This window comes from Ranitomeya imitator, chromosome 7, assembly GCF_032444005.1.
Source record: "Ranitomeya imitator isolate aRanImi1 chromosome 7, aRanImi1.pri, whole genome shotgun sequence".
Classification (NCBI taxonomy): domain Eukaryota; kingdom Metazoa; phylum Chordata; class Amphibia; order Anura; family Dendrobatidae; genus Ranitomeya; species Ranitomeya imitator.
The window spans coordinates 205527609-205583474 of NC_091288.1; the positions used below are offsets into that span (position 1 = coordinate 205527609).

The 55866-nt window shown below is 46.4% G+C and overlaps 3 protein-coding genes across 4 annotated transcripts; 2 read left to right on the plus strand and 1 right to left on the minus strand.

The window, feature by feature from the left end:
* Nucleotides 1-2154: 2154 nt before the first annotated feature.
* Nucleotides 2155-16565, minus strand: DCTN5 (dynactin subunit 5). Its single transcript, XM_069734523.1, has 6 exons — nucleotides 16460-16565; nucleotides 14266-14334; nucleotides 5937-6055; nucleotides 4252-4363; nucleotides 4006-4108; nucleotides 2155-2561 (listed from the first exon to the last, which is right to left on the minus strand). Exons 1-6 carry the CDS (start codon nucleotides 16505-16507, stop codon nucleotides 2464-2466), a joined length of 549 nt encoding a protein of 182 aa, XP_069590624.1. The 5' UTR covers nucleotides 16508-16565; the 3' UTR covers nucleotides 2155-2463.
* A 29-nt stretch (nucleotides 16566-16594) lies between these two features.
* On the plus strand, nucleotides 16595-32154 carry PALB2 (partner and localizer of BRCA2). Its single transcript, XM_069734524.1, has 14 exons — nucleotides 16595-16639; nucleotides 17505-17558; nucleotides 20037-20096; nucleotides 20348-20462; nucleotides 21182-22618; nucleotides 24679-25694; nucleotides 25770-25850; nucleotides 25975-26139; nucleotides 26225-26310; nucleotides 26543-26704; nucleotides 27171-27287; nucleotides 27610-27697; nucleotides 29324-29472; nucleotides 30436-32154. Exons 1-14 carry the CDS (start codon nucleotides 16625-16627, stop codon nucleotides 30653-30655), a joined length of 3765 nt encoding a protein of 1254 aa, XP_069590625.1. The 5' UTR covers nucleotides 16595-16624; the 3' UTR covers nucleotides 30656-32154.
* A 5356-nt stretch (nucleotides 32155-37510) lies between these two features.
* On the plus strand, nucleotides 37511-52119 carry NDUFAB1 (NADH:ubiquinone oxidoreductase subunit AB1). Of its 2 annotated transcripts, XM_069734525.1 has the most exons (6): nucleotides 37511-37712; nucleotides 38025-38054; nucleotides 40051-40173; nucleotides 49110-49197; nucleotides 50750-50869; nucleotides 51908-52119. In XM_069734525.1, the coding sequence occupies exons 1-5, from the start codon at nucleotides 37563-37565 to the stop codon at nucleotides 50839-50841; spliced, it is 483 nt and encodes a 160-aa protein (XP_069590626.1). In that variant the 5' UTR covers nucleotides 37511-37562; the 3' UTR covers nucleotides 50842-50869; nucleotides 51908-52119. The 2 variants fall into 2 exon arrangements, with proteins under 2 accessions (XP_069590626.1, XP_069590628.1); XM_069734527.1 differs by lacking the exon at nucleotides 38025-38054 and having other exon boundaries at nucleotides 37514-37712.
* The last annotated feature ends 3747 nt before the right edge of the window (nucleotides 52120-55866 follow it).

Consider the following 55866-nt stretch of genomic DNA (forward strand, 5'->3'; position numbering starts at 1 on the left):
CATCATTGCTCAGTTTGTGCCGAGAAATCTCATAATGAATAGAGATGATTTCGGGTTATCGCCATGAATAATCAGTTTCCTATAAATAGGCCTGCTCTGCGGTCACCTTTCCCGTAAGCTCGGCCTTATCTCCCACCTGGGAAGCTGTATAGGAGGTCTCGCTGTGCCCTTATAAAGCTCCATCTCACCCCATCTGGTCGCTAATGTCCATAAACTGTTCCCGGTGAGTGGGAAAAAGCTACAATCCCCGAATCTGGGAAATGTCTTCTTGTTCTGCTGATTGGTAGCCATCACAGAGGTCCGACTAGAATAGGCGCTCAGCGATGCCGTCAGTTAGGCGGCAGAAACCTGGTGATCGGTTCCGCTTAAAGGGTTTGATACAAAGTTTGAGCTGATCATGGGGTGTTCTGATCCCGGAGTTTGTGGTGGAACCCAGGAGCGTTTAATTCCTCAACGGCGCCGCCATTTCAGTGTCCATTGATCGAGATTGACTTTTCGGATCGTTGCTTCCAATAGGTGGCGCTGCAGTTCTAGTCCTCTCTGAAGAGACAATGTAATTTCCCAGGGGAGCATGCATGCCTCATAAGTCTCCTCACTCTGACATGCCAGGCTTGGCTTGTCACTCTCCAGAAGGAGAAATGTTACCCCGTATTCCCAGTCCAGAGCCTCTCACCTAGCCAAATCAAAGCTCATACTTTGCACTGATGAGGGGCAACGCCCCCGAAACACCGTGTCTGCAAATTGACTTTATGGTTTGGAGTTTTTCGTTTCTTTCAGTTTTGGAAGAATTTGTTTGAAGTGGTTTGGAAGAGACGAAGCTAAAATCCTCATCTATAAGCGATGCTTTCCCTGCGCACATTTTTTTTTCCTGTGATATAAATCATGATTGCGTCCGTCAGGGAAAAGCAAAACCGAAGCTGGCATTTACGAAAAACAGAACATTGTGTGATTGTGAGTGAAAATCCACCCACACACGGAAGTTATTACTCAGAAGCCATAAATTATCACCTGCCATTACTCGCCTGTTATTTGTACGCTACCAGTGCCGAGCACGCCGGCCAGGTATACGGGCACCTTCACCGCTGTTAGGCTAGGTTCACACTCATACAGAGCTCTTCATTGAGGTTTCTGGTGGAATCCCCGAAAAAAGGATTCTGACACCCATGGTTTATTGCACACGTCCTGGAGAGGATTAATAGAATCCAGAAGAAATCGATGGGAAAATGTTCCCAGATGGTCGCGTCTGTGATGATTTTACAGCATGAAAGTTGGTGCTCATTGCATTGGAAACCGGCCACCTCTGATAAAATGCAAAAGTGGCCGGTAACATAGGCAACAAGAAACATACAATAGAATTAAAAATCTCTCCTGTTTTGGGGAACGGAGTGTATTTTTAATAAGCGGTAAATTACAAAGTTTTCTGCTTTTACAAGCAAATTTTACCCATTTAAAAAGGGACTCCGTCTGAAGGATTTGACCCCAAAATTATTTTTATCTGCATGTCGCTCTTTCAAAAACGAGGCCAGCAACAACTTTAGACAGCCAGGGCGTTCCTCAGTTATTGATAAGTTGGCATTTGTACTGATATGCAAATGAGGCTGAAGAGCTATGGTAGATCTGAAGCCTCTGTCACGCCAACTCTATTCCCTGCTCAGCACCACTTCTTTCAGCTTGACTAACAGCCTCCATGTTATCATGGAGCAAAGCGTCCGTCAGTCAAGCAGGACGATGTGGTGCTGGATTGGGAATAGAGCTGGACTATCAGAGGCTTCAGATCTACCATAGCTCTTCAGCCTGCCTATCAATTCAAAAACCAATTTCTCAGTAATGGAGGAATGGACTGGCCATGTAAAGTTATTGCTGGACTTTTCTTTGAAAGAGCTACATGCGCATATAAATAGTCTGGGGGTGGTTTGAAATGCTGTTCACATTCCCTTTAAGACGAGACAACCCCTTTAAAGGGATAGGATAAATGTGCATTGTATTGTAATTGGCTACTGCTTATGCTGGGAAACGGCCATTTGGACCACAAGTAGTAAGCGCATCATTCTTCCATTATCCCGTGCAAACCACACAAGGGACAGGGGTCTTTTTTTTTTTCGAGGCCTATTCTGCGTCAAGAACATTCGACTGGACAGAAATGGAACACTGAAGCAATGCAGAAGGCGGATATTTATTTTATCGGCAAGTGCTAATCTATTGCAAAGTGACGTCAGTGATTTCCCGCAGACCGACAGCTCGTACACCTACTTGTCAGAAAGGTAGCGGCAATGCTGAATTTTCTGATTGGATCCCATTCTGATCCATGCTGAGCGGGACAGATGCCATGGAGTGGAAAGGATACAGAACAGTCTTCAATAAATACATAAAAGGGAATGGCGGGGACGTGTTAATATATACATATACAAAATAATAATAATAAAAAAAAACAATAAACCAGGCGCGTGGGACGGGCGATCCGTTCTAAATCTGTGTCAGAGGTAGGAACTTTTGGTAGTAACTCTTGGTGACGTCGATCATGAGCTCCTGTGTGCACTCCGGGAGCTCTCCTGAGAACAGTCCTAAAAGCCGAAAGACAAAATCATAGTTCACAACAAAAGTTTGCAGTTCATTTATTAGAGTGGGTTCCCATTGCGTTATGGGACCGCGTTAAACGGACAGCGTTGCACGGCGAAATTAACGCCGTGCAACGCGTCCGTTAACGCGCCCATTCACGCTAATGGGAACGCGCTACACTAGCGCGTGCCATGATCGGCACGCGCTAGCGACGCGCCGGAGATTCCTGGCGCGCCGCGGACGCTGCTTGCAGCGTCCGAGGCGCACCCGCGGTCCGTTCCCCGCTCTCGCAGATCGGGGATCTGCGAGAGCGGGGACGTTACCGCGACCCCGACCGCAGCCCCATATAAAACATTGCGTTAGCGCAATCCGCTAGCGCTAAACGGATTGCACTAACGCAATGTGACCCTAGCCTTAAGCATTACTAGTACAGAGGCCGGGGATCAGAGGCAAACGTACAGGTGGATGCACGATCCGCGGGTATCATGCACGTGTCCTAACGAATAGCGTACGTTCCCGATACTGGACGATCATGCATGTGTCTTGGAAGGTACGACATCATCAGCGCTAATGTGAAAATTAACGGCATTGGACAACCCCTTTAAGGCCCCTTTCACACAGCGTTGATTGACAGCTATTTTTTGTGTATGGGGGACTTAAAGAGATCCGGTCCCATTGCCAAACACTATTATCTTGCAGACATAGGGTTATTCTGCAGGTTAACTGCACTCCAATGCCGCCTGACAGCCTGACCACATGAGGTTTATTCCTCCCGGGAGCCGCTGGCTTTCAGTCATGGAGGCTCTCCCAGAGCGACTACAGTCTCAGCACTTTGATTGACCGCTCACTCTGCACAGACGTGCTGTACAACCAGCTGTCAATCAAAGTCCTGGGATTGTAGCCGCCCTGGGAAAACGCTTCAATGACTGAAAGCTGGCGGCTCCCAGGAGGAATAAACATAATTTGCTCCTTGCAGCCGTGCAGGACAGACGGCATTGGAACGCTACGATATTAACCTGCAAATTAACCCATTATCTGCAGGTTAACAGCGTTCCAATGCCGCCTGAAAGCCTGACTACCTAGAGAAAATTAGGTTTATTCCTCCCGGGAGCCGCCAGCTTACAGTCATAGAGGCGTGTCCAGAGTGGCTACATTCCCAGCACTTTGATTGACAGCTCGCTCTGCACAGACATGCTGTACAACCAGCTGTCAATCAAAGTGCTCGTATTGTAGCCACTCTGGTACACGCTTCTACGACTGAAAGCTGGCGGCTCCCAGGAGGAATAAACCTCATTTTCTCCTTGCAGCCGCGCCAGATAGACGGCATTGCAGCGCTATTAATCTGCAAATTAACCCAATATCTGCAGGTTAATAGCGTTTAGCGACAGAACCAGTTTCCCTGGAAACATCATTCAATCTGCACTAATTTCCTCGACAATCTGCACTCACCGGGGCAGCCAGAAAACACAGTAAATGGAGGGACCACCGTTTCGGGGGGTAAGACTGTATTGTCCAATATTTTGCAGCAATCCTTTAAGACACATCTCCGGCCCTGGAGACAAGACAAGATGTGATGAGAGTGATAAAACACAATCTATATACTTTTTCATTATTTTAAATGTGATGCATGTGGCTGGAGGGTGACAGATCCCTAATAAACCCCAGACAGGTTCCCTTCAAATCCGCGCTACTTACAATGACGCAGTTCTTGCCTATGTGCACATAGGAGCCTATCTGTGCCGCATTCACCACGCAGTCCTCTTCTATAAAGACGTGGTCTCCGATGTGTAAGGGGAAAAAAGCCACCCTGAAGAGAAAAAGTCACCGAATTTACCAATCTTACAGAATCGTATATGTCCTTAATAAGCCACGAGTGGTGGCGCTGTCTGTGTCGCCACGTGTGCCCAAGTGCTGCAATCATAGCTGGGGGAACACACACTTCAGGCCCTCAGTCTAATTACGTGCCGCAGCTTTACCGCCATATAAAGAGACTTTTTTTATACCGGCGACCTAATTTTCTTTAGATGTGAATGTGATAATTGGCGTTTTGCGAAGTGATGGGTTTTTTTCCACTGGCAGCGAATGGAACAGAGTGAAAAGGCAGAAGCTGTTTGGGTAATTAGGGACAATAAGAAAGCACTAAGTATAACTGCATGTAATGGGGAGGCAGGGTCAGCACGCTTAATGGGTGACGGGCAGTAATTACTGGTGTAACTGGGGTCACGAGGCTATACAAACACTTATACAACTCCGGGAGACGGGCCATCTCTTGTACCTGTTCATACTGCACAAAGGGAACAGTTCTGTAGAGATAATGGATGGCAAAGTGCAAATCACTATTTATAAATGGCATGGAGACGGATTATAGGAAGTGGGGTTGGGTCATTGATGCGCTACAATATAAGCGGGGGTGGGTCTTTGTCCCCATAAAATAAGCAGGGGTGGGTCTCTGTATACTTATAAAAAAGGGGTGCAGCTCTTTTTCTCTCAATAATAAGCAGGGGTGGGTCTTTGTCCCGCTCTATAATAAGCGGGGGTGGGTCTTTGTCCCCGTACAATAACCAGGGGTGGGTCTTTGTCTCGCTCTATAATAAGCGGGGGTGGGTCTTTGTCCGCGTACAATAACCAGGGGTGGGTCTTTGTCTCCGTACTATAAGCGGGGGTGGGTCTCTGTCTCCTTATAAAAACGGGTGCAGCTCTTCTTCTCCCAATAATAAGCAGGGGTGGGTCTTTGTCTCGCTCTATAATAAGCAGGGGTGGGTCTTTGTCTCCGTACAATAAGCGGGGGTGGGTCTCTGTCTCCTTATAAAAAGCGGGTGCAGCTCTTTTTCTCCCCATACTAAGCAGGGGTGGGTCTTTGTCTCGCTCTACAATAAGCGGGGGTGGGTCTGTGTCTCCTTATAATAAGCGGGTGCAGATCTTTTTCTCCCTATAATAAGTGGGGGTGGGTCTCTGTCTCCTTATAATAAGAGGGTGCAGCTCTTTTTCTCCCTATAAGCAGGGGTGGGTCTTTGCCTCGCTCTATAATAAGCGGGGGTGGGTCTTTGTCTCGCTCTATAATAAGCGGGGGTGGGTCTTTGCATCCCTACAATAAGTGGAGGTAGGTCTTTATCTCTCTACAATAAGTGGGGAATGGCAGTTCTAGCGCCTAAAATGCTGTTAGAATGATGCTGAATAAAAAACGCCCACTGACAAAGAGTAGATGGCTATTGCAGAATGTGAGTATTGGGACCGTTCTAGGACATATTAGACCTGTTTGTGCACTAAAAGCAGTCTGACCTTGCTGTGGGGGGTTGAATGTACCAAGACCAGGATTTTCTACTGGTTTTCTTTTAATGCATACAAAAAAAAGCCTCATCTGCATTACACCGGTGCCTCACCCTTTGCTGAATTTCTTGAACGGTGGTCTGATCACGCTTCGGCTTTTGATGACGCAGTGTCGTCCCACTCGAACGTTTGCCAGGTCTCCCCTGATAATACAGTCATTCATGACTATTGTCTGCAGAGGGGATAAAAGGAATGAATACATTGGATCAAGGAGCAAACCTGATAAATGCGAGATCAGGGAGCAGCTTCACATCGAATCAGTCAATAGTCTTCAGTAAATGCTCTAGTCAGTTTCCTTGTTCTTATGGCGGCTGGAAATGCAGTAATCACTAACTTCTCTCATCCATCTCCTTCCCCCTCTGTCAGCTGTAAAACAGGATTTTTGGTTGCTTACCGTAAAATCTGTTTCTCGGAGCCTTCATTGGGGGACACAGGAACCATGGGTGTATGCTGCTGCCACTAGGAGGCTGACACTATGCAAATAAAAAAGTTAGCTCCTCCTCTGCAGTGTACACCCCACCGACTGGAAGTAGGATATTCAGTTAGTGAGAAAGCAGTAGGAGAAGCAACATGTAAAAGAGAAAGAATAATATAATAATAATAAACTTTATATAGCGCCAACAAATTCCACGGCGCTCCATAGATTAACAGTTTCAAACACTCAAAGAGTGTTCAAAGAACTCAAACGTATACAGTAAACAGAGCTGTTCAACTTGGGAGGGTGCTGTGTCCCCCAATGAAGGCTCCGAGAAACAGATTTTACGGTAAGCAACCAAAAATCCTGTTTTCTCTATCGCCTTTCATTGGGGGACACAGGAACCATGGGACGTCCCAAAGCAGTCCCTGGGGTGGGAAAAACAGACTTCCATCAGGTCCCAGGACTCACCACTGCCGCCTGCAGGATCCTCTGCCCAGGCTGGAGTCCGCCGTAGTTCGGCGAAACGTGTGGATGGAAGACCAGGTTGCCGCTTTGCAAAGCCGTCGGCAAAAGCCCCGTGACGTACCGCACTGTAAGCGCCGACTGCCCGGGTAGAGTGAGCCTTATCTCAGGAGGAGGCACTCTTGTTCTTGACCCGGTAAGCTTCGAAAGTTGCCGTTCTGATAGAGTGAGCAATAGTCGCCTTGGAAACCGGCAGGCCTCTACGCACGCCATCAGGGATGGCGAAAAGAGAATCCATCTTTCGGAAAGCGGCTGTGCTAGCCAGGGAGATCCTCACTGCCCTGACGAGGCCCAGCCTGTTCAACGATCACTCCAGAGGATGAGTCGGAGCTGGACAAAGGAAAGGTAGAACGATGCCCTCGTTGAGGTGGAAAGATGAAAACCACCCCAAGGAAGGAAGGAAGGAAGGAAGGAAGGAAGGAAGGAAGGAAGGAAGGAAGGAAGGCAGGCAGAGGCCTGGGACCTCCTTGTCCTGGTGGAAAATCAAGAAAGGAGGTCGGCAAGAAATGGCCGCCAACTCGAAAACACGGCGGATCGAAGAGATGCACCTGAGAAAGGCCACCTTCCGAGATAGAACTGACAGGGAAAACTCCCTGAGAGGCTCAAAGGGGGAACCCCTAAGAACAACCAACACAACCTTTAAATCCCATGAATCCACAGAGGCCCTGTACGGAGGGACAGTGTGGGCTACTCCTTGAAGGAAGGTCGTAACCTGTGGCTGAGAAGATAACGCCTTCTTAAAAGGGAAGAAGAGCGCAGAAACCTGGCCCTTTAGGGAACTGAGAGCGAAGCCCGAATCCAGTCGTGCCTGAAGGAAAACCAAATGGAAGGCAGGGAAAAAGGACATAGGAGAAAAGTGGTTGGACTCGCATCAACGAAAGTATGCCCTCCAGGTAGGATAGTAAATCCTGCAAGAAGACGAAGGCTTCCCAGCCTGAATTATAGAGTGGCTCATCTGGGCCGAAAGGCCGGACGCTCTTAGAACTGTGGAGTCCACAGCCACACCGTTAAACTGAGCGACCGATAATTCGGGTGGCAGATCGGACCCTGAGACAGCATATCGGGTCCGTTTGGAAGGCACCAGGGGTGTCCGCGAGAAGATTGACGATGTCTGCAGACCAAGACCTCCTGTGCCAATCCAGGACGATCAGAATGACCGCCACCCATCCCGCCTTGATCTTTTTCGACAGCTTGGAAAAGCAAGGGAAGGCGTGGGAACCGATAGGGGAGCACGAACTGCGACCAAGGAATGGCCAGAGTGACAACACCACTGTGAGAGGATCACGGGACCCTGGGCCGACCCGAGGGGCCTTCCTGTTCAATCAGGACGCCATGAGGTCCACTTCTGGAGTCCCCCATTGAAGGGCAATCCGATAGGAAACCTCCTGAAGAACCCTTCCCCTGCCGCGAGGCCCTCGCGGCCGAGGAAGTCGGCGGCCTAAAAGTCCATGCCGGGGACATGCACTGCGGAGCTCACCAGGACCGTTGCCTCTGTCCAAAGGAGGATCCTGGAATCTCGGCCGAGGCCAGGGAACGCCGAGTCCACCCCTGGTGGTAGACATATGCCACTGCTGTGTCATTGTCTGTCTGGATTCGAATTGGCAGGCTGCTGAGAATCCTTACCCAGTGAAGGAAAGACAGAAAGATGATCCGGAACTCGAGGACATTGATCGGCCAAGAGGACTCCTGCGCCGACCAACAACCCTGACAGAACAGGAAACAAAGCCCCGCGCCTCCGCCGAGCGGGCTGGCGTCCGTCGTCACCACCTGCCAGGGAACTGGAAGGAAGGCTGTGAAGGATCTACTCTGGGATAAGAGAAGTGACCTCGGCCACCAGTCGAGGAACCGTTTGACCCGGGAGAAAGCCGGATCGGACGATGCAGAGAAAAGACAGACCTGTCCCCTGTGATAGAATAGCCTGCCGAAGAAGTCTTGAATGAAACGGGCGAAGGGAAAATTGCTTCCGATGTTGCAACCAACCTCCTTAGGGCCTTCAAGGCCCGTCGGAGAAGAGGGGAGCCGAAAACCCTGGAGCAAGCGAACTTCCTGACAAAGGAGGGATATCCTGTCTTCGGGAAGGAAGACTCTGGTCCGACAAGTATCGAAGAACATGCCCGGAGATACGAGGTGCTGAACAAGATGGAACTTCTTCCTGTTGACGAGCCACCCGCAACGGCTAGAATGTCGGGAAAGATGGATAGACTTTCGGGAGCCTGAAACCGAAATTCCTGAGCCTCCATGGAAGCGATTACTGAACGAGGGAATATCATCCTGAAGTGTCTCCAACGAAACTTCCTGTTCAGCAGATTGAGATCTGGACTGGGACGAACCTTGTCGTCCTCTGTCAGTACAAAAAGATTCGAAGAGAAGCCTGTGAACCGTTGAACCGTTACAGTTCTGGGACGGGAACGATTACCCCGGATTTAAGGAGGGAAACAATGGCAGTAAAGAAACCCGGGACTAGAGCGGGGTCTCTTGGAGGTTGGGATTTGAATAAAACGATCCCAGGACCGTGAAATGAAGATTTTGTATCTAGAGGGAACAAGTGCCCTGGCCCATGCGTCCTCTACTGAGGAGACCCAGACGTCCCTGAGGAACAGAAGATGGTTGCCCAGCCTGAGAAACGGGCTGGGGTCTAGTCGTGGGTCATGCCTAGGTGGAACTTCCAGTCCTGGACCTGGATAATCCGCCTTAGGAGTAGCGGGCACGCCAGGAAGGAGTGAGTCCGATGAATACCTTCTTCTCTTAACGTGCCTGTGGCCTCTGCTGTTGCGAAGAGGAATCTGATGCCGCGAAACTACGAAAAAGGTCGAAAAGACCGAAGTAGCCGCCTAAGGGAAAGTGGGCGAGGTCTGGAGAAGGGGACTGGTGCCGCCAGTGGCGTCCTTAATAAATTTGGTCCAGCTTGGAACCGAAAGGACGTGAACCTTGAAAAGACAGGCTCGCAAGGGACTTCTTTGATGACTCTTGAGCCAAACAGTGCGACGGCTGGCAACAACCTCACTGGGCGCCTGTGCGGCAGAAGACGCGACGTCCAGGGAACCAATTACTCCCCTGCGTGAGTAATCTGGGTGGCAAGTTCCGCCAGCCGGCCTGATGGAGCTCCAGCTTGAATGCCCCAACGGAGTTGTTTAGCCCCTCAGATACAGACTTTGAAACCCAAGTGGAAGCCAAAGTCGGGCATTGGGATGATGCGGCAGGTTTCGAAAGCCGACTTCACGAAGGATTCCATGATCCAATCGATGGAATCTTTCAGAGCCGCCCCACCGGACAGTATAAGGACTGTGTTGGTGGCAAGTCTAGCAGCCGACGGATCCACAGGGGGAGAGGTCGTTCTCTAACGCCTCTCAATCCGGTTGGCAATGAGATCCGGAGGAAAGAGATTATGAGACTCCAAGACGCTTGTCTCATTGAGAACGTCTGGTCGAATTCGCTCTTTCTGGCCAGAAGCTCCTCGAATTCAGGATGAGGAGCCAATACCTTGGGAGGTAGTTTAGACCGTCTAAACGAAACCGCCTGATCTGCGGGTTTCGTAGAGGAATCTTTGATGCCACAGGTCTGATTGGTCGCTCCAATGAGGCTTTGAACCATATCCCTCATGTTAGCGATTTGGTTCGAATCCGGCCCCAAATTATCCTCCGAAGGCGCATCAGAGAAAACCTCGCCTGACTCCGGGGGGAAAGGCCAGGGGGAAGTCGACCACAGAGAAGGACCGTGGGGCGAAGTGGACCGAGAAGAGAACTCAGACCAGCGTTCCTGTCTGGATCTTTCGCGGCCTGTATTAGAAGTCTCGGACGGAGCTTCTTGCGACCCGCTGGCTACTACGGAAGTCTGCAGGGGCAACCGATCTAGCACGGACACAAGGGTCTGGGACACCCGTGTGAGATCCGCTACTGATAGAGTGGCGGGGGGGGGGGGGGGGTCCTGGGCGGTGAGCATAATGTGGATTGCTGCAGGCCTGCCTGAGAAAAGGTAGGAGGCCGGAAGCGAACTCCCGTAAAAATAGACCGAACGGGTCCGAGGAAAAATTCAGAAGGGAAGAGTATCAGTCTGCGGTGCAGAGCTACTCACGGCAGACGCTGCGGTGGGCATAAGGCGAACACGCAAAGTGTTAGACTAAGGCAGAAGAGGGAGAACAAAAGCGACTTCCCTTAAGATTAGACATGGCGATGAAGAAGCCAGAAGGTTAGTACTCACGACAGGTGATGGATGGAAAGCTGCACCTCATGATGTGGATGGTCCTTAACGCAGGGGTGCAGGCAGACAGAGCAGACTTCTGGGACACTCTTCTGTCCAGGACCGGCTGCAATGCTGAGCCGCAAGGGATGAGGACGCCAGGCTATGCGCTTTGAGGAGCCAGCGCAAAGCGGTCCTGGTGCCGAAAAACCACTTCAGGGGCGCAGGAGAAAGTGGGCGGGGCTAACCGCCAGGATGGCGCTGGTGGGCGGGGCTCACCGACTTGAACCAGTCGGGCGGGAGAAAAGCCCGCCTGATGTAAGGAGGAAGTGGCGGAGTGCGGCCGGAAGTAGGCCCCGGGGAAAGCCGGGGCCTAAATTAGAGGCCGGCGTCCACCGGTGCAAGACCGCGGCGCCGGAGCTGTGCGCCGCGGGTATGAAGCGGCGGGGCAGCCTGGGACAAAGGCATCGTGGCCGCAGAGAGCGGCCGGAGAAGCGTGGCTGCAGGGGCCCGAAGCGGCCTGCAAATGCCGCCGCGCTGGCAAAGATGGCAGGGGAGCCGCCACGCTGGCACAGATGGCGCTAAGGGCGGCCGGAATCGTACGGTCGCAGGGGCCAGAAGCGGCGCGGCGGCCTGCAAACGCTGCCGCGCTGGCACAGATGGCAGGGGAGCCGCCGCGCTGGCACAGATGGCGCTAAGGGCGGCCGGAATCGTACGGTCGCAGGGGCCAGAACAGGAGGCAGAACGGCCGCAGCTATGGAAGCGGCGCGGCAGACAGAAAAGCACGGCCACCGTGCGGTAAAGGGATCTCGGCCCGTGCGCGCGGATAAAAAGGCCCCTGCAACTGCGTGCAGCTGCCCGTGCACACGGGCGACGACCAGTGGGATCCCCCCTTTAGAAGATCTGTATGGGGTGGGATGGAATGGGGAAAATACTCACCTTAAATATCCCACATCGTTACTAACCTGAAGAGGAATGAGACGTCCAGGGAGCTGATGGACGTCCTCGTCTCCGCAACCGACAGGCTCTGGTGGGCGAGTGGGTGGGGGACGGAGCCAGGACCGGACTTCTAAGCACGCTTGTGTGCTAGGATCTTGGTCCTGGTGAGGGATCTATGAGGATACGGGGTGGCAGTACACGCCGTACTCATAGTCCGCACTGTGGGACTACAGGTGTGACTGTTCACCCTGTATCCCTCCGGAAAAACCTGAAAAGAAACGACGCACATTGAGGTAGATAAGGGTCTAATGAAAGACCCGTGTCCACCTCCTACTGACACTAAGCTAAACTGAATATCCTGCTTCCTGTCGGTAGGGTGTACACTGCAGAGGAGGAGCTAACTTTTTTATTTGCATAGTGTCAGCCTCCTAGTGGCAGCAGCATACACCCATGGTTCCTGTGTCCCCCAATGAAAGGCGATAGAGAAATATAATTTCCCTAGTCATAATCCTTCCTCCGCTTGCAGCTGTCGTCACAGTCCACAGTAAGTTCCCTAGTCTTTCTCCTTCTCCCCCTGTCAGCTCTAAATATAGCCCCTGTAATCTCTTCTACTGTGTCCTTCACGGTCTGGAAGCTGGAAATGCAGTCCCCGCTACATTTCTTAGTTTATCTCCTTCCACCTCCGGCAGCTGTAAAAAAAAATAAGTCTCCAGTAAGTTCCACTGTCATTCTCCTTCTTCCTCTAGCAGCTGTAACCAATTTCCACAGTAAGTTCCCTAGTCAGTCTCCTTCACCTTCTGTCAGCTCTAGATATAGTCCCCAGTAAACACTTCTGTCAGTTTCCTTTCCCCACTGGCAGCTGGAATTGCAGTCCTCACTAAAGGCCTCCGTACATATTAGATGGCCGACAACAGCAATCTGACTCTCCAATACACATTAGATGGTCAGACACTCCTGCCTACATCAGATATTTCAGCAAACTTTATTCCTAAGTCGGGCACCTTCCCCCTCTGGCAGCTGTAAATATACTTCCCAAGAAGTCCTCTATTTAGTCTTCCAGATTTGATTCTGCAGATCCCAGAGTGTTCTTCACTAGGTAAGACTCTGTACAGTTTTATTACGGCACCGATAAAATATATTCTTCGATGATGGTCCCTGCACCTCACGAGGGGTCAGACTGTGACCAAATAATAAGGAATTGAGGGGATCACATGCCCTGGGAGTATGATTGTGGAAAAAGCCACGTCTCATTCCTCCCATTTCTCGGATTGCTAGACGTTCAGCGCTTCTCAAAGAGACGTTTTCTAGAGTCGGTTCATATCTAAAGCAACAGCGCCCCCAGGTAGACAGGTGGTATGAAGAACTGCACGCTAAACAGTTTACGAATAGGCCAATTAGCACAGTGATTCACCCTTTCAGGATCTGTGCATGGTCGGCCGGTATCGTGTGCCCCTGTCCTAGTCTGATAAATGGGACATATTCATGGTGCCTGATGATCGTGTGCGCATCCTGACAGATAACGGAGCGCAGTACATGGCTGTCATCGTCAGTACCAAAGACCTTTAATTGTGGGTTGACTTCCAATGTGGCTGCCATTAAACTCTTGTAGTTTCCTTACTTCTATCCACTAAATTATAAGCAATCGGTACATAAAAAATGAGTAATACAACAGTCGCCTGTTCATATGTTCAGGAAACTTCCCTTAAAGGGGTTTTCCCCGTCTTCATAGATGGATAGTGCCGGATAGTGCTTGAAAAATCAAGCGCTTTTGCAATTTACTGCCTGTTAAAATGTTCAACCGTTCTTGAGATATTAACGCTTTCCGTTTGCTTATAGCTCGTCGCCTGGGAGACCGACCACCGCTGCTGTCTAACTTGTAAGCACTGTGCTGAAGCTGGCTGCGATTAGGAGGTAACAGCGGGCTTCAGCTTCAAAACGGTGCTTACAAGTTCAATAAAAAAAAAAGAGCTTGTAAACAATGTGCATGTTCTGCTGTCTAGCAGCGGTGGTCGGTCTCCAAGGCAACAAACTATAGACGAAACAAAAGTGTTAATATCTCATGAACGGCTGAAAATTTTCACATGCAGTAAATTGCAAAAGTGCTTGTTATTACAAGAAATACCCCTTCAAGGGGTCGTTCACTGATAGACAACCCCAACGTGCAGGACAAAATAAAATAAAAAAATTCATACTATGCTCCTGGACCTGCGCCGCTCTTCAGGAGACATTGTCCAGTAGAGGACAACCCCTTTAATTTTGGATTTTTAGACTGCTGTAGAAAATATAAGATTAGGTCCGAGGGCAGTGGCTAGCGCATTATCACTCACCTTGCCGTTCAGGACGATATTCTGGCTGCCGCACAACACAGACTGCCGGCTCACTTTATTTCCGGAGGCCTGAGGACAGAACACGCAAAAAGTTTTATTGGACAACCCCTTTAAAAAAATGCCTCCATCACACACTTTTTTTTCACATTTTTCTATTTATGATGCACTGACTGTCCGCAGGTCTTCGGACCCGAATGTGGCCGCCTTATATATGCTTGAAAAGTCTGGAACACCGAGACCGGACATGGAAACTTCACCGCAAGAGCAGCGGAAGGCGACTATACTGAGTATTTTTTATGACAATTTTCCACACCTGTAGATCCACAGGTAACCTGGGCCAGTCCCTTCTCTGTCACTGTGCACAATGACAGTGCGCTCTCTCGCTGGCTCAGATCCATAGTAACAGGACAGAAACAGAGCGCACTGTTTTTTTATATTTATATGTGGTCTGTCTCTATCACTGATATTTTACTAATGAACTATTTTTAAAAGTGATCCTTTTTTGCTTATTTTCTCTTATGTAATTAAGAGTGCACTGTCAGTGCTTTTTGCAAGACAAAAACCTGGCTTGCAGACACCAGTGCCGCCCCCCGTAAGAGATGTCACTCTGCAAACCGTGATTAAGACCTTAACAGGTCGAAACGCGTTGGTCGCATCATGTACTCCATTATTTGCTGTACCACTTTGAAACAAGGATTTTAATGGATTTGTCTAAATAAATTGAACTTTTATCCCAAGTTTCACGCTGGGGATTTACTTTCTTTTTTTTCCATCAAACCGTGACTTACATCCTGCACTGACAGTGCGCTCTGTTGCCAGCTCATTACTAGAGTTGAGCGAATTTGCTCGGGTTCCCTCTTATTCGGCAAGCTATAGCGATTGCCGAATAATCTGCAGAGGGAACCCAGCTTCCTGGATCGCACCGGCAGATCAGTTGATCGGCTCCGCAGCTACATGTGTTGCGGCTGTGTCCCAGTCACAGCACAGACATGGAGATACCAACAAACAGGCTCTCCGTGCTTGTGCTGCGACTGTCACACAGCCACGACACATGTAGCTGTGGAGCCGATCAGCCGCTCCATGTATCCGGGTTCCCTTTGCAGCTTACTCGTTAAGCGCTATAGATTGCCAAATAAGAGGGGACCCGAACAAATTCACTCAACTCTAATAATTACTATTCATCTGGCAACAGAGCGCACTGTCACTGTGCACATCTCGCTCAGACTATCCCTGCTCAGAGTCTCAATGATGATGCATCGTTACAGGGGGTAGTCAGGGGCTGTGACAGTGACCGTAGCCTCTGCCCCCCCTGATGACGCTTTGATGGGAGTATCCCAGCATGCACTGGGGATTCTCAAATGAAGATTTATCAAAAAGGAAGTGGTAAAAGAAAAACAGCACAGATAGTGTAGTTAGGGAAATTTTTTAATTTTAGTGTATTAGAAGTTAGTTTAGATTATGGCATCGGCTAGATCGGGATTTAGGAGGAAAAGTCATTTGTATTTTGGACCGCCCCTTTAATTATAAATGGTCACCTCTGCATTGAAATCTATGGGAGATCCTCCGACCTGCAGGACAATGTCCACAGCGCGCGGATGAGATTCCCATTCGGATTCGCCCACCATTTCCGTCCCCTAATGACACAGATCGTATCCAGGGCTCGCGGATTAGGAGCCCCTCATTGGCCCCTTCCCCACCATTAACCCCTTAAAGGGATTATCTACCTCTGAGGACAATGCATGTAACCGTGACTAAAAAAAAAGGATACATTAAAAACTATCGCCCGCTATGCCTCCATAGCCTCTGTGCTGCCAAAACGAGCTGACTGAGAACCCGTCAGCGAGCTCCTTCCGCCAGGACACCCTGTCACTCGCTTTTTTCTGAGCATTTGTTGGCTGATTTATGACCAGAGACGGTGAAAAGTTGCATGTAAGATTTGAAAAGCAAAACTGGGTTTCATTAAGAAAATGCTGCTCCATTGCAAAAAAAATTATTTTTAACCCCAAATACGTGCATAAGTACAACAAAGGGGTGGACAATAAAGGTTGCACCCAGAGAACATGACGTCATCACATATACAGACGCTCCAGGATGCAGACATATGACGTCACAGCTCTATCAGCCCCCATACACACAGGGTTATTATGCGGCTGCCTGCGTTATATACAGAAATCCCCCTCAGTACCGCACTCACAGTCTCTATATACTCCGACTTGTTATACAGCAGCTCGCTCAGCTCCATGGCTCGGCCGGCGTGACGTCACTTCCGCCCTGGCCGCCGGGGGAGAGTCACGTGTGATGTGACGCGGTCATGTGACCTGAGGAGGACGCCGGAAGTGACGGTGGCCGGAGAGCAGCAATGGCGGCCGCCTGTGTACGTACATGGGGGGGTGGAAATAGCCCCTGACCCGCGTCTATGCTGGAGTTATACCGCGCATTGCATATAGCGCTGCTAGTATTACGCTTAGGAAGCCTTAAAGGGGTTTTCTGAGGAAACGCTGACATTTTCCTTAAAGCTGCTTTTTTAAAAATATATATTGCTAATCGTTCGTGTCATGTGACCGCCATAGCTGTCAGCCAATGGGACGACACGTTCGGTGATCAGGTGACCTAGACGTCGCTCCGTTGGGCAAAGTAGTCACGTGATCACAAATTATACGACAGCCATGTTGTTTCCCCGGATGGTATTCTAATGACGCCAGTGTTATTTTTTTTTAAAATAAAGTTACGAGTTTGGGGATTTTAAAGAATCGATTTTGGTGAATTCCTTTAAATCCTCTTTCGTCCCCGTAGTAGGTAGATCCCGAATGCTGACAGGTATCCTGGGCCGTAGGATGTCACCAGGGCCGTGATGGACGGCAGCGGTGGTCAGTCTCCAAGGCAACGAGCTGTAAACAAAAGAAAAGTGTTAATTTCTCAGGAACGGTAGTAAATATTAATAGTCAGCAAATTCCCAAATTGCTTCTAGTTACAGGGGCTGTCCGACAATATCTATCTGTGAGGATGGGAGTAGCCCCGTATGGACGTATACCGGTCTCATCCATAAACCCCCACTGTCAGGACCTGCGTCGGTCTCAGGAGTGCGTCCGTTTTACCCCCCCGCTGAGAAGAGAGAGGCGTCTGTGCATGCGCTGCTTTTGCTATTCATTTGCTTGGGTCCCCTGACAATTGGGGAGAATACGCAGCTTTGTATTATATGTCGTGTTTCTGATGTTTCTTCTTTTTTTTAATTTTTATAGCAAGAAATGGAAAACATGCCGGAGAGATATCTGACCTTAGAGGAGAAGACGAAGGTACTGGACCCTTAGGGCACAGTCACATGCACCGAGTTTCTGTTGTTTACTTCCCACTATGCATCGCAAAAAGAATGAAAAAAAATTGAACTTACCACCATTGAATATAATGTAGCTTCACATCACATGTGGGACCCGCAAAAAACCTGTGGCCCAGCAGGAACAAACAACAAAATTCTTGATAAAAACACCAGGAACATAGACTTACAAAACTGACATCTGTTATTTCAGATCCAATAAAAACTGTTCTGATGGCTCGTATGTGCATCTCTGACGCGTTTCCAGCGCTGCTGACTTTCACATTGCGTTCTGCATCCCCATCAAGGCATATGTCCGAAATCCTCCGCAAAACCGGTCCGGATGCATGCGCCGACGTGCCGTGCATCATTTTCAAGAGTGTAGGCAGCCATTACGATGTAGCAGACTGTGTCTCAGTGTCTGCCTACTGAAGGCGTGCACATCAGAGAGCACGTTCATTCTGCCATCACCATTACAGTCTATGGCACTGTCTGCGCATGCATCCAGACCCCGTTTTGCGAGGGATTTCGGACGTATGCCCCAACGGGGATGCAGAATGCGATGTGAAAACCCCCTTAAAGGGAAGGTGCCACCAGTTTTCTTGTAGTTTTTTTTTTTTTTGTGAAATTAAGCTTAAAATAGTAAATAAAATGTATTAATGCAATGTTTGCAAACATTTCTATGAAAAATATATATTTTCTTACAAAAATATATATTTACAACTAGGGGGAGCATTTTCCGTTTTAGACCTCAAGCAGCTATAGTAAGAATGACCAGCTTTACTGTTAGGCCGGGATCACACATTTCGCGAGATACGGCCGAGTCTCGCAGGTGAAATCCCTCCTCTGGCGCCGGCACTTGGGAGCGGAGCGTGCAGCTCCATGTATTGCTGTGCGGCTGCACGCTCCGCTCCGGAGTGCCGGCGCCAGAGGAGGGATTTAACCTGCGAGACTCGGCCGTATCTCGCGAAATGTGTGATCCCAGCCTTAGCAGCAAAATTGGGGCAGTAACTGCTGACATCACCATTTCCCTCCCTTTTTCGGTGGTCTAGTATTCCTGGGGCAGAATGAAGAGTAGCATCACAGGGCAGCGCCATTTTGTGGGTGACTGCCCTGTGATCTGCTATCACCAGCAGTTACTGTCTTTCTCTCCCATCAGTCTCTCTCACCCAGATGACATGATTCTCTCACCCCCTTCCACAATGCCTGGCCATTCACTGCAGACCAGCAGCTCCTTATCTTATAGTATGAATCACAACTCCTGCCAAGCAGCTGACCACTCCTGTTCCAATAATTCTAATGGTTCACTGTTCCTCCTTGATGTGATGTCTCTGCTATTCTGCCCGTACTTTTCATCTGCATTTTACTCCCGTCAGCCATCAATCTAGGATCTGTTCTGTACTGCTTCTGTTAGCAGATCCGAGGGCTCCATGAATATGGCAGCAGAACACTCCCACTACTGTGAATTGTGCGGCCTACAGAGGCGTGCCCAGTTCACAGCAGTTACAGTTCTATTACAATAGATAGGGTCAGAGTCCATCTGTTATCTCATAAGACCATGGGGTCCCTATTATGACACTGATAGTGTTGTGCTGCTACTGTGAAAGCAAGATGTCAGCCAGGCCTTCTTTAAACTCCTATAACACACAAAATATGTTTCAAATGCAATCAAAACTTGGTTATAACAGCATGTTATGCTACATTACATTGATTTATTAATGATCTACAAACGCGGTACCTTCCCTTTAATCATAGAGAAAATACCAATGCAGTGTTATGAACTATTTAAAACCAAAATCAACCAATCAGAAACATGATGCAAATAATATATATTGCATGCACATGTTCTGGTAACATACAAATGTTTGCCATTAATGCAATAACATCATATTGTTCTGATAATTCATTCCATCAGGTTGTTTAATGTTTAGTAGTGATGAGCGAACGTGTTGAGATAAGGTGTTATCTGAGCATGCTCGGATGCTAATCGAGTGTCTTCGGCGTACTCAAAAAATATGTTCTAGTCCCCAATCCTGCATGTCTCGTGGCTGCTCGTCGCAACACATGCACAGACAGCCTAAGAGGCAGGGAATCCTTGCATATGTTGCAGCTGTCGAACGCATTGCAAAGGCTGACATTTGTGAAAATTCACAGCATTGATAGTGATGATTGCCAATTTTTGTTGCAGATTTTTTCAATTGCGTCTGGGTTAGATTTAGGCCGGAGTCACACTCAGCATATAAAAAATCGGTCCGATTTTGACAGCCGAGAGTCGCACCAATGTTCTCCGTATGCAATGCGATTTTAACATGAGCTTTTACACAGCAGTTCTCTGTCATTGACACATCGTTATAAAACGAAATATTCATGCCCACATCGATAAGACAGCGAACGTGTCTGCCCCCATTAAATTGCCTCTGGATACCCTGAAAAATTACAACCCCATTTTTTTTTTCTCCAGCTGAAAGAAAGACTCGCGTTGCTGAAGAAAGAATACAAGAAGACCTTTCATCGTTTGCAGGTAATCATTAGGCTGTCGATGATATGGGCCCGTTTGTAGGCTTGTGCCCATACATTGGTGGGTCGAACCTGCCAATATCAAAGGGTTCAGATTACAGTGTAATGTGTATGGATGCCTCCAGATTGTCCCCCCGATAGATGATGTTGGGGGACTGAAGGATCCGACATGTCTGATTTCGAGCTGACAGTCCTTGTCTCGAAGAGATAAGCCGCCACAGGAACGCTGAGCTTTTTGTTTTTATGCCTTTCTAGAGATCCCAGACAGCCGAGAGGGTGAAGACGCACATCAAGAAGACGATAGAGGAGCAAAACCGGTTGTTAAGTCAGGAACTGTCCATCAAACAAGACAGTGTGTCTGTATTCTCAGGTTAGTGATCTGTACATATTAGGTGGATTGTGACAGTCTGAAAACAGGAGTCCATTCTGACCTAATGCTATTTACACTTCTGGGAGGTCGGTGCAGTGTATCGGTCCAAGCAAAATCATCTCTGAGTTAAAATGAATCTGTTAAGGAGACTCCTTTTTAAATTTCGGCATTTGCTAGTTACCCTATTACATGTACTGTATGAGGAGAGTAGCATTTCACCATGTCCGGGTCCATTAGTCTAATAAATCCTCCCGGATAATCATAATACACATGCATGCCCAGCTCAGCCGAGTGTGCACATGCTCCATATTCATGGCTCCTGCCTGACATGTCTGGTTGCAGCTTACCCCGGTGTCCATCCAGTATGTCCGAACTCTCTTTCTATCCTCCTGGCGTTAAGTATTAGGGAAGAGTCGACATACCACCATGCCATGTTCGGCCGCCATTCATCTGAGCTGTCTTGTCTTTGACAGCAGTGACTTAGCTCTTATCTTTCGCGGTACATTGTACCGAACCTTCAGCTGCAAAAGTAGAACTAGGACCGGTTTCCTGCCTCCGAAAGTAAATTATGAATTTTTCCTGTCACTGACAACAAAAGAGATCTTGAGAATTATGAAAAGTTGCAAAAACTTAAAAAAAAAATTAGAAAGTTTTTGTAACTTTTTCCTACATTGCTATTTTTTTTTCCGATGAGCAGACAGAATCTGTCGTTTTTTTAGGTCCACACACTGACGTCAGTAACGTTACTAGAAAAGTCACCGAATCTGCACAAAACGTTAACCCTCCGTTGGTAGAGAAGAAGAGGAAGCCGTCCGTCAGCTTCAAGTTGGATCCAGTAATCCTCCAGGGAGACAAGACGTCCTCGTCCTGTTCTGGAAACGAAAGTAGCGGTCAAGAGCCAAGCGCAGCAAGCAAGACGGAGGCGGGCGGATCGTCCAATCCAAACCATGGCAAAAGGAGTCGGCTGAGATTAAACAAATCTGCAAGGCGGGTGTGCACAGAGCCCGTGGCCACCACTAGCCCAGAAGGACGGTATAGTCATAAAGATGCCGGGAGCACAAGGGGCTCCGCACTGTGCCTTAATGAAGATGGACCCTTACAGATAAACACAACCAATTTTAATTCTATGTCAAGACGTGTCCAAGCGTCTCGCGAGTGTAAGAATGACCTTGATGTGAGTGGCTTTGTACAGCAGCGTGTTATCGTGGAGGACACAATTGCTCCGGCCTCACCTGTGTTTAAGAAGTGCCTTACGGAGGATTTTACTACTAATATAAAATCTTTTTCGGAGAATATAGAAGATTTCTATCCCGAGGAGAAGGATGCACTAGATACAGGACAGGAAGGAACCACAAGCCATTCTCCAGATAGTAGCAGAAGTAGCAATAACCAAACAGGTAAGGACCCAGCACCCAGCGATACAGATAAGACCCAGCAGACTGGTGGAGGAACGTGTCAGGAACCCATATTAGATGCTACCTGTGATATCTCTGCCCTAACACCGGTGGTGGAGACCCCGTCTTCATCTCCCCCCTGTGCCAACAACCACTCGACGACAGCACTTAACCACCTAGGAGAGTCCCCTCCGGTGGAGGAAAAGCGTAGCCCACTTGATTCGTGCACGTTGGTGGAAGGGCTTTTATTCCCAGTGGAATATTATGTTAGGACGACCCGGCGTATGACCAGCTGCCAAAGAAAGGTGGACCTAGAAGCCGTTATCAATAGCCAACTGGGGGGCACGGCCAGGAAGGGGACAAGAGGTAGAGCACGTCGGGCCAGCACCTCCTCTACTCCATCGCTGCAGGTCACTGGCACCCCTACAAGCTCCGGAAGGTCCAGGCGAGGTAGGAAATCCTGTCCTGCGTCTGTCTCTTCTGCTTCTAATCGCATATCCCCGCAGCTGGAATCTAGTTCTGACAAAAACCCTCAAAGTGATGGGACCAAAGGTGTAAAAGAGAAAGAAGTGAGCTGGGAGACGTGTGCAGATAATCCAAAGATGGAGGAAGGCGTAACGAAAGCGGATACAGTGACCGAAGGCAGGGAGGCGTCCATAACACAGGATGGCGACAACTACAGGGTGCATGATGTAACTCCCTGCATAGGAGTTCAGAGACGAGTGTATAATCTCAGGACCACTGCGAAAACACGTGAGACAGGTAAAAAAAGAATAATGGCTGGGGATAAAGGGGATGTGATCTGCTGAATAGTGAGTGCAGCTCTGGGGTATAATACAGGATGTAACTCAGGATCAGTAATGTATGTACACAGTGACTGCACCAGCAGAATAGTGAGTGCAGCTCTGGAGTATAATACAGGATGTAACTCAGGATCAGTAATGTAATGTATGTACACAGTGACTGCACCAGCAGAATAGTGAGTGCAGCTCTGGAGTATAATACAGGATGTAACTCAGGATCAGTAATGTATGTACACAGTGACTGCACCAGCAGAATAGTGAGTGCAGCTCTGGAGTATAATACAGGATGTAACTTAGGATCAGTAATGTAATGTATGTACACAGTGACTGCACCAGCAGAATAGTGAGTGCAGCTCTGGGGTATAATACAGGATGTAACTCAGGATCAGTAATGTAATGTATGTACACAGTGACTGCACCAGCAGAATAGTGAGTGCAGCTCTGGAGTATAATACAGGATGTAACTCAGGATCAGTAATGTATGTACACAGTGACTGCACCAGCAGAATAGTGAGTGCAGCTCTGGAGTATAATACAGGATGTAACTTAGGATCAGTAATGTAATGTATGTACACAGTGACTGCACCAGCAGAATAGTGAGTGCAGCTCTGGAGTATAATACAGGATGTAACTCAGGATCAGTAATGTAATGTATGTACACAGTGACTGCACCAGCAGAATAGTGAGTGCAGCTCTGGAGTATAATACAGGATGTAACTCAGGATCAGTAATGTATGTACACAGTGACTGCACCAGCAGAATAGTGAGTGCAGCTCTGGAGTATAATACAGGATGTAACTTAGGATCAGTAATGTAATGTATGTACACAGTGACTGCACCAGCAGAATAGTGAGTGCAGCTCTGGGGTATAATACAGGATGTAACTCAGGATCAGTAATGTAATGTATGTACACAGTGACTGCACCAGCAGAATAGTGAGTGCAGCTCTGGAGTATAATACAGGATGTAACTCAGGATCAGTAATGTATGTACACAGTGACTGCACCAGCAGAATAGTGAGTGCAGCTCTGGAGTATAATACAGGATGTAACTTAGGATCAGTAATGTAATGTATGTACACAGTGACTGCACCAGCAGAATAGTGAGTGCAGCTCTGGAGTATAATACAGGATGTAACTCAGGATCAGTAATGTAATGTATGTACACAGTGACTGCACCAGCAGAATAGTGAGTGCAGCTCTGGAGTATAATACAGGATGTAACTCAGGATCAGTAATGTAATATATGTACACAGTGGCTGCACCAGCAGAATAGTGAGTGCAGCTCTGGGGTATAATACAGGGTGTAACTCAGGATCAGTAATGTAATGTATGTACACAGTGACTGCACCAGCAGAATAGTGAGTGCAGCTCTGGGGTATAATACAGGATGTAACTCAGGATCAGTAATGTAATGTATGTACACAGTGACTGCACCAGCAGAATAGTGAGTGCAGCTCTGGGGTATAATACAGGATGTAACTCAGGATCAGTAATGTAATGTATGTACACAGTGACTACACCAGCAGAATAGTGAGTGCAGCTCTGGGGTATAATACAGGATGTAACTCAGGATCAGTAATGTATGTACACAGTGACTGCACCAGCAGAATAGTGAGTGCAGCTCTGGAGTATAATACAGGATGTAACTCAGGATCAGTAATGTAATGTATGTACTGTACACAGTGACTGCACCAGCAGAATAGTGAGTGCAGCTCTGGAGCATAATACAAGATGTAATTCAGGATCAGTAATGTAATGTATGTACACAGTGTCTGTACCAGCAAAATAGTGATTGCAGCTCTGGAGCATAATACAAGATGTAATTCAGGATCAGTACAGGATCAGTTGTAATGTGTGTACACAGTGAGTGCAGCTCTGGGGTAGGGTTACAAGATATAAGTTAGGATCTGTAATTACAAAATGATCTACGTGTTATGAGGTGACCTAGGAAGGTGTTGATATTTTTACCTCTGCATCCTGTCTTCTGATAATGGCTTTTCTCTTCTTTTCTCCGAAGTTTCGCCCTTTTGTCTGTTCGGCAGCAGGCCTAGTCTGCTCCATCTCTTGCACCATTCAGACATCACAGATTTCCATTTGCCAGATGAAGATTTCGGACTCCTGAAACTCAAAAAGCTGCAATCCATTAGTCTCCTGGAGCGCTTTGTCACTGAGCCAAGTAAACAGAAGAAATACTATAAACTGGCCGATAGCATCGACAATTCGACAATGCCCGCATGTGACAACTCGGCACTGCTACATGGATTAGCTGGGGTCTGCACATCTGCATCTCCAAAACTGGCAGCACTCAGCAAAGTAAACGGTGATTCATTTCTTGACAGCAACCAAACCACGTTACAAGACAATGAAGCTCAGCATGGCCGGACGGCATCTCAGACTTTCATCTCTAGGGAGGAACCAGAGGTTGTCCAATGCTTGCTCTCAAAAGAGACTGATGAGACCTTCACACCTGGTTCTCCGGTCACCCATTCCCTCGAGCAGGTCTTTTATGATGCCCCCCGACATACTGCAGTTTGGGAACCCACTTATTCTAGTACAGGCGCAGACACCTGCGCTTTACAGGCTCCTTTTCTATCCTTAGAGGCTGCCACTCCAGTGCAAGGTGTTGTCGTCTCTGGCACAAAAATGGAGCCTGCTGTAGATGTGAACTCCCGCTCAGAGACCAAGCCATCGCTCCGTGTCCCTAGTCCTGCTAAAAAAGCGACTTGTAACGTCGTCCTGTCGTCGTCCATGTGTTCTGTCCCTGCAGATACTCACACGGAGTGCGTATTTTCAGGATGCACCCCCGGCCTGCCAATGTTAGGTTTCACCCCAGCTGCTTTTTCGTCTCCTGCTCTTTGTGAGGAGCAGACATCACCAAGAACAAGAGCGTTCCCTCCAGAGGAAAGCGTGCCATTTAATAATGCGGATGAATTGGTGGCACAGAACGACAACGCTGCCCATAAGTTCAGTAATTTATCATTACCTCCATCGGGGGGCCGGGCGGAGAAGAAAACCCGTCTTCAAGAGTGTGAAGTAAGTTCTGTTGACGACACATTGATGGATACATGGTAGACGCTGCCCCATAATAAGACAAGTTCTTCTTTCCAGGAAAATGCGAACAGATTGGATCAACGTGACGGGGAGGGAATGTTGGGAGGCGACCGTCTACGTCTTTTGTCCGAAATTAAGGTCAGAACATGTCCAGCTTGGAGCATATTTGTCTTACCTATGTTATATCTGTCTGACAGACGTACAGATTAAAGATAGCTATATAGGTAAGAGGTAGATGATGGATGATCATTTCTGTTTGCAGGATGCGTGCGATGGAGGGCCTCTCGTAGACCTGTGTTCTCTTTGGTGGGATTTCCCTGGATGCGTTGATCTCTGCATTGTATCGGCTAGTGAATATTCTGTCCGTCTTTGGAGACCTCATGACGTTTGCAAATGGAAATGCGTTCACACCTGGAATTTTCCAGAGGTGAGAGGATGACAGCGCCCGTCAACCACTGAGCACCTTTGTCGTAGCTCATAGCGTCTTGTGATTTTCTTTCTCCTGATTGTAGATACCTGTCATCCAAATTCTCCCATTGTTCCAAGAGAAGAACCTGGTGTGCGTGGCTCTGGGAAATGTGGAAATTATGGACATCTGGTAAGTAAAAGAACCGAGGAACATGGTAAGGGTCAAAACCAAAGAACCATGAAACCCATATGTAACGAGATTGTTAAAAACATCTACTAAAGGCAGGCAATGTTGTAAATGTTCTACTGTTTCTTCCAGAGCGGCGTGGTGCCTAGCCCATGGCACATTTCACTTCTTCACCACAGTGCGGTTCTATGCCACATATATTATCTTTTCATATAAGTTCTTATATTTTGCGCAGGGTGCTGGCTTCAAATCCAGAGCTCCTTACCTGGGAGAAACAATTGGTCAAACATGGGCTCACCAAGACTGCTCAGGGTCTATCCCGGCACCGCTTGGTCACCACCAGCGGAGAAGGAGGCAGTCAGGTGGTGGAGCTGTGGCAGCTGGCAGAAAATGGAAGGTGAGGAGATTACTAAAGTCCTGACTTATCTGGAAGTAATTACATCTGAAGTCTTAATTTTGGGATATTAAGGAGAAGTGATCACTTGATTCCTTATACCCAAACTGCAGAGGAGCATGAATCAGAGCCAGGTCACATAATCGCAGCCAGATATAATTTTCTCTGAAACTCTTCAAGACTCCTGAAAGATATAGTTGTAATATCCGGTCCGGCGCCCGTCTTGACATCTTCTTCCCACCAGTTGATTGACAGGTCTCTTGTTCAGAAGGGGACCTGTCCATCACCTGGAGCAGCGCTCGGATAAGCCAGACTAGTCTCACTTCTGGCTATGATTCTTAGCTGGTTTTTCAAGCTGTGTGCATGAATCGGTGAGCAAGTTCCCTTTAACAAACAAGCCACATGAAAGTGTACAGATTGGATAAGCTTGGGTTTACAGGACGATAACGTACACTCCCTTGTTTTATAGTGTGGCTGGTTCCCATACTCTAGTGGCCCCTAAAGACAGCGTTGTAGCCTTCTCAGAAGTGGACGGCGAGAGGGACGCTCTGGTGGGATCTACCGTGGACAACGAGCTAGTTCTCTGGTGAGACAAGTATTGAAAAAATATAGTAAAATTCAACTAATCCAGCGTCTGATTAATTAGAAAACCAGTTAATTTGGTGTCAATGAATGGGTTATTCCCCATCAAATACATAGTTCACCTTTCCTTAGGGTAGATAATGACAGTATGATCGGTGATTATCTGACTACCAGGATCCCCATCGTCCTGGTTATCAGGGGGTCCTGTGTCCCACATGTGAGTGGGTGCAGTAATGCTCATGTGTGACCACTGCCGCATTAGGTGACACTGGCACGTTTGATGTAATGCGCCTTCATAGTGATGCTTTCCTTATTGTGTGATGCAGGAACTCAGTGAGCGGGCACCTCCTGGGCACATTTTACATAGGACACCTCTGTTCTGGCCTCACTTGTATAAGTGCAACATCTGACTCGGTGAGACCTCTGTCCCTTTATGTTTTTTTATTGTGTATACCATGTTTTATTCACTTTTAACCTGATTGCGACTCAGTACGGAAAAATGACAGCGCTTACTCCTGAGTTTTTATTATGCTCTATTATTCGGGGTTAAAACTTCTGCATTATAACAGGAACAGATCCAGTTTCTCGGTGTTTATTACAACTCAGTATTGTCTGTTGATCGCTATATACATAGCGCTCACTAAGCGCCATACAGTGAACAGAAGCATCAACGGTGCCAGTGCTTCCGTAGGAACCTGGTGATCACCAGGTCTCTGCTGGTATAGAAAGCTGCTGGGATCAGCTCTGCCAGTGATGCCTGGCACAGCAGAAGGCTGTTTTCTCCTGTAACTGGGGCACTTCTGGGTGTCCCAGTTACAGAGAGTAAAAAGTAACTGGAAAAAAAATGCTTCCCAGAGATCTTTTAAGATCTCTTGTTGGACAAATTATGTAAAAAAATAAAAACATATAAGACATCGGCAATAAAAGTAAAAAAGAATAAAAAGTGACAACTATTAAAACTCTGAAAAAAAATATATTAAAATTTGTCCCACGTAAAAAGAAAAATGAAGGCTTGTAGATAAAGGACAGGTAAAAAAAAATTGGCTGGTTATTAAGTGGGTTAATGAATGATAATGAGCAACTGGGTGTTACAAAATCAATTCAGGTCACAAACTTAACACTATAACTAGATCTTGTGACCTTCTATATGGTCATAGGAAGCTGAATAAAGTGATTCCTTGGTATCTGTGATCGAATTTTTTTTTTTCTGTAGAAATCCACATTTTTCTTCATATGTAAATGAGCTGTTAAGATCTATGGGCAGGGCATAGCTCTTAACCGCTCATTTACATATTAAGAAAAATGCGTAATTTTGGTTTTCCCTCCTCTTTTTCCAATAGCCATAGCTTTTTTATTTTTCCATCGCATGGGCACCAGACTTAGTAACCTGGTCTGTGGACCCTGCGGATAAACAATGGGAAGCCATGTCAAAACCAGGAGGTCCGGAATAGAAACAGAAACATCAGAACAAAGGCTAGTCAGAATACAGGCCTACGTGTTAACCTGGTGAAGCAGAGCTTATAACGCAGCAGGAAAAGAAATTCAGGAGCTTAAATAGCCAACAGCCCCACCCATGGCTAACAGCAAGTGGAACCAGCACAAACTGGGAGTTAACTCCCAAGCTCCTATCCTGCATGGCACCACAGGACCACCGCGTTATCGACATTGCTCGCAATAAAGGCATCAAATAAAGTGGGCAGACACCGACACGGATGTCACACCCTTATGATGACTTGTTGTTTGCACATGTTGTAGTTTTGAATGACCACATTCACTTTACCATAAAATGCACTGGAAATTGGGGAAAAAAATCTTGTGGCGTTTAATTGGTGAAACAGCTGCAATTGGAGGTTGCTCTGGTCACTGCTTCCACAGGCAGGCGGCATCTGCCCGGTAAGGAGCGGGCGCAGTTCCTGAGCCTACTCCATGTGCCAACACCCTGACTGTGACGTACGCTTACGTAAGGATGCAAAAAGTCATCCAAATGGAATATTTGTTTTTCTATTATTGAACATGTTTATTTCCTCATTTCCTTGCCAGGGGTTGTTATTTTTAGTCGCTGGCAGCTCGCTCAACAAACCCCATGAGATCAACGGGGGCTGTGTCTTCAAACTCCTCGCCACCAATCCCTGTGGAGGCGCCAGCGCTCTCATAATGGCCTATACGCTACCAGACCGAGTCAGTAGTAGGTAAAGATTCTTGTCACACTGTGTATTGTAAATCTTTTTTTTTTTTTTTCTTCCATAAAGGGATGTGCCCAACTCAGAAGGTGGCGGCATGTCTCTACGGCTTCCTGATCGTGGAGGTCTGATGCCTCCCCCTAAATCCCGAGAGTAAAGGAGTCGCCGTACTGCACGTCTTAAAGGGGTTATCTGAGACTATAATTTTTTTTTTACTCCAGGCTTAAGAACGAACAGGCTGATAGTTGCTACCTACATGCCTGTTGTGCCCGACTCCGATCTCTGCTCAGAGTGGTCAGCGATCGCTCCTGCCACGATTCGGCCGCTTCCGCTGATGTCACGTCCGCAGAGCAGCGGCTTCTCTTCTGCTCTGTTGAGGTGTTACTGCTGATTAACAGTCCACTGCCTATCTGCGGGGAGCCGGCTGTCAATCAGCATGATGTTGGCAATCTCACCCCATCAACAGAGCTGAAGAGAGGTCGCTGCTCTGTCAACGTGACTTCAGCGGAAGCGGCTGTATAGATTGCAGGAGTGGTCGCTGCTAACTCTGAGCCGGCGTCAGGTACAACAGGCAGGTAATTTGCAACCAGTGTTTAGGCCCATAGTAAAAAAAGAAATTTCTTGGACAAGCCCTTTAAGGATTTTTCTGTTCCCAGCTACCAAGCGAAGGGGGTTATCTGCAGCTCCCCTCATAGTGGGGTGGCCATAAGCACCATTGTACAGGATTAGTGGGGGTCTTAGAGGTCGGGCAGCCTGTGATCATACGTGATGGCAACTTGCTATTACTAAAGTGGGAAGACTTTTAAAGGGGTTGTCATGTGAAATCAGTGGACCGGCTGTGTAATTTGGAGACGGGATGGGTCCTCCAGATAGAGACAGAGTTGCGTTCTGAAGCTGCTCTTGTTCCATGAAGCCGTCTCTATTTCCTCACATTATATAATCCTGAATAACTTGCCTTTGTTTCGGATTTAGGTTCCTGGAAGGTGACGTGAAGAAACAAAGAGCAGCGGCCATCTTGTCCTGTGGAAGCATCGCACTCTGGGATTTATCCAGAAGCCATTGCTCTGCTGTGCTCCCTCCCGACGGAGATACACCCTGGTGCCTGGTACGATGGGGTAACGGGTCTTCATGGCTACTTGCCGGACGAAAGGATAAAAGCGTCTGCGTTTATGAGCACACAGACTGCGGATGACAAGCTTCACGTCTCAGACCCCTTTTGCACTACGCAGAGATTTCTGCTACACTGGGGCCTTTACATTCGGTAACATTGTCAGATTTCCTTTGGACAGGTTTGACATTCTACAGCAAACAACCTTTGTTGGTTACAAAACTACAATCCCCATCATGTTCTGGCCCGGTGGGAGCTGTAGAGCAGCTAGAGATCCACACGTTGTAGACCGATGCCCTATATTTCATTATGGAAGGCAGTGATGAGACGTCTCCAGTGTCACCTATTCACTGTTATCTGTGATGGATAAGAACATCTACACTGGACTTACCCTTTAAGAAATTTTCTTAGGACTTGTTGATCCTTAGTTGAATCTAGGGCACAATCACCGTCTATTAAAGGGATCCTGCATCATTGAAAATAGTATCTGGCCTGCTGACATGAGGATACAGAGTATGAGCTGGACAGATTGATAGACATTTTTCAGCTTCATTTATTGAAATCCCCAGTTTGTCTGTATGAGTCCAATGGGTGGTCCTATAGCTGTCAAGCACCAAGTAGGACCGCCCACTGGACTCCTATGCAAACAGCTGGGAATTAAATGAATAAAACACATTATTTTCCAACAAATCTTTATGTCATTATGCACAGCTTATGCAGATTGGATGGCATGTATAACATGGCAGGTTCCCTTTAAATCGTGTAAAGGAGGTCTAAATACTCTCTTTGGTCACGAGGAAGAGACCGATATTGATCTTGATAAGTGACTGGCACACAGAACTGCTGCCCCTGCTCCGTGCCAGTGATCTATGGCATGGGGTACTGTATGGGCAAAAAACATCGGCATTAAACAACGTATTCTGGTTCTGCAGATGCCGATAATACAATAGAGGGGTTATCCAGTAATGATAACTTATCACGTATCCAACTTATAGATCCGCAGCTCTCGGAAAACAGGGCACTTTTATCCCCAATTAAATTGTGGGCAGGTTGCGTGAACGACCTTTGCTCCATTCATTCCCTATGGTGCTGCCTAGTACGGCGCTCGGAGTTTTTACGGCCGCCCCATAGAGAACGAATGGAGCCGCTGTCAGGCGTGTGCACTGCCATCCATTCCTGCAGGGTAACGAGCTCTTTGCAGGAGAGGCTTCAGCGCTCTACTTCTGCCTCTTCAGTAATAGCCCCAAATCTGCCAACTGCCTCTGCTACTGTCAGATCTGGACCTGTGGAGGGGGATACCGCCAGGAGCCCCACTGGAGATGCCCTTTACATTTTCCTATTGCTCCCCTCTTAATTTATCACAGTCTGTTATGGCAATGTGTCACACATTTTCCAAGCAATTCTCTGATAAGTTAACATTTTATTAAAAGAGCACTAAGCATTTTCATCACATTTACTTACATTGTATGTAAAAAAAAAAAAAAAAGTTTAAATGTATATTTGGATGTTGGTGTAAAAGTCGCTTTTTTTCTACTGTTGTGCTACACACTGTTCTTTTATAATAAAATTAAGGATGTAAAGTGGATTAGTCTGTTCTGGGCCTGTGTCTAATCTACATCCCCTCTCAGCATCTGTTCATATACCTTGGCACAGGTACCATAAGTGCACGTGTTGAGGTTGCATGTTTATTGCCCTAAAAGACAATCTTCAGGGTACATTACGTAGCGCCGGCGTCCCTGCATGCTTCCCTTCCCCCTCTGCAGGGACGCCGACTCACTCACTCACCATTCCGCACATCCTCCTCCTGCTGCCTGGGGTCTGCACAAGGCCTGCAGATCCCCGGGCACTGTGCTTAGGGCGCTCTCCCTCCTTCTTGCTACCTGAAGTTCTGTCCTTTTTAAAAGGATAGCGCACGCTGTCCTAAAGTTTTCCCAGTTAATGGCTGGTAGACACTTATTATTTAAGGCACCTCCACCTGATGGGAGGTGCCTGAACAATGTTTTCACTTTGTTAGTTGCATGCTTGCTAGTTCTCAGGTCCCCTGTTGTAGTTTATCTTCCACTGTCTGTACCTGCACTTGTCGTGTCCACCTGTATACCAGCCTGTAAACCAGCCGTATCTGCCTGCACCTGCCTGTATTTGAGCCCTCCCTGCCAGCACCTGCTGCTCTTGTGTTCCTGCCGTGCCTGCCTGTACCAGCTGAACTTTCCCTTATAGGCCGCTCCAGCTTCCTGGCCCTTGGGGGTCAGCCTCTGTGCGTCCGTGGTCTGTCCTGGAGTAGCACCTGGTGTCCATCTGTAGCCAGGTCTAACTCTACCATCAGGGGCTCTAGGAAAGAGTCAGATGTTCACCTAGTTTTGCCCCTCCAGGCTCTCCTCGGACCACCGCCCATTGCATCACCCACTCCCGATACACATTGCTGTCAATTGGGGGTACGTAACTTTGCCATTTTAATTTTTATTTCATAAATCAACAGTTCACATGAAAATAAGTAACTTCGTAATATATCTTATCAGAGAAATTGGCTTTTTTCTCTGGCAGAATTGATCATTGTAAAAATTCTCAATTTTTTCATATCAGTCTATGTCCTGGAACTGTCCACATGCTTCTGATCTTTTCAAGTGAGTGGTTTTAGAATTGAACCAGCACTATAGGTGCTAGAACTTATCCTCACTTCCCAGTACTTCTCTATAGTCTGAATTCTGGCCTCTCTGTTTTGCCTGTGTGCAGTTTGATTTGACAGGAGAGCAAGAGCCGAGTCAAAGACAATCCGCCACTTCCTATAAAGCGATACAGACCTGCATCCACTTCCTGTAAAAAGACCTGCCTCCGATTAGTGTAAAAATACCTGACCCTACCTACTGTTGATAAAGTACCGCCCCCACTTACTGTTGACGAGAAAGTACTATCCCTTCTTGCTGCAGGAAGACAAAGACCTGCCCTTTCTTACTGCAGAAACAAAAAGACATGCCCCTGCTTACTGCAGAAAGATAAAGACCTGCCCCTGCTTACTGCAGAAAGATAAAGACCTGCCCCTTCTTACTGCAGAAAGATAAAGACCTGCCCCTTCTTACTGCAGAAAGATAAAGACCTGCCCCTGCTTCCTGCAGAAAGATAAAGACCTGCCCCTGCTTACTGCAGAAAGATAAAGACCTGCCCCTGCTTACTGCTGACAGATAAAGACCTGCTTACTGCAGAAAGATAAAGACCTGCCCCTGCTTACTGCAGAAAGATAAAGACCTGCCCCTTCTTACTGCAGAAAGATAAAGACCTGCCCCTGCTTACTGCAGAAAGATAAAGACCTGCCCTTGCTTACTGCAGAAAGATAAAGACCTGCCCCTGCTTACTGCAGAAAGATAAATACCTGCCCCTGCTTACTGCAGAAAGATAAAGACCTGCCCCTTCTTACTGCAAAAAGATAAAGACCTGCCCCTTCTTACTGCAGAAAGATAAAGACCTGCCCCTGCTTACTGCAGAAAGATAAAGACCTGCCCCTTCTTACTGCAGAAAGATAAAGACCTGTCCCTCCTTACTGCAGAAAGATAAAGACCTGCCCCTGCTTACTGCAGAAAGATAAAGACCTGCCCCTTCTTACTGGAGAAAGATAAAGACCTGCCCCTTCTTACTGCAGAAAGATAAAGACCTGCCCCTGCTTACTGCAGAAAGATAAAGACCTGCCCCTTCTTACTGCAGAAAGATAAAGACCTGTCCCTCCTTACTGCAGAAAGATAAAGACCTGCCCCTTCTTACTGCAGAAAGATAAAGACCTGCCCCTTCTTACTGCAGAAAGCTAAAGACCTGCCCCTGCTTACTGCAGAAAGATAAAGACCTGCCCCTTCTTACTGCAGAAAGATAAAGACCTGCCCCTTCTTACTGCAGAAAGATAAAGACCTGCCCCTGCTTACTGCTGACAGATAAAGACCTGCCCCTGCTTACTGCAGAAAGATAAAGACCTGCCCCTGCTTACTGCTGAAAGATAAATACCTGCCCCTGCTTACTGAAGAAAGATAAAGACCTGCCCCTTAGTGCAGAAAGATAAATACCTGCCCCTTCTTACTGCAGAAAGATAAAGACCTGCCCCTGCTTACTGCAGAAAGATAAAGACCTGCCCCTTCTTACTGTAGAAAGATAAAGACTGCCCCTGCTTACTGCAGAAAGATAAAGACCTGCCCCTGCTCACTGTAGAAAGATAAAGACCTGCCCCTTCTTACTGCAGAAAGATAAAGACCTGCCCCTGCTTACTGCAGAAAGATAAAGACCTGCCCCCGCTTACTGCAGAAAGATAAAGACCTGCCCCCACTTACTGCAGAAAGATAAAGACCTGCCCCCGCTTACTGCAGAAAGATAAAGACCTGTCCCCGCTTACTGCAGAAAGATAAAGACCTGTCCCTGCTTACTGCAGAAAGATAAAGACCTGCCCCTGTTTACTGCAGAAAGATAAAGACCTGTCCCCGCTTACTGCAGAAAGATAAAGACCTGCCCCTGCTTACTGCAGAAAGATAAAGACCCGCTGACTGCAGAAATAGACCTGCCCCTGCTTACTGCTGAAAGATAAAGACCTGCCCCTGCTTACTGCTGAAAGATAAAGACCTGCCCCTGCTTACTGTTGAAAGATAGACCTGCCCCTGCTTACTGCAGAAAGATAAAGACCTGCCCGTTTACTGCTGAAAGAAAAAGACCTGCCCCTGCTTACTGCTGAAAGATAAAGACCTGCCCCTGCTTACTGCAGAAAGATAAAGACCTATCCCTGCTTACTGCAGAAAGATTACCTGCCCGTTTACTGCAGAAATATAGACCTGCCCCTGCTTACTGCAGAAAGATAAAGACCTGCCCCTGCTTACTGCTGAAAGATAAAGACCTGCCCCTGCTTACTGCAGAAAGATAAAGACCTATCCCTGCTTACTGCAGAAAGATTACCTGCCCCTGTTGACTGCAGAAATATAGACCTGCCCCCGCTTACTGCCGAAAGATAAAGACCTGCCCCTGCTTACTGCAGAAAGATAAAGACCTGCCCCTGCTTACTGCAGAAAGATAAAGACCTGCCCCTGCTTACTGCAGAAAGATAAAGACCTGCCCCTGCTTACTGCAGAAAGATAAAGACCTGCCCCTGCTTACTGCAGAAAGATAAAGATCCGCCCCTGCTTACTGCAGAAAGATAAAGACCTGCCCCTGCTTACTGCAGAAAAATAAAGACCTGCCCCTGCTTACTGCAGAAAGATAAAGACCTGCCCCTGCTTACTGCAGAAAGATAAAGACCTGCCCCTGCTTACTGCAGAAAGATAAAGACCTGCCCCTGCTTACTGCAGAAAGATAAAGACCTGCCCCTGCTTACTGCAGAAAGATAAAGATCCGCCCCTGCTTACTGCAGAAAGATAAAGACCTGCCCCTGCTTACTGCAGAAAAATAAAGACCTGCCCCTGCTTACTGCAGAAAGATAAAGACCTGCCCCTGCTTACTGCAGAAAGATAAAGACCTGCCCCTGCTTACTGCAGAAAGATAAAGACCTGCCCCTGCTTACTGCAGAAAGATAAAGACCTGCCCCTGCTTACTGCAGAAAGATAAAGACCTGCCCCTGCTTACTGCAGAAAGATAAAGACCTGCCCCTGCTTACTGCAGAAAGATAAAGACCTGCCCCTGCTTACTGCAGAAAGATAAAGACCTGCCCCTGCTTACTGCAGAAAGATAAAGACCTGCCCCTGCTTACTGCAGAAAGATAAAGACCTGCCCCCGCTTACTGCAGAAAGATAAAGACCTGCCCCTGCTTACTGCAGAAAGATAAAGATCCGCCCCTGCTTACTGCAGAAAGATAAAGACCTGCCCCTGCTTACTGCAGAAAGATAAAGATCCGCCCCTGCTTACTGCAGAAAAACAGATGCGCTGCCTATAATCTGTATCAATGTCTTTGTTACTAGAGGGAGATTTCACTGGACAAAGTGCTGCAGACGGCAAGTTACACAGAAGAGATAGCCTTCGTGGCGGGTACTTTGGAGAGATTTTTCAGGGCAACATAACCTAAATGGGTTTGCAGAAAGCAAAAAAAAAGCTTTATTGTTTGTTTTTGCAACAATCTAATGTTTACCTCCCCGCCCCAGGTCTAGTGGCTGAGTCTCCACCGCTGCCTCCGGAGTGTACTTGTCTGCTGATGTCCCGTTGGCAGCGCTGCCGCCAATTAATGAGCTCTGAACCGCTTGTGGTGCCAACTTGGGCAGAGCCGCTGAGTTATTGGACTGGTGTCCGACTTTGGAGACCTTTTTTTTTGCAATTGGGTCCTGAAACGGTTGTACGGTTTTGCTTTTACAGGCTCCTTGTTTTCACTTATGATTTTGGTTTACACGCTCAAAATAGAAAGCTAAAAGTTATAAACTCTCCTATTGGATGGTTAGGACGAGCTCACTGACCGATCCTCAGTTCACTCATTCTGCAGCCAGCAATGGACAGTGCAAAACATATCATAAAACACCAATACAAAAGTGATTTTCAGCCCACACTACACGTATTTTAGTGAAGAAGACTAATGATACCCCCTTTAATATGTGAAATGAGAAAAATATAAAACCATGATGTCTAAGCATGCAACGCCCCCAACATGGTGTGAAGGATGTGCTAGACGACACAATGTCAGGAGTGTGTATAGCTGCGCCAGCTGTGACTGACGAGCCATGTGACCGCCTCAATCATGACACCCCGTGACCTTTCTCTCCGTCCTCATTGGGTGTACCATAATGGCACCGGATGTATAAAGTGGGTGTAGCAAGATGGCGGAGCAGCTCCCGCCTCAGACGTAGAATTCCGTCTCCTGCCCGTGAATGTGAACGGAGATAACTAATAACAGTCACAGCCTAGCGAGAAATCTGATTATAACGTCTGGCGCCGCGGCCCATCTATCTTCTTCCGGTCTCGTCTCTATGGTTACAGGCGCTCTAGCACGCCTGCCGGAAGTCACTCCGTCCCTCTTCGCGCCGCGGTGCAGTGTGGGTAGCGGCTGTCAGCCATGGCGTCCCGTGTCCTCTGTGTGTGTGTCCGCTCGGCGCTGCGCCCCCTGCCCCGGCGCTCCCTCCCGGCCCTGAGCTCCTCCTCCGCCTGCAGGCAGCGCTCATCCCTGGCCAGGCCGACAAGCGGCGCCCCGGTCCTCGCCACACAGGTACAGCGGGAGGGCGGGCAAGGCCGAGCAGGGGTCACCCACCGGGGCTGCTGAGAGGGCGCTGGTCTGCGGGTGCCGTGCTCCTCCGCCATGTCGTGACATGCATGCAATAGTGGTGCACGTGCTGCCGACAGAAGCCTCCGTATAGGTCTCGGACTCCCCCACGTGTCACCTCTGCTTGCTGGCACTGACTGGAAGCCTCATTGTGGCCAGCGAGGTTGCGGCACTTATGTTTGTGCTTTTTTTTTTTTTTTAATTTTTTATTTGTTTTATTTTTTTACTCCACAACTTTTCTAATTTTTGTCCACACAGATGTACGAGGGCTCATACAGAAACAATAAGGTGAAAAGGATTAAAACTCCCGCACCGTTCAGTACTGTCAGTGTCAGCGCTATTATGGCCTTAATAATTATTATTATTATTATTATTTTTTTTTTTTTTTGTGGTGGTTAAAAAAAAAAAAAAAAACCTTACCGTTTTCTGAGATGTCGGACATTTTATTGATCCCAAAGGAAATTGTAGAATCCATAGGCTTTATCTTTCCTGACTATTTTTGACCTGAACAATGGGCTTAGCCTTTATTGATGCCATTTTTACGTCTCACAATTGATCACTTTTTATTAGAATTTTTCAGGGAGGGGGGGTGTACAGCGACTTAAAAACAAATTTAAAAAAAAAACCTCACAGTACTGGTGTATCTAACTTATTTATAAAATATTTACACATTCTGAAAGTGTTTTTTTTTATTGTATCATAATTTTCCAAACTAATATATATATATATATATATATATATATATATATATATATATATTTATTATTTGTCTAAGGGTAACTTCTGTCTGTCTGTCTTTCTGTCATGCCAAGTCGCTGATTGGTCGTGGCAAAACGACCATTGCCAGGACCAATCAGCGACAGGCGCAGTCCGTCGGCAACATGGCCGCTACTAGCATATTATATAGCAGGAGGAGCTGAGTATATTGATATTTAGTTTTGATAGAAAGTAATTGGTGTACCCTTTGTTTATCATTGAGGCTAATGTGCACACGTTGCAGATTTGCCTCTGGAATTTTTTGTGCGGATTTGATGCGTTTTTTACCCCTGCGGATTTCAGAAATGGACTAGGTACAAAAACGCTGCAGATCCGCACAAATAAATGACATGCTACTTCTTTTAATCCGCAGCGTTTTCCGTGTGGATTTTTCCGCACCATTAGCACAGCATTTTTTTTTTCTATTGACTTACATTGTACTGTAAATCACTTGCGGAACTGCAGCGTTTTTGCGCGGGGAAAAAAACACAGATCCGCAGTAAATCCACACGCAGCCTTAAACTTCTGCTTTTTCTTGGATTTTCGCTCCCATCAGTGACTGACAGCTATGTTTGTATGCCCAGTTATCCAAGGAAGGCTGTCAGTTACTGATAGGACTGAAATCCCAGAAAAAGCAGAAGTTTCAATGATAAAAAAACACAAAGTTATACAATTTTTTTTCCTTTTCTCACAAACTTTATATTCATCTGCTCCATGACCTCTTGTCTGCTGATCATGGTGACTGATCTCTTTAAACAGTTGCGATTGTAGTCGGTGAATGTACGGCGGCGTCACCGAGGTGTTGGAGTGTGGGTGATGTGACTATTGTAATAACCCCTGCTGCGTTATGAGGAAGTTTTTTTTTTTTTTGTTTTGTTTTTTTGTCTCTGGATGTAAACTGTGATTCCGTTCACTGACAGCAAGCGACATGGTTGAGAATGTTGTGCGCATGTAATAAACATTCTGAAAAGTCACTTGTGTCGCGTTCTGGGCACATCTGTTATGTTAAGACTCTGGGGTGTGTGATTTTTCCAAAAGAACTGAAGTGGTTGAACTGCGGAGTTAGGTGGATTGTTGGTGGTCCCGTATGTTAGGCCCCCACTGATTACTGCAGGAAAGACCGGGCCTAAGAATGTGCCAGCGTTTATCCATCAGAAATAATTCCGTAGCCTCACATGGACCATATATAGTTAGGCCCATTCTTTACGCTCTGACCGGCATCAAAGTTGCCATCAACATGAGTCCACCTTAAAGCCATTGTCCAGTTTTATTAAAGGGATATTGCAGTAAGATGGAAGGATAGGTGATCACTACTAGATCGGTGGGGGTCTCCATGGTCAGAATTGCACATTGATTTGTCTATAACAAAGTAGAGGGCTCAGGTGACGGACCCCCACCAGTCTTCTCAGTATCACCTGGTTTAAGAGGTTGCAGAATCTTATTAAATTTTGACTTTTTTTTCTTTCTCATTTATGCAGATGAATGTAACTGCATCAGTTCCTCTAACCCTCCCTGTCTCATTCCGCAGGTCTCGGACTCATTATATCAATCATGTCGCCAGTACAGCGGCCCTCCTCCCCTCACCCTGGAGGGCATCTCCGAGAGGGTATTATATGTATTGAAGTTGTACGATAAAGTTGACCCAGAAAAGGTAGGTAGCTTTACTATTGACGTTGTTGGACCTGGGGAGGGGGTGGTGGGAATGTTTACTTTTTTTTTTTTTCTTCTTGTGTCTCCGATGTATGTCTGGAGCTCTCCCTTGCAAAAATGTCTGTCGTACGCCTCTGTGTGCAGCTTATACAGCGGCCATTGACGTTCATTGTAAAAATAAACATCACATCTGTATAGGAAAGAGGAGCAGACAACAATTGGTATATAGTGAAAAAAGTTACAGAATAAGGATGAGCCGCTCTGTAAAACTTCACAATCACAGAGAAGCTCAAACTTGTCCAGGAAATCCTATTTGCATCAAATGTATTTAATATGAATCAAATGTACATACAGTGGGGAAAAAAAAGTATTTAGTCAGTCAGCAATAGTGCAAGTTCCACCACTTAAAAAGATGAGAGGCGACTGTAATTTACATCATAGGTAGACCTCAACTATGGGAGACAAACTGAGAAAAAAAAATCCAGAAAATCACATTGTCTGTTTTTTTAACATTTTATTTGCATATTATGGTGGAAAATAAGTATTTGGTCAGAAACAAAATTTCATCTCAATACTTTGTAATATATCCTTTGTTGGCAATGACAGAGGTCAAACGTTTTCTGTAAGTCTTCACAAGGTTGCCACACACTGTTGTTGGTATGTTGGCCCATTCCTCCATGCAGATCTCCTCTAGAGCAGTGATGTTTTTGGCTTTTCGCTTGGCAACACGGACTTTCAACTCCCTCCAAAGGTTTTCTGTAGGGTTGAGATCTGGAGACTGGCTAGGCCACTCCAGGACCTTGAAATGCTTCTTACGAAGCCACTCCTTCGTTGCCCTGGCGGTGTGCTTTGGATCATTGTCATGTTGAAAGACCCAGCCACGTTTCATCTTCAATGCCCTTGCTGATGGAAGGAGGTTTGCACTCAAAATCTCACGATACATGGCCCCATTCATTCTTTCATGTACCCGGATCAGTCGTCCTGGCCCCTTTGCAGAGAAACAGCCCCAAAGCATGATGTTTCCACCACCATGCTTTACAGTAGGTATGGTGTTTGATGGATGCAACTCAGTATTCTTTTTCCTCCAAACACGACAAGTTGTGTTTCTACCAAACAGTTCCAGTTTGGTTTCATCAGACCATAGGACATTCTCCCAAAACTCCTCTGGATCATCCAAATGCTCTCTAGCAAACTTCAGACGGGCCCGGACATGTACTGGCTTAAGCAGTGGGACACGTCTGGCACTGCAGGATCTGAGTCCATGGTGGCGTAGTGTGTTACTTATGGTAGGCCTTGTTACATTGGTCCCAGCTCTCTGCAGTTCATTCACTAGGTCCCCCCGCGTGGTTCTGGGATTTTTGCTCACCGTTCTTGTGATCATTCTGACCCCACGGGGTGGGATTTTGCGTGGAGCCCCAGATCGAGGGAGATTATCAGTGGTCTTGTATGTCTTCCATTTTCTAATTATTGCTCCCACTGTTGATTTCTTCACTCCAAGCTGGTTGGCTATTGCAGATTCAGTCTTCCCAGCCTGGTGCAGGGCTACAATTTTGTTTCTGGTGTCCTTTGACAGCTCTTTGATCTTCACCATAGTGGAGTTTGGAGTCAGACTGTTTGAGGGTGTGCACAGGTGTCTTTTTATACTGATAACAAGTTTAAACAGGTGCCATTACTACAGGTAATGAGTGGAGGAAAGAGGAGACTCTTAAAGAAGAAGTTACAGGTCTGTGAGAGCCAGAAATCTTGATTGCTTGTTTCTGACCAAATACTTATTTTCCACCATAATATGCAAATAAAATGTTAAAAAAACAGACAATGTGATTTTCTGGATTTTTTTTTCTCAGTTTGTCTCCCATAGTTGAGGTCTACCTATGATGTAAATTACAGACGCCTCTCATCTTTTTAAGTGGTGGAACTTGCACTATTGCTGACTGACTAAATACTTTTTTGCCCCACTGTATAGGTCTGGCATCTCTAAAGGACACAATGTACATGGGTTATAAAGGAAAACAAATATACCACTGTGCATAAGTTTGTCAGGTGTGTTAAAAAAAAAAAAAAAAATGGAAATGTTTATAGTTTATTAATTAACAAAATGCAAAGTGAATGAACACGAGAAATGTAAATCCCGTCAGTATTTGGTGAGCACCTGTCTCCATCAGGCTATGTTTCCATAGTTAGGCAACCTTCAGGATTTACTGCAAATTGGAGGCTGCGTACAGCCGCAGCGTCCAGATGTTACAACATGGTGGAGGGGATTGTATGAAATCCCATCTCCACTATGTGTGCAGGGCCGCATTTGGGGGTCCTGCATACCCGGACTTGCAGCATGTCTGTTTATCTTGCGGAGACACTCCGTCTCTGCAAGATTAATAACAGAGTCTATGAATACGATGCGGTGATTCCGCATGCGTTCAATGAACACATGCGGAATCACGGCATGTACAACAGGGGGTGGCACTTTGGGCGGAGCGGGGTATCTGCTGCATCCAAAGCGCAGGGAGCCCTGAACGTGGAGATACAGGTCCTTCTCAAAAAATTAGCATATAGTGTTAAATTTCATTATTTACCATAATGTAATGATTACAATTAAACTTTCATATATTATAGATTCATTATCCACCAACTGAAATTTGTCAGGTCTTATTGTTTTAATACTGATGATTTTGGCATACAACTCCTGATAACCCAAAAAACCTGTCTCAATAAATTAGCATATCAAGAAAAGGTTCTCTAAACGACCTATTACCCTAATCTTCTGAATCAACTAATTAACTCTAAACACATGCAAAAGATACCTGAGGCTTTTATAAACTCCCTGCCTGGTTCATTACTCAAAACCCCCATCATGGGTAAAGGTACCGTCACACATAGCGACGCTGCAGCGATACCGACAACGATCCGGATCGCTGCAGCGTCGCTGTTTGGTCGCTGGAGAGCTGTCACACAGACCGCTCTCCAGCGACCAACGATCCCGAGGTCCCTGGTAACCAGGGTAAACATCGGGTAACTAAGCGCAGGGCCGCGCTTAGTAACCCGATGTTTACCCTGGTTACCATCCTAAAAAGTAAAAAAAACAAACGCTACATACTTACCTACAGCCGTCTGTCCTCGGCGCTCTGCTTCTCTGGTCTGGCTGTGAGCGCCGGGCAGCCAGAAAGCAGAGCGGTGACGTCACCGCTCTGCTTTCCGGCTGACCGACGCTCACAGCCAGAGCAGGAGGAGAGCAGAGCACAGCGCTGGAGGACAGACGGCTGTAGGTAAGTATGTAGCGTTTGTTTTTTTTACTTTTTAGGATGGTAACCAGGGTAAACATCGGGTTACTAAGCGCGGCCCTGCGAGGAGAGAAGGGTAAACCTTCTCTCCTCCAGACGCAAAGAATGCCCCCTTGTGCCCGTCACCTTCCTTGGTATAAACAGATCCTCAGCGAGATATTTGTATTGTCCCCTTATATACTTATACATGGTTATTAGATCGCCCCTCAGTCGTCTTTTTTCTAGACTAAATAATCCTAATTTCGCTAATCTATCTGGGTATTGTAGTTCTCCCATCCCCTTTATTAATTTTGTTGCCCTCCATGCAACAGGCTGATTGCCTCCATGCCACGCCGCATTGAAGCAGTCATTTCTGCCAAAGGATTCCCGACCAAGTATTGAGTGCATAACTGAACATTATTATTTGTTGGTTTTTTTGTTTGTTATTAAAAAACACTTTTATTTGATTGGATGGGTGAAATATGCTAATTTATTGAGACAGGTTTTTTGGGTTATCAGGAGTTGTATGCCAAAATCATCAGTATTAAAACAATAAAAGACCTGACAAATTTCAGTTGGTGGATAATGAATCTATAATATATGAAAGTTTAATTGTAATCATTACATTATGGTAAATAATGAAATTTAACACTATATGCTAATTTTTTGAGAAGGACCTGTATAGCCTCACTTCTTCTAGGTATTTGTTACTTGTACACAGTTCTTAAAGGATCTCGGCAGGAGATTGTTCCAAACATCTTGGAGAACTGACCCCAGATCTTCTGTGTATGAGGCTTGCATGGATCCTTCTGTCTCCTCATGTGATCCCAGACAGACTGGATGATGTGTGATCAGGGCTCTGTGGGGCCCGATCATCACTTCCAGGACCCCTCGGTATTAACCCCTTTCTGCCAGCTGACGGAATAGTACGTCAGCTGGCAGATCCCCTGCTTTAAGGTGGGCTCCAGCGGTGAGCCCACCTCAAAGCCGCGACATGTCAGCTGTTTTGTCAGCTAGTTTTGTTTAACTAGTTAAATGCCGCCGTCAAGCGCTTACAGCGGCATTTAACTAGGGCTCCCGGCCGGAATTGCTCACACCGCTGACCCTCGTCACATGATCGGGGGTCAGCGGTGCATTGCCATAACAACCAGAGGTCTCCTTGAGACCTCTATGGTTGTTGATGGCCGATTGCATTGAGCGCCACCCTGTGGTCGGCGTTCAAAGCAACCCTGCATTTCTGCTACATAGAGGTGATCTGTGCTTCACCTCTATGTAGCAGAGGCGATTGGGTAGTGCATGCTTCTAGCCTCCTATGGAGGCTATTGAAGCATGTCAAAATAAAAAAAAAAGTGTTTAAAAATATAAAAAAAATAAAAAACATATAAAAGTTCAAATCACCCCCCTTTCGCCCCAATCAAAATAAAACAATAAAAAAAAATCAAACATACACACATTTGGTATTGCCACGTTCAGAATTGCCTGATCTATCAATAAAAACAAAGGATTAACCTGACCGCTAAATGGCGTAGCGAGAAAAAAAAAATCAAAACACCAAAATTACGTTTTTTTGGTCGCCGCGACATTGCATTAAAATGCAATAACGGGCGATCAAAAGAACGTATCTACACCAAAATGCTATCATTAAAAACGCCAGCTCGGCATGCAAAAAATAAGCCCTCACCTGACCCCAGATCACGGAAATTGGAGACGCTCCGGGTATCGGAAAATCGCGCAATTTTTTTTTTTTTTCCTTTTTAGCAAACTTTGGAATTTTTTTTTCACCACTTAGATAAAAAATAACCTAGACATGTTTGGTGTCTATGAACTCGTAATGACCTGGAGAATCATAATGGCAGGTTAGTTTTTAGCATTTGGTGAACCTAGCAATAAAGCCAAACAAAAAACAAGTGAGATTGCACTTTTTTTGCAATTTCATCACACTTGGATTTTTTTTCCCGTTTTCTGTTGCATGGCATAGTAAAACCAATGGTATCGTTCAAAAGTACATCTCGTTCCGCAAAAAATAAGCCCTCACATGTCCAAATTGACGGAAAAATAAAAAAGTTATGGCTCTGGGAAGGAGGGAACTGAAAAACAAAAATTGAAAAGCTCCGGGGTGAAGGGGTTAATGACATTGGCTGGATGTTTGGGGTTGGTTTTCTGGTTCATAATAAATTTGGAGCCAATCAAACGCCTCCTTCATGGTATTACATGATGATTAGGTATCTGCCTGGATTTCTCAGCATTGAGGACACCAATAATCCCGATGCCTCCGCCTGCATCACTGTGCCTGTAGACCCTCATCATTGTGCCGCTCTCCTGTGACATTCAGGTACTTCACATTTTGACTCTCCAGTCTAGAGCACCTGCTGCCATTTTTCTCCACCCCAGTTCTTGTGCTGCTCAGTGGTTAGCATTAGTGATAGCGAGTGTACTCGTTGCTCGCGTGGTCTCCGAGTATTTATGACTGCTCAGAGATTGTTTTCATCTCCTCAGCTGAATGATTTACAGCTACTAGCCAGCTTGATTACATGTGGGGATTCCCTAGCAAGCACCGAGGCAACCCCCACATGTACTCAGGCTGGCTAGTAGCTGTAAATCATTCAGCTGCTGCGATGAAAACTAAATCTTCGAACACTAACAAATACTCAGAGATCACCAGAGCAACGAGTACACTCGCTCATCACTAGTTAGCACAGCAGCGCTGGAGTCCTGGATTCAAATCCCACCAAGGACGACATCTGCGAGGAGTTTGTATGTTCTCCCCGTGTTTGCGTGGGTTTCCTCCAGGTGGTTCGGTGTCTTCCCACACTCCAAAGACAAACTAATGGGGACAGTGATGTCTGTAAAGTGCTGATTAATTAATAGCGCTATATAAGTGAGTAAAATAAATAAAAAATATTATCATCTCTTGGCCTGGTCTATGTGGAAGGTCTGGCTTTTTGGCTACAATTCCTCCATTTTTAGCCAGGCTTTTCCAACAGTCAGTGGGTGTAGCAGGGTCCCATTGAACATCTTCTTAATGGTAAGAACATGATGTGCCTGTCATCTGCTGCACTAAGTTTCTTTGCCCGACATCTGCTTCCATGGTCTTCCATTTTGCCCATTTTTGATGCTTGTGCAAAAGAGCCTGATCAACACGTCTTGAAACTCCAGCCTGAAAACACATAGAAAAAAAGATCATGCTGATATACTGGGAACACCTCCGATAATATAAAAGTCAAAAAAGCTTTATTGTTGGGAATACACAGCACAAACTACAGTTAAAAACGCTAAAATACAAACAGAGACCTATACAAGAACCCATACCCTAGTATGGGGGCAATGATGGCGACTCCTTGATGATGCAGTATAACTGCCTTGTGTCTTGTTGCTGTGCGCAGTCTTTGCCATAGTGTGTGACCTGTGATGTGAAACTGCCTCCTACAACCTCACCTTTTTGTAGCAGAGTTTGTCTCCAGGTTTAAGCCTCCTACAACTCTTTTTCAGTTTCAGAAAATGACTGTTCAAACTATAGTGGATATAAAAAGTCTCCACACCCTTGTTAAAATGCCATTTGTTTTTCTCATATAATAATAAAAAAAATGCTTCCAAGAAGAATCATTTCAGAAGTTTTTCCACCCTTAATATCACATATAATCTGTACAAATCCATTAACAAACTCAAATAGTGTCGAGGGGGAAGATAAAAACAGCAAAACTAAAATATGGTTGAATAATTGTGGGCACCCTCTTCTAATTGGTGTTGTGGTTAGGTTCAGAATTAGTCAATCACCCTGCTATATAGTAGTCGATATACGGCCGCCGTCATTTACAGAGATCCTGATTAATCACAAATAACATTTAGAATGTTTTCTTAGACAGATTTTACATTAAAAGCTGTGGTCTGTAAACAGCTGACAACACATCAAAGGGATCTCATTGATGAAAATTATCACTCAGGAGAAGGGTACAAAAATGCTCAGAGCATTAGATCTACCATTGAATGCTGTGAAGACGTCATCAAGAAGTGGCTTAAATTTGTCACGACAGTGAAATTACCTAGAACTGGACGTCCCTCAAAAAATTGCTCAAAAGACCAGAAAATTGTCCTCTGAGGCTGCCAAGAGGCCTTCAGCAATATTAAAGGAGCTGCAGGAATTTCTGGCAAGTACTGGTTGTGTACTGCATGAGACAACAAGTTCCTTCATTCTTTATACTTGGTCTGAAGTGTAGGTTGGCAAGAAAGTATTTTGACAAAGAAAAACATCCAAGCCCTGTTTGTGAAACTCTACATCAAGTCTTGCCAAAAGTATGTGGGGAAAACCTGTTTTAGGCTGATGACTGTGGGTTGAACTTTTTGGCCATAATTCCGAAAGGTGTGGTCGAAGCATAAGGCAATACTGTGCATCACCAAAAGAACTGCATACCCACAGTGAGGCATGGTGGAGGCAACATTATACATTGGGGTTGTATTTGGCAGCTTGATCTGGGGCTTTAGTCAAAGTGGAAGGAATGCTGATCAGTTCCAGATATCACTAAACTTTTCAATACAACCTCCCAAGAAAAAGCTGAGGTTGATGAGGCAGAACAATCACCCTAAGGATACCTCCAAATCACCAAATGAACAACTTCACCAAAAATGTTGGAATTACCCAGACCTGAATTCAATAGAAAATCTGTGGGTGACCTGAAGGGGGCGCTGTACACAGGAGATGCCCCCGCAGTCTGACAGATGTGGAGCTACTGCAAGGAGGAGCAGGCAAAGGTCCGATTCTACATGCGTCATACTGGTGGCATTAGTCTTTTTGGGTAGGAATCTGTCAAATTTAAAAGGGAACAAAGTGTCTTATGGGAGTGCAAATTTATGCAATCACATTAGTGTTTTTTTTTTTTTCTCCCACTCAGATTTCAGTTTTTGTCGCTTTTCTACAGATTGGGTGACCTTAAAGGGAACCTGTCAGCAGAATTGAGCTCAGTAACCTACAGTGTCAGGTCGGCGCCGTTGTACTGATTACAGGATCCCTTTAAAAGTGGAAAAAGTTCTGAAATGATTCTTCTTGGCATAACAAAAACCTGGTAGTATAACAGGGGTGCGTAAACTCTGTGCAGCCCAGCAATATGCCATCACTTTCTAAGGAAATGATATGCAATGTATAGGAAATGCAGGACCTCTTCTGTTACTGACAACGTATTTGCAGAAACCAAAATCTTTTATTTTTATAACTAAAGATTTATGCAAGCCACCTTAAATGGTTCACACGGTTTTGATATATTGGGTGTAATTTACGCTTGTATAAATGTAAGATCTTGGAGCCGCCATTGCAGATTTCATCACGCCCCTTCGATGCATTTATCTATTTTTACAAGTGATGATTAATTTGGAGGAATATCGGCGATGGCTGGGGAAAAGCGGTTATCGTCCGATTGCTGGGATCACCCTGCCGATTGCCAGCAACACATGTAACAAGGAAGAAGGCGCGGGCAATGTCCTAGATGGGTTGTGTGTCCACTCGGGGCTGGTATTTCTAGATTGAATGGGTCCTCAGACTACACAGCTCTCCCCATAGAAGTCTATGGTCTCTGAGCTGGCGGTGGATATTTGTAAAGCATCTTACTGATGGATCCTTATGTGTCTGTAGTAGGAGACCAGATAGCGGACGCTCCGTTCTTACACATATTAATGGCTGCTGTTTCTCTTCCAGTTGGCAATCGGTTCCCACTTTATGAAAGACCTCGGACTGGACAGTTTGGACCAAGTTGAGATCATAATGGCCATGGAGGATGAGTTTGGTAAGAAACATTTCTTTACTTGGCAAAGGACCCCTGGACGATTCCAGCCCGAGGATAATACCTTCTATAAATCATAGTGGAGGCATCACAATTAGAGCTGAGCAAAACGATTTGTTTGGCGTCCAGTACTCCGTGGCAGCCGGATCGGCGCATGCTCCAGAGCTGCATTCACAGTTCAGCAGCTGAGACTTAAAAAAAAAAAAAAAAAAGTTAATTTTTTTTCCTACATCAATGACTGTACCATGCTTGGTGTAGAGGGAAATCACCAGGGTAACACAATGTTCAGAACTTCATGGCCAAGTTTCGTTTGCAGCTTGATGGAGCTGCCTACTCTTTACATACATTAGTCTGGTCTGTAAATTAGACCAGGCTAACGCATGCTGTAAACTTTAGTGTTTTTTTTTTTTTTTTTTCTTTATCTATGTGGAGCTTCTTAAGGAAAATATTCGCAGTGATCAGTCAGTTATAGGAGGATGAAAGATGCATTTTATTCATTAGAAATCCCCTTTTAAACTACTGCAGTTACAGTGTCTTGCCACTAGATGGCGAACGCCTTTCCTCCTGTAAATGGCAGCGCTGTCTCGCTCTTTTGCTTGCCTGCCTACGTGGTGGGAATTCCAAGTGTCGCTGTGCGTTATACAGGGGCTGCACTCGCTGTCAGATATTGGCGTTTCCTCGCAAAGCATCACATATGAAGTGCAGTCTTATGCTGTAATGGTGCAGTAGGTTTTCGGTAAGAAGGCGCCTATAGTAACTGCGGGTGAACCGGCTCCTGTATGTTCATATTTGGAGTCTCAGTGGCCAGTGATCAAATTTTAAAGGATGTTTCTTCAGCGTGACGCTCACTGTAAGGGATCAGATGATTGGTCTGACTTTATATTTCCAGGGCCGTATGTTACCAGCCAGGTCTCCTGGAAGGACGACATATCTGTATATATGAGGCTTTAATCTCGGAATTGCAATCGTGAATGCAGCCCCCATATACTCGTGTGAATGCAGCCTTATGTGCTCTGCATTTGCCCTTTTTTACACCGGGTGTATCCCTGTATGGCGCAAGCTCCTGTTCACACAATGCAGCTCTGGATGCACTACACGTTCCATGCCGCCGCCGCCTCCTCCTGCATTGTGCATTCCTTTCAGGAACGGGGATTTCATTATCTGTGTCACTAGGACAGTCTCCGGCACGGTGACATGTTTTTTCCTGCATGCTGCGATCTCTCCTCCCGCCACCCACTCTGGTTGCTAGGATACCAGAATGAGCGAGCGCGTAAGCTCCGCCAAACACGTGCGGGGAGGCAGCAGCGGCTCGAGCACGGAGAGCTTTCATCGCTATATAGGCGAAAGTGGTGGAGGAAAAGAAGCATGTCAACCATTAGACTGCGTTCACACTTATTAGATTCGCTGCGGCTTTTCCCAGATATCTGAGCGATGCCGTCACTTGTCAGACATGGGAAAGCTGGGTGGGAATGGTGACTTGTGACATATTGAGTGTTTGTTTGTTTTTATGCCCCTAGGCTCAATATATCTAATTTCCCCCTATTGTTCCTCGCAGGCTTTGAGATCCCAGATGCCGACGGTGAGAAGCTGATGACCCCACAGGAGATAGTCGATTACATTGCAGATAAGAAGGATGTATACGAGTGAAGTGCGTGTGTCCGTTCCTCCGTTCATTGTAAGTATCGCCGCGATCCTGCAGATCTCGTACTAATCCAACAGCCAGAAAAATCACTAATCTTCAGATCTGTGCAAATCTTCTTCCTGCCCTTTACGGCTTTGCTCCTGTAAAAGGCGCATGGACGTCCAGTTTGGCCAATAAATGACTTTCTCTCTTTACACCTATACTAAAAATAAAATATAAATTAGATGACCAGGTCATAAAATGTCAGTTTCAGGACAAGCTGAGGTTCGGTTCTTCACTTTGGAGACGCTGGCTCTTGGCTTTGATTCCTCATCGCCGGGTATTGAGCTTCCGCTGACACTTGCCCTGTGCGTGAGCAAAGTCAGAATTACAATGAGGGTTTTTTTCATTGATTTTTCTCCTTTTTTTGTCAAGTGTTCCATTTTGGCATTCAGTCTTAAGTTGCTCCCCCCCTTCCCATTTAATTGGGTGAGGATTTTTTTTAGTTTTTGCTAAAAATCTTAAATCCTGCCAGGACTTAAAGGGGCAGTCCGGCTCCACGTCTGCATCGGGACCTGAGCGACCACTTTTACACATATTTGCCCCATCGTATCTACTAATATCGGGTAGCGTGCACCTGCTCGGCAGAATACCTGCCTTTCTTGAACGCGGCCTGGTTGATGTTTGTGGACATGACCTCTTAATACAGAATTGAGAGGAGCAAGAATAACCCATTAATGACCATTTATCCCTCCAAAATGAAGGCTTGTGTAACTGAGCTGTCTGACGACAAACTAGATTTGCACCGTGACTACTGAGAAGAGGAAGGGAGCAGCATAATAGAGTTTGCACCATATTTACGCCATCTGCTGCTTATCAAGCCGACTTTAAGTGACTCATTAAGGGTTTAAGATGGTGTCTTACTGTAGGTCTGGGGCAAGCCGTATTGCTTTTGCACTGGGCACCTCTTGAGAATAATTTTGGTCAGCAGCGGCTTTCCTCCAGTATGCATTGCTGAGATCTTCATCCTCACCGGTCTTTTCCTATATTACAGTTGGTAAATGTTCTCATCATTGTGTTTCTCTCCTGCAGGTAGCTGGGCTGGGCGTGCTGTCACCTTGCCTGCATGCTGTGGCTGTAGCACCGTGGCTGCCGTCACCAATACTTCCAGGATCCTGTATTTAAAATGTCAGAATGTGTTGGCCTTTAATAAATGTAAAAGAGAAAAAAACCCAAACCACTTTACTGTCCATCTGTCATTACCGCAGGCCATATTTCAAATAAAGTTTGTGACATAAAATGAAGTTCCATCTCATGCACCTTCGTCTTACAGACCATCACGCGGAGGGGCTAATGATCCGACACACAAACTGTAGCTGCCGATGTATCAGACTTGGATCACTACAGAACCGGAGAATCTGCTTTAATAGAACCACTGAGTTTCCATGTGTTGTAAATATAAAAAAAAATTCTTAGGCCCATTTTACAAGTTCAGCAATCGTGGTCCAAGTACAGACCCCCGGAACTTCTGACCACAATTCTACAGTCTCATAGGCATAGATGTTGAGTTCGTGTCAGGAGACACTTAGGCCGTGAATGTCAGATGTGTGAAAGGACTTTTGGGCTTAGTTCTAGTATAGCCTGGTCTCTACCATAAAATAGATGGTATTTATATTAATGGCAAAATTATGTCCAACACTTATGAAATGATGGCAAAGGGAGTAAGCTTGAGTGGTCCCTATAAGCGGAGGATGGGAGTAGTGCACCGGCTCACCGACTGATTTTGAGATGCACATTATATTTATGTTCAAGAATTGGAAAAATCAAACGCTAAGGAAGACGATACTAAGGCTGCGTGTCCACGTTCAGGATGGCCGGCGGTATCGTCGGAGCGGCAAACCTGCTCTGCGGTAAGCCCCGCCCTCTTTCTGGGACGCGATGATGCCGGATGTGTTCATAGCACACATCCGGGATCATTGCTCCCCCACCATAGGGCCCTGTGCTATATCTTGCGGCGACGCAGCGTCGCCGCAAGGTATACGGACATGCTGCGATCTGAAAAGACGTGCAGCATGTCCGGAGTCGCAGGGCCGCCGCGTGCGTGTTACCACGCATAGTGGAGACGGGATTTCATTAAATCCCCTCCACTATGCTGTAACATCTGGACGCTGCGTGTCTGACGCTGCGGCTCTATGCAGCGTCAGACACGCAGCGTTTCCTGCACGTGGAAACATTCCCTAAGACTAACAGTTCATACGGTGACGTAAAATGCGACAAACACTTTTATTAAAAGGCGAAGACCTTTTAACTTGTTGCTTCCTTGTCAGTCTGTGCACCATAAAACTAATGTGTCATTGCGATAGTATTGAGCGCTATAATTTATGGCAGATTCTGGAGTAAGGTAATGGTGACTGATACCCCTGCAAATGTTTGTGAAATAGACTGGCAATATGTGGTGCAGATCACTTAACCCCCCAATCCTTCCAAGACTGGGTATCTGAGTTGTGATTTCCTTTAACTGGTCCAATGATGCAGTGCCCGATCTGTCACACACATTCAGCGCTGTTCGCTCCGCCGGGAACATATTTCTGAGTATATATATTTTTGGTGTAGATGTTAAGGTATTGGTTTGTGTTCTTTCCAGCAGTGTTGGAAAGTGTTACCTGCAGGTTGATGTGCCATGGACAGAGCTGAGAAGATCTCCACTGCTAGGAGCTTCATTGGATTTGGGAGTATTAAATCTGCACTACAGCAGCTTGGGGATTTGATTTTTAAAAAGCTTCTGATGGCAGAATCTTTCATGACGCTGGAGATGGGCATCCATGTTTCGTGGTCCATATCTGGACTGCATTGCCTGGAACGACCACAGACCTGAATAAGACGAACAGTCTTATGTATGCCTCTGAGGCTGTTTGTTTAGGACAGGAGACCCGCGGTTCGTCTGTACCCAAAGGGGGTTACAAGTTGTGGATAGGTGATAACTTGTCAATCGGTGGGGGTCTAACCAAAATAATTTGGGATAATGGGGTATTTTAGCCCCGTAAAAATAGTGTTTGTATGCTACCTGCGCAGCCCCATAGAGAATGAATAGAGTAATGGTCAGGCTGTTGACCTGTTGCGCCATCTTGTCATGAGAATTGAAGTTCTCTAATCTGCCGATCGGGTGTGGATCCCACACAATGATTGGTTAAAAACTTCTTTTTTTTTTTAACTGGACAATCCCTTTAAGTTTTAGGCTGGTTGTACAGTCCCGATATGGACTGCCTGCAATCCTCAGTCTGAAACATGGACTTGTGAAATGGGTTTTTGAGATCTGCGAGCTGGGACTCCCTGGGTTTAAAAGAACCCCAACACATCGGAACCACAAAGAGCCTCCTCGCCCTTTAAGGATGGCTTTATATTGGGTCCATATGGCCGTATTTTGCAGTCCATATAGGTTTTGCAATGCGAGGGTTTGACCACAGGTCTCCTGATCCGAACGTACAGCCTCATATATGGCACCGTCAGTCTGGGCGATACTGTCAGTATACGGACTGAAATATGGCCGGCTGATGCCCTTATTCAAGGCTTTCTGGAGCAGATGAGGGTCTTGTGTGTGTGGATCGGTCTTAAATGTGAATCTTTTGCCGTTTCATGTAAACACTATGGCGCCGGCGCTCGTCTCCATACGTGGAGGTGTTACGGCAGCTTCCACGGATGTGCTAGACCCGAGAACTCACAACTTGCAGCTTTAATTATCTCTTCTGGTAGCTGCGCTTACATTAGCAGCTTTTTGTTGTTTCGCCATATTTATTCAAAGATGACAAGATGGCTGCATTTCCTGTTTGTGAGACAAAGACGAACTTCAACATTGTTCCAAGCCCCTTTAAGTACCAGTTAGCAAAAGACTACAGACTTATAGCAACCTATTACAGGTCAGGTTTCATTTTCACAAAGCGGCATGTGAGATGAAAGCTGAATTCTGATTAGTTGCCGTGAGCAACAAGGCCACAGTTTTCCCTCACACATTTGAGGTGCGCAAGTCCGATTGACAATAAATTGGTGAATATTTTCACAAGTTATTCATCAATATCGTATCACATATTGGGAATCGCTTATAAAAACCGTTGAACAGCATGACAGGCCATATTGTGCATAGCAACCAATCACAGTGCAGCTAACATTTTCCCAGAGTACTTTTAAAGATGAAAGCGGAACTGCGATTGGCTGTTTTTTTGATAAACGAGGCCTAGTTGTTTTGATTCAATTCACGGCCCTGACTGCCATATTTTAGTCAGGATCTGCCCTTACGGCAGCACCAATCTTTGTTTTTTGTGCCATGCTCGTGACCGCTACTCCCTTATTACTAAGTATAATTTAAATGGTGGAAAATGAGCTGCATGGGTGACCATAAAACCCAGCTTTCCCAGAAACGGATATAAATAAAACAGCCGGGTTTGCGTTTGAGGTGAATCGTATTCACTGGAGATGCTCTATTAAGCCAGCGGCCATTTTGGATGGCAATGTAATGATGGGTTTTGGTGCTTATGACATTTCCTCTTATTCAGGGCCATTTTAATATTGTCAGCTGTTATTAAACTGTGTATCCGCTATCCAGGTATCACTAGCCTTCGCCTCCATTTTAATCAGCTTCCCCCCGGTAGCAGCTGTTGCCATGGTAACCAGAGCAAGCTCGCTGTATGCGAGAACAGGGGCCATTCTATATTCCCAGCGTGGAATATCTTGCTTTAAAATGATCATCGTCACCGTCCCCTAAAATATAATACAGGTCAAGCTGCCCCCTTCCCCCTGTGACAGATGCTCCCCCACAAAAATCACTATAGCCAAATGCTAAGGTCGATGTGGAGTTCACCTACTAACCCACCTACGCCGACCACCGCTGAGGAGAGGCGGCTATATTTAGTCTGAGCAATTCTTATTCCCAGCCTGGCCGTCCTTTATATAAAAAAAAAAATTGCTATCAAGAATTAACCTCTTCATCACATTTAGTAGAAATAAAAAGGAGGTTAATGTATGAAATAGCCTCCAAACTGGTGAAACTACAACTCCCA

Bases quoted from the DNA above. Each gene is read 5' to 3' on its own strand.
- DCTN5 (XM_069734523.1), bottom strand. From the start codon at position 16,507: ATGGAGCTGAGCGAGCTGCTGTATAACAAGTCGGAGTATATAGAGACT. The intron at 14,335-16,459 runs GTGAGTGCGGTA...TTCTGTCCTCAG, and splicing joins AGTCGGAGTATATAGAGACT to GCCTCCGGAAATAAAGTGAG. The intron at 6,056-14,265 runs GTGAGTGATAAT...TCCCCTCTGCAG, and splicing joins ATATCGTCCTGAACGGCAAG to ACAATAGTCATGAATGACTG.
- PALB2 (XM_069734524.1), top strand. The intron at 20,097-20,347 runs GTAATCATTAGG...ATGCCTTTCTAG, and splicing joins AGACCTTTCATCGTTTGCAG to AGATCCCAGACAGCCGAGAG. The intron at 26,140-26,224 runs GTGAGAGGATGA...TCCTGATTGTAG, and splicing joins ACACCTGGAATTTTCCAGAG to ATACCTGTCATCCAAATTCT.
- NDUFAB1 (XM_069734525.1), top strand. From the start codon at position 37,563: ATGGCGTCCCGTGTCCTCTGTGTGTGTGTCCGCTCGGCGCTGCGCCCC. The intron at 37,713-38,024 runs GTACAGCGGGAG...TTGTCCACACAG, and splicing joins CCCCGGTCCTCGCCACACAG to ATGTACGAGGGCTCATACAG. The intron at 40,174-49,109 runs GTAGGTAGCTTT...TTTCTCTTCCAG, and splicing joins ATAAAGTTGACCCAGAAAAG to TTGGCAATCGGTTCCCACTT.